Source organism: Adiantum capillus-veneris, chromosome 6 (genome assembly GCF_014529385.1).
Source record: "Adiantum capillus-veneris isolate H3 chromosome 6, ASM1452938v2, whole genome shotgun sequence".
Lineage (NCBI taxonomy): Eukaryota > Viridiplantae > Streptophyta > Polypodiopsida > Polypodiales > Pteridaceae > Adiantum > Adiantum capillus-veneris.
In genome coordinates, this window is record NC_140936.1 from 173,560,282 (window position 1) to 173,632,370 (window position 72,089).

General features: G+C 42.5%; 2 protein-coding genes and 2 pseudogenes across 2 annotated transcripts; 1 reads left to right on the forward strand and 3 right to left on the reverse strand.

The window, feature by feature from the left end:
- Positions 1-14,353: 14,353 nt before the first annotated feature.
- LOC147456740 (uncharacterized) lies at positions 14,354-16,113 on the reverse strand (annotated as a pseudogene).
- A 1,113-nt stretch (positions 16,114-17,226) lies between these two features.
- LOC147456741 (uncharacterized) lies at positions 17,227-17,730 on the reverse strand. Its single transcript, XM_086515539.1, has one exon. It carries the CDS (start codon positions 17,728-17,730, stop codon positions 17,227-17,229), a length of 504 nt encoding a protein of 167 aa, XP_086371665.1.
- Positions 17,731-19,079: 1,349 nt separating this feature from the next.
- LOC147456742 (uncharacterized) lies at positions 19,080-19,653 on the reverse strand (annotated as a pseudogene).
- Positions 19,654-39,984: 20,331 nt separating this feature from the next.
- LOC147456743 (uncharacterized) lies at positions 39,985-40,313 on the forward strand. Its single transcript, XM_086515541.1, has one exon. It carries the CDS (start codon positions 40,053-40,055, stop codon positions 40,308-40,310), a length of 258 nt encoding a protein of 85 aa, XP_086371667.1. The 5' UTR covers positions 39,985-40,052; the 3' UTR covers positions 40,311-40,313.
- The last annotated feature ends 31,776 nt before the right edge of the window (positions 40,314-72,089 follow it).

The window sequence follows — 72,089 nt, forward strand, 5'->3', positions numbered from 1 at the left end:
TCATTCTTGTGCAAGTGTGTACCCCCGTGCAAATCTATGCACACCTTGAATGTCAAATAGTTAACCAGTCTGCAATGCTTGTTTAAATGAATAAAAGGATCTTAGGATGTGGGATTCAAATCAATAAATGAACCTTAGGATATGAGTGGATAAGAGGATAAGATTAGGCTTGTGAGGCATCTCAAGCTGGGAAAAGGAAAGTCAACTTTATCCTGATGGTTTGAAAAGGGGCCAATGTGGGCTACCCTGGGAAAGTTAATTAGAAAGGTGGCTAAGTAATTAAGAGGAGAGGCAGCTTGAATATGATTAGCCAAGAAAGGGGGCTAAAGTGGGCTACCCTGGGAAAGTTATTAAAAAGGAGGCTAAGTAATTAAGAAAAAAAGGGCAACCTGGATGTGATTGGTCAGAAAAAGTGGCTAAGGAAAAATATCAAGCTAGAGGTCAAAGAGGTCAGTTTTTACCTACTAAAAGGTAGGCTACAAGTTAATCACAAAAATGCACCATTTTGACCTCCTAGTAACCTGTATAGTCATTGCCCACCATAGACAGTCCAATCATAGGAGCCCAAATTTCCTATAAATCGGCCCTCCCCCATACTTAAAAAGTTTCATAGCTTGAATCCAACAACAAGCTTGAAGGAAGGCCATCACCTTGCGGAAAATATTGAGAATATTTTCCATACATAACAAAATACTTCTGTGGTAAAGTAAGATTTAATTGATCTTTAATTTTTTAATGATAAATTTTATCTTTTTATTTTATGTGTTGGTTTTATATTGGTTATGCATATTATTTTTCTATTTTCATGATAATTAGAGTTGGATACTCTACTACGCATAAGTAATGCCAAATTTTAAATTTGGATTATTTTATTATTGAAAATAGCAAAATAATGGTAAAATTTCCTTAGGAAATTAGTCGTAATTACATGTTAATTCACTTATGCATTTAATTATATAAATCAAAGCTCTTCGTGAATGCAGAATAATTTTCTCAATGAAGATTATTTATATTTGGTTATGTTACATGCATTAAATATGTTATTTTTAACTATTTTCTTGAGGACAAAATATCTAAATATGTTGATTTGGTTTAATAATTATAGAGTGATATTTAGGCATATAATAATGATTTTGTGATTAAAATCTCATAGGAAATTTTTTACTTATGAAATAGGGCAAATTTAGGCCAATTTTCAATTATTTTTTTGTACATTTTAATATAAAATTGCATATTTTATTAGAGGGAAATCAAGAAAATTAGATAATTACTGAAATTCTTTTTTTTTCGAAATTTTCAGTAATGTTTTAGCAATTAAAAATGACTTTTTAAGGCATTTTTAGGCATAAAAATGCTATTTCTACATTTTTGGGAAAAAACATTTAAAAATAGGAAAAAAAATAGAAAATTCAAAATTTGTAGAAATGGATTAAAGTGTCGAGAGTTAATAGTAATGCTTTATTTACCTTGATTTTTCACTATTTTGAAGAAAAATCAAAGATGGCTCCTAAGCGTGTGTAACGTGACCGTAACGCTGAGACACTACCTAGAGACGCTACCTTGGCATCCACACATGGAAAAGAAGATACCCAAGCAAAATCTATGGTTGATGCTTTAACCTTTTAAAGTTATTTTTTGTTTATAGAGGAATGTTTTAATTTATGCTAATACCCTGGGAAAGTTATTTAAAAGGAGCTAAGTAATTAAAAGCAAAAAGGGGCGGCAACCTGGGATGTGAATTGGTCAGAAAAAAAGGGCTAAGGGAAAAAATATCAAGCTAGAGGTCAAAGAGGTCAGTTTTTACCTACTAAAAGGTAGGCTACAAGTTAATCACAAAAATGCACCATTTTGACCTCCTAGTAACCTGTATAGTCATTGCCCACCATAGACAGTCCAATCATAGGAGCCCAAATTTCCTATAAATCGGCCCTCCCCCATACTTAAAAAGTTTCATAGCTTGAATCCAACAACAAGCTTGAAGGAAGGCCATCACCTTGCGGAAAATATTGAGAATATTTTCCATACATAACAAAATACTTCTGTGGTAAAGTAAGATTTAATTGATCTTTAATTTTTTAATGATAAATTTTATCTTTTTATTTTATGTGTTGGTTTTATATTGGTTATGCATATTATTTTTCTATTTTCATGATAATTAGAGTTGGATACTCTACTACGCATAAGTAATGCCAAATTTTAAATTTGGATTATTTTATTATTGAAAAGTAGCAAAATAATGGTAAAATTTCCTTAGGAAATTAGTCGTAATTACATGTTTAATTCACTTATGCATTTAATTATATAAATCAAAGCTCTTCGTGAATGCAGAATAATTTTCTCAATGAAGATTATTTATATTTGGTTATGTTACATGCATTAAATATGTTATTTTTAACTATTTTCTTGAGGACAAAATATCTAAATATGTTGCATTTGGTTTAGATAATTATAGAGTGATATTTAGGCATATAATAATGATTTTGTGATTTAAAATCTCATAGGAAATTTTTTACTTATGAAATAGGGCAAATTTAGGCCAATTTTCAATTATTTTTTTGTACATTTTAATATAAAATTGCATATTTTATTAGAGGGGAAATCAAGAAAATTAGATAATTACTGAAATTCTTTTTTTTTCGAAATTTTCAGTAATGTTTTAGCAATTAAAAATGACTTTTTAAGGCATTTTTAGGCATAAAAATGCTATTTTCTACATTTTTGGGAAAAAACATTTAAAAATAGGAAAAAAAATAGAAAATTCAAAATTTGTAGAAATGGATTTAAAGTGTCGAGAGTTAATAGTAATGCTTTATTTACCTTGATTTTTCACTATTTTGAAGAAAAATCAAAGATGGCTCCTAAGCGTGTGTAACGTGACCGTAACGCTGAGACACTACCTAGAGACGCTACCTTGGCATCCACACATGGAAAAGAAGATACCCAAGCAAAATCTATGGTTGATGCTTTAACCTTTTAAAGTTATTTTTTGTTTATAGAGGAATGTTTTAATTTATGCTAAGGTAAGTTAGGAAAATTAAACAGTGAAAGGTAATTGGAAGGTATTTAATGGTGTAAAGCGATACAAGAGTAAGGGGAATTTATATAGTCCAAATATAAGATGTTATTTCCCTTGGTCGGATGTATCACTATTGCATCTGTACTTGAATTTTGTGCATGAGTTAGGTTAATGCACATAGCCACCATGATAATGGACAAATTACATCAGACACCCTTGTATTATGCTTGGAATTCATAATTAAAAAGGGGGGAAAAAATATTCCATTTTTACATTTGACTGTACTCTTGGTATGGGACAAGAGTGGGATCAAATTAGGTGATTTCTTGTGTTCCGAGCCATTTGAGACCGCAAGGTCGAAAGGTACTTGTATGGATAAATACACGTCCTTTGGCTTGCTAGTTGGGCGGGTATTCTATTTGAACCCTTGAATCTCGAGGGGCTTGGAGGATGCTAACCCCCTAAGGCCACTAGGTTTGGATCCCACTAGGTGTGGGGTAACTGGGAGCCAAACTAGGTGGGTGAGCTACAAGGTACCCTGACCAAGGAGCTAGTGGTGGTGGAAGGTTATGAACCTTTCATAGGGGAAGGATGCTCTGGTAGGGGTCTGGAGTATGAAGATCCTGTTTACCTAGAATTGGAAGGGAAGGGTACCCATGTATTCCGGTGCGCGTGTGCGTGTACGGAGTGTGTGCAAGAGAAGGGAAGAAGAGAATGGGGAAGGGGGAGATGCACAGGCAGCCACTGTGTGGGTTAGTGGAGAAGAAAGAGAAGAGTCAACTCTTCCTCTTTCTCTCCCTATATTGAATAGGGAAAATAAAGTGTACAAGGGTGGTTTCCCACGGCCGCCTGGCCTACACCCCAACAACCTCCCACTTGAAGGTCATGGTGGCCAATAGTGGCATTAGTATAGTTAGTCTATACAAAATTGATGAAGCATTGCCGAGGCTTCACCGTACACCCATAAGTTCTATACAATGTGTAAATCGCTCCGAGGCTAGGCTCTTTGTGACAGCATCTGCGGGGTTGTCACCAGTGTGAACCTTGACAAGCTCGATACGCTTGCCAGCCAATGCATCTCGTATGACATGGTATCTGACCTCTATGTGTTTCGACTTTGAGTGAAACACTGGATTCTTTGCTTTGTATAGCTTCTTTGTAGCGGGTTGGCTCTCCACTGTCAGTGACCAAAAATGTGGTGTATACCCGGCTCAAACCGCTCGGGCGTACGTGATACTCTCTCAGAGCGTCTCAGTGCCTGACTGCTGGACTCCGCTCTCTACGGAGTAATAGTAGTATCTTGCACTTGAGGAGTGGGTGAAACACTACTGAACTGAGTTGGTTCGGAGGCTACATCCTCAAAACGAACACGTCTGTACTCAACATCTTTGATGGGCTTCTTGTGCATTTTTGATTCATTGAAATTCACATGTGAGCTATGAATGACTTTGTTTGATTCTAGGTGCCAGAGACGATATCCCATCTCTCCGTTTGCACCATAGCCAATAAAGATGCATTTGTGTGATCTGGGATCTAACTTCCGACGAAGTTCTTTGGGCACATGTGCATATGATTCACATCCAAATACACGTAAATGCTCATAGCTTGGCCTTTTGCCAGTCCATAATTCCTCTGGAATTTTGAAATTCAAAGGAGAACTAGGTGACCTGTTGATGATGTGCAATGCTGTCAGAACAGCTTCCCCCCAAAATTCGGGAGTAAGCTTCGCCATAGACATCATAGAGACAAATCGCTCTTGAATTGTTCGATTCATTCTTTCAGCTATCCCATTTTGTGCAGGTGTGTATGGAGCAGTAAACTGCCGCCGAATGCCTCTTCTAGTGCAAAAATCCTTGAACTCTGTAGAGATGTATTCTCCACCATTGTCCGTTTGAAAAGCTTTGAGCTTTGTTCCTGATTGGTTCTCAACCATGGCGAGGAATTTTTGGAATGTCGAAAAGACTTCCTCCTTACGCTTAAGGAGATACACCCACACCTTTCTCGTACAATCATCTATGAATGTGAGAAAGTAGTTTGCCCCCCCTAGAGTTTTATGTGGCATTGGACCACACAAATCACTATGCACCAAGTCTAGAGGTTTGCCTAGTTTCTTATTCAATGGCAAAGATGTCAATCTAGTCTGTTTTCCATACAGACAATGCTCACACAATGGAAAGTCTCTGTAATCTAACACAGGTAAGTAGCCAAAACGCTGAAGTGTTTTCATTCCCTTTTGGCTAATATGCCCTAGCCGGCTATGCCACAACTCAAGAGACGGCAGCTCGGCAACATAGATAGAGTGTTCGTCGACACTCGAAACAAACAAAGAGTACAGGGATCCGTTTTTATTGCCTTTCATCATGATAAGGTTTTTCTTGCGGATCATCCAAGAACGATTACCAAAAACTGTAGTGTAGCCAAGATCATCCAATTGCCCTATAGAAAGCAAGCTTTTCGTAAGCTGGGGCACATGTCTGACATTCTGTAGCACAAAAGTAGTGCCATTATGCATCTGAAGTTTCACATCACCAATGCCAATAATGTCAAGCTCATAGGAATCACCAAGCTTGACTATTCCATGCATGGATGCATAAGAGGAAGACCACTCTCTATGCGGTGTGACATGAAAACTTGCACCAGAATCAAGGATCCAATTCTGTGCATAACCCTCAGCCTGTGCAACCAAAGCATCTGGAGTGAGATCTGAAGTGAAAATGAGAACATATGAGGCATCTGTTGTCACCTCGGCATGAATCTCTGTGGGCATAATGAGCATCACTAGAGGAGGAGCATCCTTTACTGCAGTGGTAGGCATGGGAGACTCAACAATATTGAGCTCCTCTATCTTTACTGTACTTTTTCCTTTGCCAGAATTATCATTTTGCATGTTTTTCTGATCTCTTAGGAAACTGCGACAATCCTTTTTGTAATGACCCTTCTTGTGGCAATAGTAACACTCGACATTTTTGGCATTGCGGTCTCTACTTTGGTTCCTGTGTTTGCTAGGACTACAAGGATTTCGCTCTCTACTTTTGCTTTTGTATTTGTTCCTGTCACGGCCTCTTGGCTTTGTTGAGCTGCCAGCCATATATCATCTCCATGACTAGAATTATCGAGAGATTTACGACGAATCTCTTCAGTGAGCAACGCATCTGTGACAGCATTGAATTCTAACTTGCCATTCGGAGCCGAATTGCTAATGGCTGTGCAAAAGATATCCCATGAACTGGGTAGAGAGCATAATAAGAAGATAGACTTGAGTTCATCGTCAAACTCCTTAAAGCCCTGAGATGTCAGCTGACTGAACAAGGAGTTGAACTCATTTAAATGACTAGAAACTGTGCTACCTTCTTTCATGTTGAGCTTCATAAGCTTTTTCATGAGAAAAACTTTGTTGGATGCACTTTTGCTCTCCCATGCTGAACATAAGCTATCCCAAAGTTCCTTGGTTGTTTTCTTCCCTATGATGGTGAAGAAGACTGACTCGGGTAGATGTAGACGTATCGTAGCCATGGCTTTTGCATCCAAAATCTCCCATTGAGCTTGTGTATAATCATCATCCTCTGCACTCTCTTTCAACGGTTCTGAGAGCCCTTTGTTTATCAAAACATCTTTCATGCGCTCTTTCCACATGGTGAAGTTGCTACCGTCGAACTTCCGAATGAAATACTCCTCCTTTTCTGAAGAAGAAGCCATCACTGATAAGAGGGTTTGAGAGGTTCCACACTATGGCGAGAAGCTGTAGAAATTTGGACAGAGTAACCTTTGTATCGGGAGTAAAATCTCAACCGAAATAGACTTGAAAGTGCCAACAATGGAAGTCACAACTCGCAGAAAGTAAATCTGGCAGAGTTTCCTTTGTATGAGGAGTCAAAACTCAACTCAAAATGCATATAAATGTGCCAACTGCACTAACTGGGCATCTACTGCACAAAACCACTGCTATGTAAGTTCCAACTCGGCGTCAAAAGCATAAATAACCGTCCAGATACATATCCTATGGCGAGGGTACCGTAAAGGGGAACTCCAGCTACCTGTATCACCGAAGGTGTCTCAACATTCGAGCACACCCCAGCTCAAAGAAAACCTCACGCTATCGACCCTCCAAAAGGCTAATGCAGACACAAATGGACTAGCCACAGTCTCAGAAAGGGCTTTTCCGGTCCGAGTCTCAGAAACGGCCGAAAAGAACTGCCAAAATAGCCAAAAATGGCTCCACACGGAGTACAGTGGGCAGTGTCCGCAACTCAACGTACATGAGTAAAATCGCGCTCAAACAGGCGCCAAGAACTGCTGTATGCAGTGAAAGTGATCCTTGCGGGGATATCTGCTCTCAAAAGAGCTCAGTAGCACTATGTGTGCTCACACCAAAATGCATCTGTCAACGCATGTGTCCGCAAAGAATCTGCTGTCGAAATGACTTCCAAATCTCCTATGAAAGCGCTGTGTCTGGTAATCTGGAGAATCTATGAGTGAATGGGCTGAAAACCCCCCTGTAGCCTGTAACCTGCGTGTCGGTGTCGCTATGTGCCGATTTCTGCCACCGGGCAAAAATATGCTAGTCGAATAGCCGCCAAAGGTGTCGTATCCGAAAACTATGTCGTACAGGCGATCGGTGCGCTCGGTGCCAATGCCGGGTGTCACTCCTCTATGACAGAGGTACCTCACCCGCGCATGTCGCAAGCTCGATCGTCGATCGTGGGAACGTGCTCATCTGGGGAAGCGCCGGTGTGGGTCGGATGTCGGAAATCCGCCGCAATGTGGAGTGTCGAGCCGGTGCGCATGAGCGGTGTCGATGTCGATGTCGCCTTCCGCCGCCGGGCGGAAGTGGCTAGCCGAATAGCCGTAAAACGCCAATGCTCGAATGATCAATACCGAGTCGGATCGGTATCGATTGCAGATTTTGCTCGATCTACAAAAATTGTCTCAAATTTGTCGGACTCGGTCGCTTGTGCTCGCTCGCAAGCACGGTGTCAAGCTCTCCTTTGTCTCTGTCACTCTCTCTTTCAGTCACTTGCTGTCGATTTCTCACAGCTCAAGAGTCGGGATCCAAGGGTTTGGAAAGGAGAGGGGGCGGTCGGAGAGTTGGGTTTGAAGGTCAAGCCTTGCATGGGGTGTGCACCCACCCTCGCAGACAAAACATGTTTGTGTCAAAAAAGTTTTTTTTTTTTAAAATCAAATTTTTCAACAGCTCTGTCGATTTTTGCAGACGAGTGTGTCTATGTGTGTGTGTGTGTGTGTGTGTGAGGATATCCTTACGGCGCCTGCTCCTCCACCACAGCACTGCCTTGTGTGCTCCTGCATCTTGCGGTGCTTCCGACTGCTCAATTCGATACTACCCACAACCCACAGCCCGAGTGTGTGTGTGTGTGTGTGTGTGTGTGTGTGTGTGTGTTCAACACACCACCACACATTGCATAGAGCGATTTGCAACGGTCTTGAGATGCAACTAGATCTGCAGCAATCTTTCGACAAGAATTGGTTGGCGCTCTTGTGAGCCCGAGCTCCCCCGCTTTAATTCAAGCTCCAATTCTGATTGTACTTTGCTGCAGAAAGCTTTATACCAATTGCCTTGCTTCTTGCTCGTTTCCTGCTACTGCTGCCTTTGACTGGCTGCCCCTACGCACACACTCCACGATTGTCCTCAGCTGCAATAGGCTGCTTGTGAAGCTGCTAATTGCTCTCGAGTGCTCGAGTTTGCAATGCCTTGCTTGCACACGGGCCTACTCGAAGTCCCCCCAAGCTCTCGGCTCAGCCCCGATTTGCTCTTCTTTCTCCCTGCTTCATGCTCTACTATCTATACAGCGATTTTCTTCCTCTTCGAGGCTTTCCAAGCTAGTACTCAATTTTTCTTTCGACGAGTTGCTCGGTGTCCCAAATCTCCAAGCTTTGCACTATTCTCAACAGACTGCCTCTGATGTCGATTTCCTGCTATGCAGAGCTTTCCAAGCATTCAAAGATTCCTCTCAACAAGGAGAGCTACACACACGGGGTAGTCGGGGCTCGGGATCGGGGTGCCTTGATACCATTTGATGGCTCCGATTTGCCTGCAGAAGCTGCAAAGCTTCCCAAAGCTCTCACTCCTTGCTGTCCTTTGCTCGGCTTCAAAGCCTTCGATTTCCTTGCTTCTCCAAGCCAAGCTCGCAATTTCGGATCTGTTGCACACTGCCAAGCTCAAGCTTGAGCTCCGAGCTCCGCCATAGCCGGCGAGCTCTGTCGCTTCCGAGTCGATTGTCGGAGAGCGGTCGCGCGTACGATTCGCTGCCGTAGCTCTGATACCAATTGATGAGTGCGCGTGTGCGTGTACGGAGTGTGTGCAAGAGAAGGGAAGAAGAGAATGGGGAAGGGGGAGATGCACAGGCAGCCACTGTGTGGGTTAGTGGAGAAGAAAGAGAAGAGTCAACTCTTCCTCTTTCTCTCCCTATATTGAATAGGGAAAATAAAGTGTACAAGGGTGATTTCCCACGGCCACCTGGCCTACACCCCAACATTACGGATGCTATGGAGGAGAGTCCCACATAACTTGGATTCTTTCTAGTTGCTATCAAAGTAATCCATTGCTATATTCATGATTTCGGGCTCCTCAACCACGCAGCTTGCGTGTAGCACACTCTCCACAGTCTCTTGGTTTGGTTGGATAAGGCCATTTATATTAATGTCGATGTCGATTTTGCTATAGCAAAGATTTGAAGGAGACATGATGAAAGGCAAGTCCCCCACTTTTGCCATGAATTCATTGTAAGATTGTGTTCTCATGGCACGGTCATAGGTGGCGGACCAAAGGAAGTACTTGTGTGGGGAAGCCCCTTGCAAGGGGAGAATTTCTTAGAATTGGAACTTGGGATATCTGAAAATGAAAAATTGTCATACACAAGGGGTGTGGAAATGAAAATCAGCAAACAATGCACAAGGGGTGTGGAAATGAAAATCAAACAATGCACAAGGGCTGAAGGTTGAAGAAACTTATGTTTTACCATTAAGTGTTACCTTTACAGTGCATATTTTTCGTGCATAAGCCTTTCCACTTGAAATGCATGCATGCGTTCTCTGTTCTCTTCATGGATGCTCAGCTCCTTGCCTTCAAATAAAAGTATCTTGTTGTGTGTATGAGAGAGAGAGAGAGAGAGAGAGAGAGAGAGAGAGAGAGGGGAGGGAAAGAGAGAGCTAAGGGAGTTGAGCACAGCACACACACACACACACACACACACACACACACACACACAGAGAGAGAGAGAGAGAGATAAGGGAGATGAGCACAGCACACACAGAAACAGAGAGAGAGAGAGAGAGCGATTTGTTGACGTGTAGAAGAAAGGTCTGTCGAGGTGGCAATAAATTTTCCACGTTTTCCACGTCTAGTGAGAGTTCTCTCTCTCCGTCTGGGACCATGCACGCACGTATCAATAGTTACATAGAAGCATCATTCCTCTCTCTCTCTCTCTCTCTCTCTCTCTCTCTCTCTCTCTCTCTCTCTCTCTCTCTCTCTCTCTCTCTCTCAACCCTAACGACCCTCAACATCACGACCTTTGGCGCTAGTCAAATCCAAATGATACATTGGGTCGAATCCCATTATGTAGAAAAATGTCTTAACAGTTCTTGTGAATGTATGAACTTGTTTAAAGATATGATAAATCATTTTAGTCCATGTCCTCTATCTTGTGATCTCTCTTTCCACTCTCTCTCTCTCTCTCTCTCTCTCTCTCTCTCTCTCTCGCAACACAAAGATTTCAAATCATGGAGACTAAAAGGATAAACAATACAAATGTTTCACATCTATCACATCACATTAAAGAAAACATCACTATCTCGTAATTTTTGTCTCTCGTGTCCCCTGCACCTCGGCCTCCCCTCCCCCTCTCTCTAACAACACACATTCTCATTCCACAATAGTATAACCATCAACAAATAATTGAATAAAAAGTGAAGTAAAATTGATTCTATACCAATTCTCTTGATAGCAAAAAGTAGAGGCATAAACATGGCTCTCGGAAGACACACACACAATAAGCTCTATCACATTACATTAAAAACATCATCTCTCTCGCTTTCCTCTCCTTGTCCCTCACACCCCCCCCCTCCCTCTCTTTCAATTCAAATTCCCATTCCAAAATACTATAATGGGTACGAATCATAAACAATAATTGAATAAAGTAAAAATGATTTTGTATACAAAAACTAGGGCATATACATGATGGCTCTTGGAAGACTCACACACATATATGCTCATTATGAGCTCTTATCACATTACATAAAAAGAATGCATTTTCTCTCTATCCTTGCTTATATATATACACACATATACACACAATGCGCCATTTTGACCTCCTAGTAACTTGTATAGTCATAACCCACCAATGTCATCCCAATAGGCAGTCCAATCATAGGAGCGCAAATTTCCTATAAATAGGTAGGCCCTGAACCACACTTAAAAAGTTTCATAGCTTGAATCCAACAACAAGCTCGAAGGTGTGCGATATGTATATGTGTGTGGTGTGTGTGTATATAAAATATATATATATATATATATAAATATATATAATATATATATATATATATATATATTTGTGTGTGTGTGGTGTGTGTGTGTGCATACAACATATATATATATATGTATGTATAGATATATACACACACACACACACACACACACACATATATATATATAATAATAATAATAATATAAGAGAGAGAGAGAGAGAGAGAGAGAGAGAGAGATCTCAAATCCATCAAGCATAGTATGGACTATATTCTATAACATCCTCACTCACATCATGAGTGACTGGCATAAAACTTTGTAGCGAGATGCTCTCATATGCTCTACATGCCATTATGGCTAAATAAGCTACCTACATGAATCTAAGATCATGCCAAAATTCATCTTTTTGGGAACATGCATGTTATATACTCATGATGGTAGTCTTCCACAAGACTAATTAAGTATGCATAGTATGGACTAAATACTACTATATCCCCACTAAATTCATGCACACTGGATATATGCATAGTATGGACTGATACTACAATATCCCCATTACTAAATTCATGTCAATTGGATATACACATAGGTTTCTCTATCTATATAAATTTTTAGTTATTCATCAATTTCTCTCTCGATCAATCACCTTTTTATCTATACTTAGAAAAACATCTAGCCATCATATGGTCGATCTATCTACCTATGTATGTATTTGTCTACGATACATCATAATAGTGTCTATTATAAATACTTATTACCATTCATATCTCTCTAATACTTTCTATTAGTAGAGAGGTTTTCCATCTATCTACCTAGCTAAAATATTATCTACAATTTATTCATTCTATTAGATCAATCTATGTTTTCTTTTTAAATCTAATATATATTAGCTTGATCAATATATCTATATCGATATCAATTATATATTATCCATTCAATGCATGTGTTTATTTATCTTCTTTAAGGAAGAAAATTAATTTTTGTTATATTATACTATATATTAATACTCGATGTTATATTTATTCTTTAAGGTTTATTTTATTCGGTATATTAAAGGATCACTTCACTGAAACATACATAATGAGCATATTTGGACCATACAAAGTGTGAAGATTATGTATATTCATCGCATTATCCATGTATGTATGGATAATGATTTTTATATATCTATCGATCTCTGTTTTCTTCTACTGTCTATCTATATGGTTGTCTATCTAATTATCAATATATCCACTTACCTACCTATGTCTATCTATATATTTGTCTCTACCTATTCATATGCCTATCTATCTATAAGTCTACCTCATCTACCTACCTAGCTTTCCATCTATCTATCAATATTTTTTCGTCTATCCATCCATAGTCCATCTATTGTCTATAGCTTTAAGAACTATCTAAATCCATCCAGAGTCCATCCACTGTCTATAGCTTTAAGAACTATCTATTACCCGACTTTTTTTGCACTTTCCAATAGGCCAAAAACCAAACCAAAACCAAACCACATAAGGAGAACCTCCTAAAAAGTTAGGAATTTACACCAACACACAACCATCTTTTTCTCTATTCATAATGTTTTGCTTTGCTTGCTGTCTCTCTCTCTAGAGATGAATTGAAAGGTTATATACGTCCAACTCTTCCCGTGTGTGTGATGCATTTTTACCACTTGCACTTGTGATTTATCTCGAGCCAGCAACATTGATTGTGGGCAGCAGTACAAGTGGCACGGGCTTCGAGCTCCCCCAGCTTGCACTTACGTCTAGACACTGGGCATGGGCAGCTTATTCTCGTTGTTGGGCTACTACATGTGTGGGCCACATGCAGAACCTACATACCGTGTGCTTGCTACGCATTAGCACAAATATGCATGCACCCACACATACATGTGTCCATATGAATTCAAAAGACAAGATAGAAGGGGCAAAACAACAATAGAGGTTATTATAACATTTGTGCATGCTGTGCATATCAATGAAAAGAAAGTTTTGCTTTATAAAATATTACCCTATTTTGTTATGTGTTGCTCACTTTCATGTTTAAATACTCACAATTTAAATGTGTAGCACCATAGCAGCAAACAAAAATTAAATATTTAAACTAAGTTAGCATGTTTTTCAGATACTCCATTTGTTTATGCTACAATAAGCGTGGTATGAAAGTTAAATTCAGCCCCAAGACATAGAGATGTTGGAACGGTAACATGCCTCTCAAGACAAAGATTAGAAGGCAATCACTGGTTACTATGTCAGAGGCGGACCGTTCACAAGTGCAAGGCTTTAACCGCCAATGTGCATCACAACCCTAGCGTAAAGAGGGGCTCAGGAGAGCGGGCATCATTGCAGACAGCTGCCTTCCATCAGGATGCGTTCGCACGGACAATTGGTAAAGAAACATTCCTAAAAAACAAAAACCACAGGAAAACAACCATGTCCTTACAAGCCTCTCTCTCTCTCTCTCAGATCACACACACACACACCACACACACAAACAGCACACACAGAGAATAAGTTTTATCAAGAATATAAATGCAGGATAAAGAAATAAAAATATACAAGGTTAAGCATTATCAAGAAATAAATGTAGTATCAACAAATCCAAAAATACAAATACTCTATCAAGTACTATCAGGCAATAAATGCACACATCCAAACAACAAACGCATAACACACGTACAACAAATAGAGAGGGATATATATTCAACCTGTTAAACATGTCACATGTGCCCAATCACCAAGTGCACACCTCTTGCTCCGACCCATACCAAACATAAGTCTCTTCCTTCAACATTTTCTCCCTCAACTGCCACCGCTGCTTATAGTCTTCATCCTTCAAGTCGAACACACAATCACCAAGAAAGAGTCTCATCAAGCCATCGAACAACCTGCGTACCCCTTCAACTTGCCCATTACCATATTAACCTGGGCAAAGAAACCATTGGGAGCTCAAGTAGTAGGTGCCAACGAGCATAGGGCCATCCGCATAACTTGCCTGTCGATCGTCACGATAATTCTTCCTGTAAAAATTCAGTGCCCTTCTTGAATTTCACCTGTAGTTCTTCAACATCCGGTCTCTTCATGCCTGTGATTTCCCTGGTGCCTTTTAAACTCAGCCATAGAATTCATATCAATCCTCCCATCTCTAATCTGCACATACCCTTCTGGAACAAGAATCCCATACGACCACGTGGACGAGGTCATAACCAAGACATACATAAATCTACCATGCCCCTTGACAAGTTAACCATAGCATGCTTAACTGCATAAAAACCAACTTGAAATCGAGCATTCCATTTATGTTTGTCTTCGAGAAACATGCGTTCCAACACACATACAACTCTGTCTGGATTGAAGATGATATTAGACTTGGAGGCAGCCTTCTCCGCGGTCTGTGCCACATCAGCATCCTCTTGCAAGTCACCCAACAACTCAGCAGCTTCCTCTGGAAAGAGAGACAGTCCCTGATTATCACCATCAGACCGACTGGTCCCAAATGGTTCCTGTACATCCTCCGTGTCTGGATTAATGTAGCATCCTAAATTCTCCTCATCGTCGACCTTCCTTTTCTTGCTCCCTACCATCAGTTCCTCATAAGACCACTTCCGCTTCAACCCAGCACAGCGTTGATTGTGAATTTCCACGTCCTTCCTGGAGGGTTTTGTGAACTTCCACACACCATCCAAAAATGCAAAATGCACAGGAAATGCTTGCCGCTCAGTTTCTGCCTTGCAATATGCATGTTCTGCTTCCAGGAATTTATTAAACCATCTCCACCTAGCCTGAGCTATTTCCTTTTCATCCAGAACATTCCCCTCGAACTTGTCTTGAACGGGAAAGTGGCATCCCACAAGAACATCAACAATCTCCACTAACGCCATAAGACCACTTCCGCTTCAACCAAGCACAGCGTTGTTGTGGAATTTCCCACAGTCCATCCTGGAGGTTTTGTGAACTTCCACACACACCATCCAAAAATGCAAAATGCACAGGAAATGCTTGCCGCTCAGTTTCTGCCTTGCAATATGCATGTTTTCTGCTTCCTGGAATTATTAAACCATCTCCACCTAGCCTGAGCTGTTTCCTTTTCATCCAGAACATTCCCCTCGAACTTGTCTTGAACGGGAAAGTGGCATCCCACAAGAACATCAACAATCTCCACTACGGGAAGTTGGCAGCAAACAAATCTTTGTGGAAGAAATTGGAGCAATCTTTGCTGGATCTGTGACTCTCCACTTCTTCCTCTTGATGCTTGCAGAGGCAGAAGTTAAATGACTACGAAGCGAAGATACAGAACCGTGTTCCTTCTCTGCATTCGGTTCCTTCTTTGGATCCACTCCTGGAATCTCCTCCTCTCCTTCCTTTGGGACATCCGCTTTGTCAGACTTTTTCTTCAGACGCAACACTCGATCTTGAAGATCCCGCACATTCCTAGACTTTGGCAGACCAGATCTTGTGAGTAAATCTTGAACTGCAAGCCAGAAGCATCAAATAAGCAGCCAGGAAAACACATCCAGTGAGGAAAAAGCAGTAGGAAAATACGTACGCTGCTTTTTTTTCAGACGTTGCATGCCCTCCTCCATGAGATTTCCCAAATCAGGCTTCATTCGATAAGGAAAGCACGTCGCCATGCTAACTGCGCTCGATCGCGCTACACAGAACGAGGAGAGAGGATGTTAGGGTTTGATGCCTTTTGTGATGTAGGGTTAGGCTACACTCACTCACTGTGGGCGTAGAACATGGGACAACCCATCATCATCATCATGAACCACCAAAATTTGCTCGGCCTCAAATTTTTATTCTTGCCCCCGACCATGAAATTATAAGAAGCACATGCAAATTAGTCGCAACTTGCTATGGGAAAACTCGGCTATAATGAAGCCTAGCATGAAGGGAAGTAGCAAATAGAAAGAATCAGTATAGAAAATAAGTAGTTGTTGATAGGGCAAAGGTACCACTAAAGATAGATTAATACGCATGTAGTTGTTGGCATTATGTGAGAACGATCTACATTGTAATGCAATATCACCTCAACCGGTTCATCTACGTGCGTAGCACCCTTGCAAGATTTTTCCAATGCTTGTACAACGCCCACATGTCACACTTCTAAGGATAAATACAAATAGTTTATGGTAGTTGTCCAGCATCATGCGCCATGATGTGCAAAAATATATCCACCCACAGACCCTCGGATCAACGTTTTCTCAAATATAAATCCACCGCACATGTAGGCAAAACCAACCTTAACCCATGTGTGTACACATCTTTAGATATTGTTTTAGCGAGAAATAACCAATTCATGTGCACATGGAATGGAAGTACACAAATCATTTCGTCACTATGGGTGTAGAAAATGGGGCAACAACCCATCATCATCATCATAAACTGCCCAAATTTTCTCGGCCTCAAATATTTCTTCTTGCCCCCGACCATGAAGTTCTCAAAAGTTGTTGCTTCCTGCGCATGTAAATTAGTAGCAGTTTGCTATGGGAAAACTCAGCCACCATAATGAAGACTAGCACTACTAAGGGAAGTAGCAAATATATAAGATTAGAACAACAAATAAGTACTTGATAGGGCAATTACATATCTTTGTATACATATGTGAGTTTTTTCATATATAGATACTTGAAGACTCTTGGTTTGTCATGCTTCTTTCCTTGATGGGAAAATAGCATTTGGAATTGGCCTCCTTGTTTATCTTCATACAAGCATTGAATGCTTGAAGCGTTGGTTTGGAAGCTTCATTTAATCATGTATTCTGAAAGAGGCTCCATGCGACTATCAGGCATTATAGTTCTTCCATTGTGTGAGGCTTCCTGATGAATGTTTGAGCCTTCCAATGTTGGCATTCGTTGAACTTGACCAGCTCCTGACTTAAGAGAGCTTGTTGTTTCAGCCTTCGTACCCTCCCCTGGATACCTTGTACATCTTGTGTGGTCACCTTGCTTGATGGTTTGTGGTAGCATCTTGGGATCAAAGCCAGGTGGGTGGCTAAGAGTAGGCTTTAATGCTTGTGGCCCATTGAGGCCGACTATCTCGCTTGGATATGGCATTTTCTTTGGTGTATTCGCCCTAGGAGTTCTTGAAATAAATAAAGCTTGATAGTTACTAGGATTCATACGAGATACGAATGGAAACCAACCCTTTGCCTCTTCTTCTGATAGATCTGGTGGGGGAATGGGCCTGTAGAAATTCTTAGTTTGATCTTGATAAAAGATTTTCTTGCTTTCTGGGTCCTCATACATCCTTAAGAGTGGGGTTCCACTATTATAGTATATGGAGGATTTGATGAAACTTTTCAAATGTAATCCCCATGGCAGTTCTAAAAAATTTAATGTTGCTTTCGATGTTTGGTGATCGAAATACAGCATTTGTATCTAATAGAATAGGCATGTATGTTGAATTGGATTCCCCAGAACTCAACATTATGTGTTGTTGACTTTGGACACTGGATTCTCTTGAACCTGAGATTACTTAGATAGTACGAACTAGTACTATACTACAATCTTGAAAACCATTTTGTTTTCATTGTGGTCCCTTTTCAAGCTCTCATCATCCGATGCTCTACTTATCCACCTATGAATCCTTGAGTTGAGACCCATGAAGGAACCTCAGATTCGTCTCCTGTTGAGATGGCCTCTATTCCTTCTATTGGTGTCCTTGCCACATCTCGATAGGAGTGATCAATCGGGTTAATGCAAGTGATGGCCTTTGGTTGCCGTGGGTAGATGTAGTTGGATCCCCAATCCTGAATCATTTTTAGTTGCCGCATGAACGGACGTCCAAGAATGATGTCATAATTTGGGTTCTTCCCAAAATCTACTACTGCAAATGTATGCTCGTACTCCACTCCACATGAGGTGAGAATGACTTTCTCTAGGAGTCCAATAGGTTTCCCAATGTATCCATCAGCCAACTATAACTTTATGTATGTTTGCTTTAAAGCTGGTCTTTCCCCGAGTTTCCCACATCTTTTTTGTGGCAATTGCAACTCCTACTCCACAATCTAGGATAGATAAATTGCTATGCCCTGGGTATTCTACTGGTAGGGTGGTGTTTCCATCATTTCCCTCATAATATTCTCCTTCTTTGTTTAGTGGTACTAGCTCAATCGATTGCTTTTGCCCTTCCCTAGCCGACTGTTGTTTTTCATTCTATCTCTTTTTGCTTCTAGCTCTTCTGTCCCTTCCTTCCTTCCAACTATTTTTGTGGCTCCTATTGCTCTTACTAAGGACATTGCCTTGTTCTCCTGTATGGTGCTCCTTGGCGTTGGCCTGAGCACTAGTTATTCCTGAATAGACACAACTTGTTCTGTTTTTGATGCTCCTAATGGCATGTGAAGTGTTGGTGAATGAATTGGTTTGTTGGCCCTCTATTGGTCGAATGACCACTCGTGGCATGCATTTTCCCTAACCAATATCATTTTGGATTCACCCGAACTTGCTCTAGTCGTTTTTTTATGACAAGACCTATCACCTAGTTGTAGTTTTGATTGCGACAAACTAATAGTTTCTTTTGAAGTGCTTGCCTCCCCTCCTCGGTTAAAAGACCTTCCAGGTGTTTGAAGTCTCCCCCGCCTCGGTTAAAAGACCTTCTAGTGTTTGAAGTCAGATAGAGATCCCACTCTTGGCCAAAGGTATCCTTGAGGATTATGGATTTGTGAAAGCTCTCACTCCTATTGAAGAAGACGTAAAGCACCTTTTCATCAGTCAGGCCGTGCTTCAATGGGTTCTTTCTGTGATAGAAGAACTCACTCCCTGAGTCATTCCTCTTGTATAAGGCTCTATTTCATCATCTATGAGGACTCTTTTTGTTACTACCAAATTAATCATCTTGAGGTTTGGTTGGACTGACCTGGATGGTACTTCGTCTACATAGTGCACTTCCCTCGATACTATCCGGCCCAACACATCTACTGCATCAGGGTTATCTGCGAATAGATATGACACTCCCGTCTCTACCCATGTATCGATCTCCCTGGTAGTTCACCCATAGTGCTAGATCAAAATGAGAGTGGCAATCCTCGATCTTGACCACGTAGTGATTCGTACAATCTTGCAGATCTTAGCACCATACATGTTTTCTCGTGAAAATGTGATCTTGACATTATAGTCCAATTTGAAGCTATGGGATCTTGAAAGGTTAGATGCTGTGGTGGCCATGCCCATGCTTGGCGGGCTTCGTAAGCAACACTCTCTTGGTGGTGGTCATGCCTATTTTGGATTGTTTCCTATTTTGGGCAGTTTCCTATTTTGGGTTGTTTAGAGGCCATTTTGGTCAATTTTTCTGGGAGATTGCAAGACTAGCAGTAGTAAATGCACCTGTATGTGTATGACAAGGAATTGCGATTCCTTATTTGACTAGATTCACAAGATTGCTGATAACTTGAGCTCCGGAAGGAATTTTGATGATTCGTAAAGATCGTTAAAATCCTGGGACCATACTCTACAAGGCTAGCACAAAAAGTTTATAGCAGTATGAAGGATGGTAAGGAATCGCGATTCCTTACCTGACACACAATGATATGTTTTGGTTTTTCAGATATGTTAAGCACATTCAGTAGAGCTCAAAAAGTATGTTGCCCACCAAAAGTGGATTCTGAAAGCATATCAGAACATGCAATCTGTGCTATTTCAGAGACAGGATGATAGAATGATGACCACATGAGTTTCAAATGTCACATTATATGAACTAACAACACCAGTGTGCTCAGTAAACATAGGACAACCCATCCATGATAGAATATCTGACACACAGTGACATGTTTTGAAAAGCTAGGTGTATTAGACACATACAACAGAGTACAATGGGTATGTTTTCATCAAAACTTGGAATTTGTAAACTCCTAGAATAGTCAATATGTGTTATTTTAGCTGCTGAGATGCTAAAATGATGACCACTTACCACAATTTAAAACTCCAAAAATTATGAACCAATTTGGTCAGTATGCTCCTTAGACATAGCCCAGCACAGTCATGCAGAAAAGTATGGTAGTATGTAGAATGGTAAGAGATCGCGATCTCTTACCTGACACACAGTGACACTGTTTGATTTGCCAGTGTTGTTATACACATGTAGTAGAGTCTCCTAAGTGTATTTTCATCCAAAGGTGGGGTTTGTGAGCATGTCAAATCATGTGTTTATGGCTGTTTTAGCTGTTTAGGTGCTAAACTGATGATCATGCCCAATTTATGAGTTTCTTTTCAGATCTAACATGACCAGTATGCTTAATAGTCCTAACCCAACACAGCCATGCAAAAAAATGTAGTAGTATGATGACTGGTAAGAAATCGCGATTTCTTATCTGGGGCCAAATTTCAAATTTTTCAAATATGTTCCAACTGCAGCTTTTTCATGCAAAAAGATGATGTTCTATCATATCATAATCATTCTGAACAATTTTTAGCTCAATGAAACAAGCCTATTGCCATACTTGGAATGCTTTTCTGTTTAATGGTCAAGCTCCCCTTTTTTTATGGTTTTTGACCCTTTTCGCGGATCGGTGAGACCTACCCTACCTACTCCTAATGCGAAAAATAATGTAAAATAAACGAAAGGACTAAACGACAAAATAACTTAAAGAAAAACGATGCAAAATGAATGCTACAAAGAGCTCATGAAGGTCTAAATCCTAATGCCAAATGAAAAGGCATAGCATGTCCCACACATTATCCTTACCTAATCTAAGAGGTCCTTGAGAGTCCCACCCTCTGGCTACCTCGAGAGCCTTAAAGTCCCACTCCAACCTCTCACCTATACTCTAATGTGAAAGTGAAAGTATTGTAATCGAAATTAGAGGAACCTTTGACAGTGATAAAAGCAAGAAAGACCCGCTAATCTAGGTACTCATACCTCAGCAGCTGTGCCAATGTTAGCGGCACACGGCGACTGGACGTCAAAGCATAGCATTTTCGGACACTAACATATTATCAATGCCTGGGGAAGTGACCCAATTAGTGCATGGAGGCTACGTAGGCTTGTCAGACGCTACGGGATCTATCAACAACACAATGAAAGCAACACATAACCAATCGAATAAGGAATCAAGCTAATACAAACAACAAAACTCTCTTTCCTACGTGCATACACAAGACTTTTCAATGAGCAAACATCATTCATATTTATATAACATAGAGGAACATGATCAAGCACTCAAATCTCAGATTTTGAGATGGTAAAAAATCGCGATCTCTTAGCTACCAGGGCAGAAAATCAGTGTTTTTGGGCTTGCAAACACACTAGTTACGTAAGTAGATGCTTCCTACATACTTTTGCATGCAAAAGGAGTGTAATTAAGGCCCCAAATCACTCTAATTAGCTTACTAATGAGCGGATATAAAGAGAGCATTAATCATCACTATAAATTGAACATTAGACAGTAGAAAAGCAATTGATAATCACTTACACTTTATTAGAGACACAATATGAAGCAATGTTGATGCATAAATAGCTCCAATGAATCCTTCACAAATGGCTATGAGAGCTCTCACAAACGTGCAGCTCTCTTTCTTCACTTACAAAAGGTTATCTTTTAAAAAGAGGTTTTTGACTTAAATACCTAGGTTATGAGGTTGTGGGTTCAATCCTTCTACAAATTGGAAGCCCATGGCCCCATTTAAGTCATAAAAATGAGGAAAGTTACATTTGTATTATGCGAGTAAGCCTTTAGCTTGGACAAATAGTTCCCGCAGCAATGTGGGTTCCCGTATCCATTCCCATAACCGCTCCCGTAACCTCTCTCTTTATCTTTGTCGTTTCATTCTGCATGCGTTGTTGTAGCCGTAGCCCCGAAACACTGCGTCTGCTCCCATTTACTCTTCCTTCTTCCATTTAAATGCTTTGCGGTCCTATTGCACTCTCATAACATTCCATCTTTAGCCTGTTGTTCTCCAAATACTCTATATTTGCTTTATCATATTTCTCAAAACATGGTTGTAGGACATTAATTAAAATGACCGCCTTTTTTGCTTTAGCTTTGTGTTGACTTCTTGCAATAGCTTCTATGTCGTTGACTTTCTGAAATAGTGTACTATGCAATGTTAGTCAACCACTCATACACATGAGAGTTCATGGTGTGCTAGATGTGCTTAAGATAGCACTACCTAACAATATAAGGGCATGCGAATTGGGCCTAGTTCTATACCTCCCAATATTTAGTCTTTTTTAAGAATTGTAAGCTCCATGTTTTATTCACTTGCAAATTTTAAAAGCTAACCCCTTGGTGGTAGAATAGTCCTTAAATAAATGAACAAGATCTTCTGAAGCTACTTTGCACCCTAAGCAAACATCATTGCCAATTCCCCAAATCTTGATTTGGTAGTGCTTAAGATAGCACTAGAGTCGGGCCTAGTTCTATACCTCCCAATATTTAGTCTTTTTTAAGAATTGTAAGGGCCATGTTTTATTCACTTGCAAATTTTTAAAGCTAACCCCTTGGTGGTAGAATAGTCCTTAAATAAATGAACAAGATCTTCTGAAGCTACTTTGCACCCTAAGCAAAATATCATTGCCAATTCCCCTAATCTTGATTTTGTTGTCCCCATAATATCTTCCATGAGAGGACTTTTGTATAGTAATATAGAGGCTTGTGTCGCACCTAGTCACGTGAACATCCCATTTTGGGATTGTCTAGTGCACTTGGTGTTACACAAGGTCCATATGAAAGCAACAAAATAAGTTGCCACAACCCACCAAAAATTATCATAGGCCAAGTTTTAAGGCTTCTAGCTTGATGCTTGACTAAGGGCAGGGCCCAAGTTTCAATCCAACTATGCACTCTTGCATCACTTTTTGAATGCGTGTCCAGGTGAGAGCGTGGCACATTTTTCATTAATATAAGTTAAAAGCGCTTAAAATTGGGTATTCAATAAAATCAAATTTTGTCAAACATTATACATTTTTCATTAGGCATATGTTTAAAAGTGATAACAGATGTTAACATTGCCGGATATAATGTGTACCTATCCCGGTACGCCGGAGAAGGCTCAGTTTTGTTGGCACTGCCTTTAGGCAGTACGTTGGTATGGTTTGGAGAGGAAAAAAAAGTTGTAGTTACGTGGTTGTTAACTTCAGTGTAACGCTTGTTATTTACTTGTTGCATTGGAAGTGTTATTTAGTTGTTGCATTGGAAGTTGCATGCATCGCATGATCTCACCTTTCAAGGAAAGCCAATATTCAGCTTGTTCAGGCTCTATGTTCAAGGAATAGGTTTGACAGAGCATCTACGCGATCGCCTGAAGGTACCTCTCCAGGCTCTTCCTCTCTCTGTGCATCCTCTTCTAAGGTACCTATCCCTCTCTTTGTCCATTCTCTATATGTGCATCCTCTTCTAAGGTTTCTGTTTGTCTTTTAGCAAGTGGGTTACTACACAGACGTGGTGGAGATCTCATGGCTAGCTGGAAAGGCTTTCTCCCTCGCCATCAGACCCCTCCTCTCATCTTTGCCTCCCTGCCCACCTCCTGTTATTCCCCCATTTAGAGACAAAGAGCACAGATAGATAGATAGATAGAGAGAGAGAGAGAGAGAGTGAGATTTTTTGTACACACACACACAGGGAGAGAGGGAGGGAGGGAGGGAGAGCTCTCTGAGGGAAGGCGAGGTTGCGACTACACACAAGCATGCACAACCCTTCCCTTCCCCTCTCTTTGGTCAAGTTTAGCACGCACACCCTTCCCCCCTCAAGCTCTGTCTCGCCAGCACCAACTCTCTCTCTTGCATGATCGTTTACATTCTTCATACGTGCGCGAGAAACAACAGAAAGCAATCAAGATGACCCCATTGTCTGTGCTCTTGGTCTCTTGGGTATGGGGGGGGGGGGGGGGGGGGGGGGGGAGGGGGGGGGGGGGGGGGGGGAGGGAGAGAGAGAGAGAGAGAGAGAGAGAGAGAGAGGAGAACACGTGTTGTTTATATTATTCTCTATTGATTGATGTCTTTAGTGCATGCTTTAGTTGTGAGATTAGAGTGTGATTAGTATGCGATTAGTGGGCGACAATAGATTTCTTGTATCTAGAGCTAGGATTATCCGTTTTGAGCACGGGTTAGTGCGTTAGGATCCTCTCTTGATACCCTACATGACCATACAAATCCACGTCCAGATCTGTGACCTGTAGGTACCAATATGCCCTTTGGCCAAGTGGTCATATCAGGTGGGTCAGCTCTGATTTCAGATCCAGACACATATTTGTGATCCTTACGCATAGGGGAACACATCCATATGCTCATATGTGCTAGATGTTGATATGACCCAATACGCTCTTTGGCCATCCTAATACGTTTTATGGCCATATCACCTTTGGACATATCTAGCCTAGATTTAGCTTTTATATCACATTCTTGTTCATTCCTTGTAGTATTTGATGCATTTGGAGTAGTAGTAGAGTGGCTAGACTAGTCATTTTGGCTAGATTAGCTTACTCGAGAGTAGATAGCGTGTAGATAGAGTGTAGATAGCATGTGTTGAGATCATTTGTACTCTTAGATACGTGGCGTTGTGGCTTGAAACCCACTAGGGCCTCCGACCACCCACCCTTTGGGTCACGCTCCCTCGGTATTTACATATCATTTATTGATGGTCTTACTGACATCCACGATACTACATGTGTGACATTGATGCATGCTTCATAGTACGGTTTTCTTGGCATCGTGTAGATCATTGTTGGAGTTCCATTCTGAGCTCTTGGACTTCTTGCCTCATTTTACTAGATATTTCTCTTATGTGGCTAATCTAGTGTTGAGTGATGACTTGGAGTTATGTCTTGTGTGGCGGGTGAGAACATCTTTTAGTGTTGACGGGTGTAGGTCACAGGTGACAACATAAGCCTTAGAGAAGTCTCTTCTGATTCAGTATTATTTTTACAGTCTCATGTTCTTTCGGTGGTCTCTCCCATTATTTCTTCTCAGGAAGCACTTCTGTTGGAAATATTGTTTTCTCCTTAGGAATTTTTTCAACCTTTAAAATGTATGGGGAAGGATAAATCTCCTAGATGGGATGGTCTTACTGTGCGCTTCTTTTTATATTTTTGGGAGTTTTTGGCTACTCTAGTATGTGATATTTTTAATAGAGTTTTTAATAGGGAAATAGTAGACCCATGGATTTTTCAAGGCCTGATTATATTGATTTGCTAAGCAAGTTTCTTGCTCCTTGCCTAAGCATTGGAGGCCTATCACCATGTTATATGTGCTTTATAAGATTGTTTCTAAGGCTTTGGCCATGAGACTTATGCCATGTTTGCAAAGAGGGATCCCTCCTCATCAGCATGGGTTTATTAAGGGGAGATCTATATATAACAACATTTTGTCTACTCTGATTGGGATTGTTCTTGCTCGTTTCTCTGATCAAAAGTGTATCCTTTTCCAGCTTGATATGGACAAAGCTTATGATAGAGTCTCCTGGTCCTTTATTGATACTGCTATGAGAAAATTGGAGTTTCTTCCTAAAGTGGCTGATTCTATGCTTGCCCTCACCGCTAATGCTTATTCTGAGATTTTGTGTAACGGGGTATTCCCTTAGCAAGGACAGTCAAACAGGCCCCCTTATCATTTGTTGCGGTTACTCATATTTTAAACCTAGAAGTTGCTACTGAAAAAGGTAATATTTCTGGTTTGTTGCTTCGTGATGGAAAACAATTGTTAACCAAGATGTTTGCTGATGATTCATTGCTATTTCTCAAAGCTAAAATTTTTGTGTTGAGAAATGCTCTTCAAATTGTTTAGTACTTTTCCACCACTTGTGGATCCATGTGTGTAATATTGAAAAGTCTAGGTTGCTTTCTATTGCAGAAGACAATGCTTTTGACCCCCCTTGTTAGACATCTGGGGACTCCTATTGGGTTGATATTTTTGCTAAGCAAAGGTTTGATTGGGTTATGGCCAAGATAGATTCCAAAATGCAAAAATGGACTTTATCAAGAATGTGCTCTTATCTTATGTTTTGTTTTATATTCCTTTTTTGAGCTTTAACATGGCTAGATGGAATGTCTTTTTGAAGCATATAAGTTTTTCCTTTGTAAGAAGTCTTTGTCTTTAAACATGACTGTCTTTTTGAAGCCTAATAAATTTTTCCTTTGGAGGAAGTCTTTTCTTAAACATAAAGCTATTCATTGGATTTCTTGGGACTATATATGTAAGCCTAAGTAGTTTGCTAGATTGGGGATTTTGAATATGCATTTTCAAGCAATAGCTGTGTGTGCTAAATTTGTGGTGTATTTTCATAATCCTGTATAATCTTGGACCCTTATGTTGATTCACATGTTGGGTCTTGCTAAATTTCATACTATTGGTGGGTTTTGGAAAAACCACTCTTGGAAGCAAAAGCTACTTTTAATGCCCCTCTGCTATTGAAAAAGGCACATTTCTTAGTTGATATTTTGTACAAGATTTAGTAGGCTACTATGAAATTATCCTAGAAATGTTCCCACAGATACACTTGTAAATGCTTTATTGTAAGGCTTTGTCTCATGGTCTTATTTGTGGGATGACTCTATCGTTGGTATCAAGACTATTGCTCAACTGAAAGTTATGTTTGGACTACATGATAAGGCTTTGACTTTACTGTCTAAGGCTCTTGAAGCTTTATCTAAATGGTTGATCTCACATTGGATTAATGAGGGGTGCTTGTTTTTCTGATTGGGTGTGGCTTCCTCCGTTGATTCATCCTCACACCCATTTAGTCAACTTTTTTATACTGCTATTGGATGCTTGGCCGAGCAAGCTTAGTAGGTTATGGAAAAAAAAATGGTGTGCTACTTGGTGGTAGAAACTATGCTTTGACTTGTGGAATTTTTATACTGCGCATGTTACTTTTAAGAATTTTCTATGGAAGGTATTGCTTGAAGCTTTGCCTTATGCTCTTAAACTCTCTATTATGGGAAAGCAATTTGGTCTATGTCCCCTTTGTAAGATTCATGTTGAATCATTACCTCCTCTCTTGGGGATTGTTGATAATTGGGACAAATTTGGAAAAAGATAGTGGCTTTGGTTAATAAAAATTATCTCTTACTGGGCATACTTCCACAACAAGATTAGGGAGTGGGTTTTTTTTTCTTGTTATTCAGGTTCCATCTTTTGCAATCTATTTGGAAGTTCATATATTAGACTGTTTTTTACCACTCTATGCCTTCATTCTCCTTTGACAGAGTGCTACACTGTTTTGTTCTAGATTGGGGTTTCTATGCTTCTATGCATGATGGGGTGGGTGATCAATGGTCTCATATGGTTTGTCAAGTAAGTCTGGTTTGTTGCATTTTTTCAAGTTGTTGTGGAGGATGCTTTGTAGATAAGCATGTTGTGTGCAAAGCTTGAGGAAATGTAGGTACTCTTGTGTACATTTGTCAGAGTGCTACACTATTTTGTTCTAGATTGGGGTTTACATGCTTCTGGTTTGTTGCATTTTTTCAAATTGTTGTGGAGGATTCTTTGTAGATGATCATGTTGTGTGCAAAGCTTGAGGAAATGCAAGTACTCTTGTGTACATGTGTCATTAACTGCTTGAAGCTATATGTTACATGTATTTATGTATTGCTGTTGATCCTCCAGGTGAATTCTGTATTCAACAAGGTCTTTTGGATGAAAGGGATTTGTAGTGTGGGGAATGGTTGCATTTGACCCCATTGGTGTACGGTAACATGTTGGGTAGAATCTACTTTGCGCCTGAAGGCTTTCCCAATTCCTCACAGGTTTTTCAAGAATGCTGGCCCCTTATATCTACTGAAGGTCAAGAGTTTACACTAGATGAGAAGGGTGTCTTCAAGTTTCCTAGGAACCCCAAAATGCTCTCTCTCTCTCTCTCTCTCTCTCTCTCTCTCTCTCTCTCTCTCTCTCTCTCTCTCTCTCTCTCTCTCTCTCTCTCTCTCTCTCTCTCTCTCTCTCTCTGTTGCAAGGTTTCCAAACCTTGTACCATGCGTGGCAGCTATGTGCACGTTTTCCCAAAGATAAATTCACCGTACGTGTAGGTGAAACCAGCCTTACTTAACCCATGTGTATACATCTTTAGAGATTGTTTTAGCCAATTCATGTGCACATGGAATGGACGTAAATAGATCACTTCGTCACTCACTGTGGGCGTAGAACATGGGACAACCCATCATCATCATCATAAACCACCCAAATTTGCTCGGCCTCAAATATTTATTCCTGCCCCCGACCATGAAATTATAAGAAGCTGATGCTTGCACATGAAAATTAGTCGCAACTTGCTATGGGAAAACTCCGCAGATGCAGGGAAAACTCGGCTATAATGAAGCCTAGCATGAAGGGAAGTAGCAAATAGAAAGAATCAGTATAGAAAATAAGTAGTTGTTGATAGGGCAAAGGTAACACTCAAGATAGATGCATGCGCATGTAGTTGTTGGCATTATGTGAGAACGATCTACATTGTAATGCAATATCACCTCAACCGGCTCATCTACGTGCGTAGCACCCTTGCAAGGTTTTCCCAAAGCTTGTACAACGCCCACATGTCACACTTCTAAGGATAAATACGAATAGTTTGTGGTAGTTTTCCAACATCACGCGCCATGATGTGCAAAAATATATCCACCCACAGACCTTCGGATCAATGTTTTCCCAAATATAAATCCACCGCACATGTAGGCAAAACCAACCTTAACCCATGTGTGTACACATCTTTAGATATGTTTTAGCGAGAAATAACCAATTCATGAGCACATGGAATGGAAGTACACAAATCATTTCGTCACTATGGGTGTAGAAAATGGGGCAACAACCCATAATCATCATCATAAACTGCCCAAATTTTCTCGGCCTCAAATATTTCTTCTTGCCCCCGACCATGAAGTTCTCAAAAGCTGCTACTGCCTGCGCATGTAAATTAGTAGTAGTTTGCTATGGGAAAACTCAGCCACCACCATAATGAAGACTAGCACTATTAAGGGAAGTAGCAAATAGATAAGATTAGTACAACAAATAAGTACTTGATAAGGCAATTACATATCTTTGTATACATATGTGAGTTTTTGGCCTGCCCCAAAGGGGGGAGGCCTTAGTGATGGTTTCCCTTTTTGCTAATGAAAAAGGGGGATTATTTTTAAAAAATCATAATTTTTGGCCTGCCCAAAAGGCTAAGGCCATAGTGATGTGTTCCCTTTTTCCTAATTAAAAAGCAGAGGTTTTAAAAAAATATACATTTTTTTTATTGGTTAGTTGCCAGAGTAAACACTCATTATAAAGATTTTTGAAGATAGAGCTTTGCACACACTCATTACAAGGATTTTTGGCTTGCTCCAAAGGGGTGAGGCCCTAGGATAGGAAATCAGGAATCCCAAGAAAAAAAGATTTCCTGTCGTGCATGAATCAGAAGATTCAGACGCCCAAAGCACCGTCGTCGTCGACCTTCCTCTGCCTACTGGAGCCTAAACCTCCGTCGAAGGTTTAGGCTTGTCGCCCTTTGCTGCAAAGCTCCCACTGCCTGCGGCTTGTCAGCACGTGAGAGAGAGAACCAGAGCTCGTGACGATCCCTTGGAGCCTTCTGACCTGCAAAGCCGTCAAAGAGGTGCGTCTGGGCAGCATGCATCGCTTGCGGCACAGCAATGCAGCATCCCATTGTCTACGCTAATACATGCGAGAGGGTGGGGGGCCACTCACATCTGACGACACTCACGTACCTCGGGTCGCTTGTGTGGAGCAACCCAACGACCTGGCAAAGAATTAAGGGATAGAGAGGATGGTGACCTGAGGAGGGACGATGGTGGGCTAAGCAAAGGGTCCCGCCTTGAAGTTCAAAAAGCTTGTCTCAATCTACTCCTTTTGTCCTAAGAAGGAGGGATTGGTTGTATGAAGAACAGATGCGGGAACTGAACAATTGCTCTATATCTCTTTGTCATACCAACAACCGTTATTTCTGTATGGCTCCCTCAAGAACAAGGCATATAAGCTCGGAGCTTGTTGTCGATAGTTGTGGCTTGGGTTGATTTGCACCATCTCTCTCTCTCTCTCATCACACACACACACACACACACACACACACACACACACACACAACCGATAATGATGGATAGAGAAAGAGGTGCATTTGCTGATATTCAAGTTGGAAGGGGTGCTTAAAAGTAATCGATTTTTGCACCCAATAGAATATTTATCTCATCTAAGATGGGCCTTTGACACAGGACGAGTACCTTGCAGCTATTGCTAGAGCAAGCTCACTATGTGCTACTACTCTGCACATTCAAAGAGTAGCTTCAATAGCATGTGCAGGTTAATGCACAGAGATGGAGGCAAACATCAGCTACTCTGACAGTCTTAGTAGAGTTTATCATCGACATCGTCCTGAAGAGCGAGAAGAAGGCGACGGTCATCGAAACCCTCAAAGAAAATGATGTTGAGCTACTTGAGTACCTTGAGAGAGAGAGAGAGAGAGAGAGAGAGAGAGAGAGAGAGAGAGAGAGAGAGAGAGAGAGAGAGAGAGAGAGAGAGAGAGAGAGAGAGAGAGAGAGGCTCGATGACTTGGAGAGCACTTAGGTCTTTGTGGCGCGACATGAACAGCCTCGTCTTGAACGTCATTGTGTGCAGCTGTGAGAACGAGAACCTCTTCTTGCCTCACATCAGACGGTTCATCCGTCTCTTCTCAATTTGCACAAAATATTTTTATGGGAAACTCATCCAGGACCCTTGCAAAAACCCCACTGTCTGTGCTCTTTGTCTCTGGGTATGATGGCGGGGGGGGGGGGGGGGGGGGGGGGAGAGAGAGAGAGAGAGAGAGAGAGAGAGAGAGAGAGAGAGAGACACGTGTTGTTAATATTATTCTCTACTGATTGATGTCTTTAGTGCATGCTTTAGTTGTGAGATTAGAGTGTGATTAGTATGCGATTAGTGGGCGACTGTAGATTTCTTGTATCTAGAGCTAGGATTATCCGTTTTGAGCACGAGTTAGTGCGTTAGGATCCTCTCTTGACACCCTACAGGACCATACAAATCCATGTCCACATCTGTGACCTATAGGTACCAATACTCCCTTTGGCCAAGTGGTCATATTGGGTGGGTTAGAGCTTTGATTTCAGATCCAGACACATATTTGTGATCCTTAGCCATAGGGGAACACATCCATATGCTCATATGTGCTAGACGTTGACTTGACTCAATACGCCCTTTGGCCATCCTAATACGTTTAATGGCCATATCACCTTTGGACAGATCTAGCCTAGATTTACCTTCTATATCACATTGTTGTTCATTCCTTGTAGTATTCGATGCATTTGGAGTAGTAGTAGAGTGGCTAGACTAGTCATTTTGGCTAGGTTAGCTTACTCAAGAGTAAATAGCGTGTAGATAGAGTGTAGATAGCATGTGTTGAGATCATTTGTACTCTTAGATACATGGCGTTGTGGCTTGACAACCCACTAGGGCCTCCAACCACCCACCCTTTGGGTCATGCTCCCTCGATATTGACATATCATTTATTGATGGTCTTACTGACATCCACGATACTACATGTGTGACATTGATGCCTACTTCATAGTACGGTTGTCTTGGCGTCGTGTAGATCATTGTTGGAGTTCCATTCTGAGCTCTTGGACTTCTTGCCTCATTTTACCAGATATTTCGCTTATGTGGCTTATCTAGTGTTGAGTGATGACTTGGATTTATGTCTTGTGTGGCGGGTGAGAACATCTTTAGTCTTGACGGGTGTAGGTCACAGGCGACAGCATAAGCTTAGAGAAGTCTCTTCTGAGTCAGTATTATTTTTACAGTCTCAAGTTCTTTCGGTGGTCTCTACCATTATTTCTTCTCAGGAAGCACTTGTGTTGGAAATATTGTTTTCTTCTTAGGAATGTTTTCAAGCTTTAAAATGTATGGGGAAGGATAAATCTCCTAGATGGGATGGTCTTATTGTGCGCTTCTTTTTATATTTTTGGGAGTTGCTACTCTAGTATGTGATATTTTTAATAGAGTTTTTAATAGGGAAATAGTAGACCCATGGATTTTTCAAGGCTTGATTATATTGATTTGCTAAGCAAGTTGCTTGCTCCTTGCCATGAGACTTATGCCATGTTTGCAAAGAGGGATCCCTCCTCATCAGCATGGGTTTATTAAGGGGAGATCTATATATGACAACATTTTGTCTACTCTGATTGGGATTGTTCTTGCTCGTTTCTCTGATCAAAAGTGTATCCTTTTCCAGCTTGATATGGACAAAGCTTATGATAGAGTCTCCTGGTCCTTTATTGATACTGCTATGAGAAAATTGGAGTTTCTTCCTAAAGTGGCTGATTCTATGCTTGCCCTCACCGCTAATGCTTATTCTGAGATTTTGTGTAACGGGGTATTCCCTTAGCAAGGACAGTCAAACACGCCCCCTTATCATTTGTTGCGGTTACTCATATTTTAAACCTAGAAGTTCTACTGAAAAAGGTAATATTTCTGGTTTGTTGCTTTGTGATGGAAAACAATTGTTAACCAAGATGTTTGCTGATGATTCATTGCTATTTCTCAAAGCTGAAATTTTTGTGTTGAGAAATGCTCTTCAAATTGTTTAGGACTTTTCCACCACTTGTGGATCCATGTGTGTAATATTGAAAAGTCTAGGTTGCTTTCTATTGCAGAAGACAATGCTTTTGATCCCCCTTGTTAGACATCTGGGGACTCCTATTGGGTTGATATTTTTGCTAAGCAAAGGTTTGATTGGGTTATGGCCAAGATAGATTCTAAAATGCAAAAATGGACTTTATCAAGAATGTGCTCTTATCTTATGTTTTGTTTTATATTCCTTTTTTGAGCTTTAACATGGCTAGATGGAATGTCTTTTTGAAGCATATTAAGTTTTTCCTTTGTAAGAAGTCTTTGTCTTTAAACTTGAAACATGACTTGAAACCTCGAACATGACTTGAAACCTGAAACATGACTGTCTTTTTGAAGCCTAATAAATTTTTCCTTTGGAGGAAGTCTTTTCTTAAACATTAAAACTTTGAATATAGAATAGAAAAAGGTTCATTTATAAATAAATTTAGAGAACAAATTATAAAAGATATAAGCTTATAGCAATTCTCATCTAGTTTTTATTCTTGCTATATCACATATAATATGAGCCACAATGATAGAAACAAATCAAAACTTTGAATATCATAAAATTTTAAAAATATAGAATTAAAAAAATTGCATTTATAAATAAACTAAGAGCACAAATCACAAAAGATACCTCAACAAGAAATGATAGTTGTGCATTTTAGTTTTCATGTACACAGATACACCAAAATATATATTCTTTTTAGATTAGATCTAGTGTAATCTAGGCCACAAGAAGAAGTTTATCAATAGGATTGAGGTTCCAAGAAGAGATTCCAATGTTAGGTAAGACATATTCTCACCTAGAATTTGCTCAATGGGTTTGAGCCTTCTAGATCCGATCTAGTCCACTATAAGTTATATTAGATCAAGTTTGATTTAGGCCACTAGAAGAATCGTATTTGAGATTCCAAGAAGAGATCCCAACCTTAGATGCTATCTAATCAATGGGTTTGACCCTCCTATATCATTCCTATTCCAATATTAGTTAGATTAGACCAAGTCTGATCTAGGGTACAATAATATGTACATATAAGGGCGACAATTTACTAGATTAGGCCTCGAATGATCAAATAATTAATTTCTAGGTAGTGATTCACATTTGCTTTCTATGTTTAATATATATGATATAATCTAGGCCGTGTCCACAAACAAACCAAAAGATATGTTCTCTTGATAGATATCACCTAGCCTAATCTAGGCCACAAGAAGAAGAAGATATGCTCTCTTGATAGATCTCACATAGCCTAATCTAGGCCACAAGAAGAATATGTGTTCTCTTGATAGATCTCACATAGCCTAATATAAGCCACAAGAAGAAGTGTATCAATAGGATTGAGATTCCAAGAAGAAATCCTAATGTTAATTGATAATTAGTCTCATTCATAATTTGATCAATGGTTTGAGCCTTGTAGATCAGACCTAATCCAATGTAAGCTATATTGAACCAAGTATGATCTAGGCTAAACTGGTATATAGATACATGGTTGACCTTCCTAGATTAGACCTAGTCCAATGCAAGTTAGATTGACATGGATGTGCAATTGGACTAGATTAGACCTAGTCCAATGTAAGTTAGATTAGACCTAGTCCAATGTAAGTTAGATTGGACCAAGTATGGTCTAGGCTACAATGATATATAGATATATGGGAGAGAATGTGAGATTTTACTAGATTAGAACTAGTTTGATTAAATACTTGCTTTCTAGGGAGAAATTCCCACTCTTTCCATGCTTACTATATTTGACATAATCAAGCCCACATGCAAAAACACATCAATGTTCTTGATAGATTGGACCTAGTTTGATCTTGATATATAAAGAAGGCAATAGGATTGAGCTACCTAGGAAAGATTCCAATGCTAGATCAACAATGTTATATCAAACTTAGTATGATCTATGCAAAAGCATGATTTAATGTATGTTTTTGATCATGCTAGATCATACAAAGTTTGATCTAGTCTCCAATGAGAGGTAGACATATAGGAGAGACCTTACTACTTTGATAAAAATTAATAAGATTAAATCCCCATCAGCTTATTATCTAAGCAATTTTTACTTTATAGATTGGATCCCCATCTGCTTTTTGTGCTTCCTAGATCAAGTCCTAAATTCCTAGATTAGACCTAGTCTGATCTAGGCAAAGATAGAATTCAGTGAATGGGTTTGAGCTTGCTAAATTGGAACTAGTATAGTGTAAGTGAGATTGGACTAAGTCTAATCTAGGCTATAATAAGATGTACATATGTGGGTTTTTGAATGGGATTGCCTTAGCATACTCGTTAGTCTTATAGAGTCAATTTTTCATTTTGCTTGTTGTCACGAACAAAAACTACCTCCCATATCTATGGCAAAGTGTGTATTTAACTCTTAGATTAAGCCATTGAGTGTTTCTTTGTCCTACTTGGAGAACCCCCATGCTTAATAGCCTTTCACTTAAGCTACATCATCAATGATTAGATCATTGGTTATATTAGCATCTCTTTGAGTAGTGTGTGTTTTGCTTACTAGATTGCTAAAATCCTCCATCTCTTGTGTTTGTACGTGTATACTGTGGATTTGGCAAACCCCCATAGCCTCCATGCACTAGTCAAGTTGATTCCCTAGCATTGATTTTGTGTTAGTGCTAGTAAGCTAATAGAGATGTGAACAAACCTCTAGGCCTTATGTGAGAATAACTTGTAAAGAACATAAGTTTATGTGTGAACCAATCCTTGTACCAAGGTAAAAACCTTCTTGTGATGATGTAAGCAAAGAATCTCTGCCTTTGTGTGTGAATCTCATGGGAGTCACTTGGAGAAAACAAGGTATATCACGTGCAAACATGAGATCATTTTAAAACCGCTATGTAAGTTTATTCAACATTTCAAAGAAAACCTTCTATAAATTTTAGACACAATTAAAAAACCCCTTCTTCTCAACTAGCTTTTGTTATTATCAACATTACTTTGATGTTTCATTTTAAGATGTTTTATTTTAAGAGGAATCTCAAATCTCGAGCGAGATTTTCCGAGAAATCCCTAAAACAAGCAAGATTGGCCAAGGCATACTATACAAAATAAAAACCAAACAGGATATTTAAGGTGGCTTCAAGCACAAAAAATAACTATAACAAGATTACAACTAGTTTTAACGATAAAACAACCATAAATTTTTGACAAAAAAACCCCTTGAACAAGGGTTTGGTAGAATGTTTCCTTTGATGGGCTAGAACAATTGGAACCAAGTACTCTAGAGAAAATGGTGGAAACTTGAAAACAATTCTATTCTTGCAATGAGTCTATTCTTTTGACAAAATCCACATCATGATATATATTACAATACGGATCACACCATCATAGGTAGCCTTCTATCGGGGGGGGGGGAGTGGGAGTTAGTGGTGCTGCCAAAGGTGGTGGCAACAAACGTGTCAAGGGAGGTGGTAATGGTGAGGGATTATAAAGAGTGCTTTGACGAAAGAGCACGCAAGGTTGATAAAGCTATGAACAATTTTCTTATGACAACTTTGTCCACATGCTAGTTCTCTTTCACCTACCCAGGTAGAAACCTAGGTTTAGTGTAGTTCCACCTACAAATTTTGATATTTATCTTCAAAGCTCAAAGTAGAAGGTGAATAAACCTACAAACTTTAGAGAAATTTAGTGTAAAAACCTTCTCTTAGATTTTCCATGTTTATATGAGCACAGCTCAAAGTTCCTAGACTGCTTGGGGTTCCTAGTTTGCTCAATTGTCCGTCATGCCTTGACCTAGATTACTCACCCAACGTGTGATGCCGTATGCTGAATACACTTCTTAGAGCCATGGTGTATGATTTTCATTGTAGTCCTTTGAAATGCTTTTCCTAATGTGGCTTAGCCCTCCATTTTTGTTTGTACTTTATCAATTGTGTGGGAGTTGTACATCCATCAATGCCTCATAGCAATTCAAATGGATGGTAGTCTAGAATTGCATCTGTCCTCTTGCAGAATGATGTGGCCCATGACTCGGTACTTAGCACCCCATAAGGTAACCCCCTCCAAGGGGGTAACTGGGAGGTTGGTTGTGCTACAACAAACAGCATTGTGCCACATTGAGACAACTCTGTTGGCTAGGAAAGGTAAATCTCAGGGTCCCTAATCATTGACAAATTTGATTTTGAAGGAGTTGGGCAAGGAAAATCACAATAGATGATGCAAGGAGGTCCTCAAGTTCAACCGTCGTCATTTTCAACAACCTTATAGTATAAACAAAACCCTTCAAAAATTCTCTTTCCCTGAAAACTTGGCAAAGCTACCTACCATGAGAATTTTAGTGGTAAACTGACTAAATTTGAAGGTTTTTACACCAAACGACGCTAAATTTCTATAAATTTTGTAGGTTCAATCTCACTTTCAAATTTAAAATTTAGAGGTAAATCTCAAAATTTGTAGGTGGGATTACACTAAGCCTAGGGTTTTTTTTTCAACCCCTCGCCCTCTCTTTCTCTCTCCTCGCTCTCTCTCAATCTCTTTATAAAGAAAAGTATCTGAAAGAGCCCACGCCAGTGTGGATTTCTTTTCAGAGAGATTGAGAGCGATGGAGGAGAGAGAGAGAGAGAGAGAGAGAGAGAGAGAGAGAGAGGAAGGGATAATATATGGGCGAGGGAAGCTTGGGGTTGAGGAGGCAGAGATCGTGCATGATGTAGGATCAACATATCTATGCTTATGTGCGTCACAAGACCTTGTACTCTGTCACAAGTAGAGCTTCTGCATTTTGATGCAGCCCGACCTAATCTCTTGTCGCACCATCATTTTTGGTGTTGCGGCTTGAGTAGGTTTTTTCCCAACCCAATTAAGCATCAAGTATGAAGAATCGTGGTGGTTGTTGGACTAAGCAAGGCAGAGGAGGGAGAGCACGCGCTCCTGCGCGGCAAGAGTTCAAAACTTCTCGTGGAGACGGGTAGAGGCAACAAAAGGAGACCGGAAAGACGCAGCTGCTGCATCGCCCTTCTCTCTCTCTCTCCCTCTCTCTCTCTCTCTCAATACATATTGGCTCACATTTAAATAAAGTGTATTATTAGTTGGCAAGATTCCCTTCCTCCCCAACACCCTTTCACTTTTTTGATATGCACCTCTTTTGGACCCCCCCTCACGGCCCCTCACCTCTCTCAATAGCCCTCGACTACATCAATCATCCTATGAGCGAACACAACGCCAAGAATCTCCGACTAACAACCTCACATGGCAGTACTTCTTGTGCAAGTCCATATGCCCTCGACAATGTTAACACCCATGAGAACAGCGCCGGCCCTGCCCTCCCTCTCTTCAAACCAACAATCTCGATATGAATTATCTCGCAGCGTTACAACACGAAGCTGCAAAGTTGCATTGCAACACACTAAAAATATGTGCATAAACTCTCTTCAGAGCAACTGACGACTAGAAATCTTTGCATGAATTCTCTAGTCAGCACAAAGATCCACATGTGCACCGACGTGGCTAGCTGCATGAAGAGAGAGAGAGAGAGAGAGAGAGAGAGAGAGAAAGAGCAGTTCTCCGTAGTCTATCGCATGTGCAATGCTACGAATCTTGGGTAATACCACAAGAAAAATGATTTTTTAATATCCTTGATACACTCTCGCTTAGTCAAAAGAGTACATACTAAGGGGGCCCTCTGGCTCATCTAAATAAAGTACACTATTTCCTAAATTCCTTGCTAGTGGGCATTTGCGTTCTCAAGAGATGCTTCTTCTACCAAATGCTGAAAGTACCCTTTTGCTTTCAACTACAAAACTTGACCTTTGGGCTTAGAATTCTGAATGTCATCAATCAAACATTCCCTATCGTTTTGCAATAACCACTCGGCCAAGACATCGCGAGGACCTTCAGTGCGGTCCTAATTAAAAAAAAAGGGGAAAACGTCACGATGACACACAAATAGCACTCGTTGGCGCCGTGTTTAGCTGCTGCCAGCCGACATGCGTCCCCTCAATCAGCTATGCACAAGTGACAGGCAGACCTGCACTCAATAGCTGCTGCCACCTGCCTAGGCTTCTTCTCCTCGCTTCCTCGATCACCCCCTAGCTGATAGACTCGCCGCCATGCGCCCCCTCTCCGCTTACTTTTTGCCTTGAAGTGTAAATCCTTCCATTTCCTACTTCGAAATAACGTCACGATTTCTTGCCTCCTACTAGCTCCCCACTGATTCGCGCCAGCTCCCCACCCTGCGCGTCTCCCTCAACAGCCCTCTCCTGCGTCAGCTCCACACCCTAAAGCTCCCTGATGATCCAAATATCCCTTGTCTATATATCGCCAACAGCAATATTGATCAGTGTGTCAAGGCTCATCCTCTCCCTCTCTTACTGGAGTGAGGACCTCCCTTCCCTCTCTTTCTACATGGGCTGCAGCTCTCGACCTCTCCTTTCTCTCTTGCTACGTGAGCAGTGTAGCTCTTAGTAGGATGCATCCTGCTCCCTTTTAAAGATACACTGTTCCATATACTGCCACGATATGATCTCCATGCACGACAACTTCTAAAGCTAGGTGCACTTTGCTGCCATACGCAACGCTTTTTTAAAATTTTCCCAGCTGGTGCCCTTCACTCTATCTTATTAAAAAAGAAACTCTCTGAAAGAGCGCACGCCGGCGCGCGCTCTTTCATAGAGTTTCTTTTTGACTAAGAGCCCCATCCCGCTGAGCGCCTGGAGGGACTCAAGGCGCTGCAACCACTTGCTAACGCGGTCTCGCCTATTAGCTACAGCGCAAGTTGGGGCTTGTAGAATGCCCTATAGATGCTGCAAGAAAGTGCTTCTGGACAGATTTTTACAGCGCAAGAAGGCTCTCACCAGCTACAGCAAGTGCAACGCACCTTTGGCCATGAAATAAGATGACTGCTTGCAATGCGCACACCTCCTGCTGGTTGGGTTTGCCACGCAACCAGTCAACCAATGATGCTTCCGTCAAGGCGCTTGAGAGTATCGGTGCCGCATGACCTCGTGGGCAGTATTTCGGGTGCAGTATGCAGGCCTTCTTCATGCGCTGGAAGCACTAGGTGGGACGAGGCTCAGAGAGAGAGAGAGAGAGAGAGAGACTACAGGGATGGCTTCTGGCAAGCGCATGGTCGAAGTGTTTCTAGTGCTGATGGTGGCGATGGTCGGACTGAGTGGTGTCGTAGCGCAGCCACCTCCTCCAGCACTAGCTACAATGCACACCCTTGCTGAATCTGGTGCTGGCTTGCCATGCTCTGACTCTCTATGTGCGAAGCTTACCTTGCCCAACCTCTCGCTCACCACCTGCCCTGGCCTCAGCATCAACATCGCCCACAACATCTTTGGCAACAACGAAAGCTACGTATGATCACCATCGCCTGCATCGATGTGCCTCATCATGCACTTCTCTTCATTTATGGTCATTTGTAGTTAGATTCATGCATGCTAAAATCAAGTTCTCCATCATGCTAGCTCGCTCATGTACTACTTTTTTTGGCAAATTTGCATTGATTCTTCCTTCTTCTTTGAGAGAGAGAGAGAGAGAGAGAGAGAGAGAGAGAGAAGTGAGGGTTTTCCTGTGTGTTGTTAAAGCCATCCCATCTCGTCAGCACTTTCCTCTTTCGTTCGCAATCTGTGTAAAGTTGCCTCGCCATCGCCTCTACCTCTCTCTTTTGGTCCATGCAGTTGCTTTTCGGTACAGATCGTCCAACGCTCGGCTGTATCATGCAACCTTGTTGCTACAATATGGGGTATTGTACGTGCAAGTGCGAGCTTCGATCGCTCAACCCCAGCCAATCCCAATCCGTCTTCTTGCCATCGATGACGATCCTTCATCTTGCCATCGATCGGGATCTTGCCCCCGGTCTAGTGTGTGACTGCTCTGCGTTTTGCATGAGTTGATGAATAGATGAGCAAGAAAGTGCCCAAGGCCGAACTCAAAACCACTCTTGAGCCCCACCCCAAGCTCGAGCCTAGAGGTGGCGCTCAGATCCTCTATAGGGTCTCCTACAACATGGATCCCATCTTGCAAACCTCGGAGACCACGAGGCCTGACGCCCTCAAGCGAGTATGGGACTACATCAACGCTCACAAGCTCCATAGTAGTACTAAGAAATCGCAAATATTATGTGATCTTCCCCTTAAGAAGTCATTTGGATTAGACAATGTTAAGGTGTCAAAAGTGCTCAAGTACTTGAGTCCCCACTCGTCAAGAAAGGTTTGATGGGGTTGTCTGCTTTGTCTAAGCCAGTTTTCACCAGAAGACTTAAACTGCTGCGTTGGAGGAAAAAAAATGCCCATGCTGCCTGCTGACTCGTGTTTTAGGTCGAGCCATTATCTGATAGTTTATAGTTTAGCTTCTTTTTTATGTGACACATCCGTACGACAAGCTAGTCATCAGCATTGATTGAGTCATGCTGTAAATATTCACTTTCTAGCAAGACAATTTGAATGATTAGAAGATCCAGACCAATTAAAATTGTGATTGGAGGTCTGAATACTGAAATAGTTAATAGGAGTTTTGCTTATGACTTTCTAAGGATCCTCTATCCTCTTGACTAGCGCGCGCGCGCACACACACACACACACACACACACACACACACACACACACACACACAGAGAGAGAGAGAGAGAGAGAGAGAGAGAGAGAGAGAGAGAGAGAGAGAGAGAGAGAGAGAGAGAGGATCCTACGAGGAAGTGTTCACCAAAACATTTTGTAGGAACAAATGGAAAAAATAACATTGAATATCTTAACAAAAAAAGTTTGGATTTTTATTGAGTTTTACACTAAAATCCTCCAAATTTAGCCAGTTTTCTTCAATGCCACCATTGATATATCAAAAGTCATTTAGTTTTTTTTCCTGATGGATACCACCATATCTCGAGTAGACACAAGCTCAAAACAGACTGAATTTGCTACAAACAAATTAGTATGCAAAGTCACTGCGATGACCTCCCCTCTTGTTGAAACTATCGTTCCAAATTTGAAGAAGGCTCTAGTACCACCTTTTAGGGTATGGCATGGCTTTGATCTTCATAGATTAGAGCCGAATTTGCCTCTTATAATTGGTGGGGGCATGAATATTCCACATGACCAAAGATGTAAAGCATATTCCGACGATGATGTGCCCATTGTGTGTGGATGCTATGGCCTTCCTGACATTTGCCATATTTTTTCAAACAATGATTCAAAATGGAAAGGAGCAGCATCTTCAATCTTTGTGAAAGAAGTTATTCAATTGAAGCTTGAAGTTGTCATATTGTATGGTAAAAAGATCCTCAATATTTTATTTGTTTCCAACTAACTTTTTTCAATTATGATAATGTATTTCTAAAAAAATTTAGGCATAGAACTCTATTAATTTTGATTGTTGTTTTTGTAAATTGATTAAAAAAGGCATATATTGGTCAATTAAAGAAAAATATGATTTTATTGTAACAAAAGAAGTCTTTCAATATTAATGGTGTTTCTCGGACATAGGTCGTGTAATTAAAAAGGGTGTCCTTGTATGAAGATCACAATTACCTTGTAGTATGGGTAGAGCAAGACGACATGGAAGGGACGATTGGTGTATAAATGAACTATTGAGGTGCAATAAATTTCTCTCAAATTGATGTGGCTTAGAGGAGGAAGGATGCACATGCTCTCAAGTATAAATGACAATCAAGAACCAAAGTACTAGACAAGGGAGCACTTACCTTACAAAAAGAAACATAGAATGACTTGAGCATTAAGTAAAGGTCTAGAGCTCTTATTAGTCTATCAATCTTACTTCAAGCTCAAACATGTGAAGCCCAAGCGAGAAAAATCCAAGCCAAAGAAGAGTAGAAGTAGAGGAGATTACAGTTAAAGAAATAGAGATTGAGCTAGAAGATCGATAATATTTTCAAATATCGTGTTACATTTTTTTAAAGTAAACTTTGATCTTTTGGAATTTAGGAGGTATTCTATCCATTGAAAACTCTTTTTGTTGTAGTGCATCAATATATAACAAACAATAAATATTATGTTGATGATAAAATTTACTAGTTGTATACAAACACTTGCTCAGGTTTGTCTTTGCTCGGAAAAACTCGCTCGGTGCGTAGTAAGACTCTTATTTTAAGAGCCAGCTAGTATGTTGAAACTCTCTTAGTTTTTGCCTATTTTCACCATTAGGGGTTGGCCATAACTTCATTTTCTCGACCCAATACATGTGGCTATTGTACCCACTCTACATTCAGTACCTAACTTTGTATGAATATCATACATACATACATATATACAAATATGCATACATGTGCGTATGAATATCATACATGCATACAAATATTGTACCCACTCCACATTCAATACCTAACTTCGTATGAATATCATACATATATACATTTGTACAAATATGCATACAAATGCATATGTATATGGATTTATACATATGTTGACAAAAACATACACTTCACTATTTTCGTTGAATTTACCCAAAAATAAGATGAAACCCTTTTGTGTTGGAATAAATTTCCCTACTACTTTGATGTTTTATTTTAAGAGCCCACTAGAATTTTGAAACTCTCTTAGTTTTTGCCTATGTTCACCATTAAGGCTTGGCCATAACTTCATTTTCTCGACCCAATACATGTGGCTATTATAACCACTCCACATCCAGTACCTAACTTTGTATGAATATCATACATACATACACATATACAAATATGCATACATGTGCGTACGTGAAGGTTTCTAAGTTCGATGATGCCTCTTGTATAGGAGAAGAATGGGTAAGGAAGGGTGAGGGTCGTTTTCTCAACTGACCAATTTAGATTGACAACTCAAATAGAGGGACGTTTGAAGGTTTCTAACTTCGATGATGCCACTTGAAAAAGGTGATAACTCTCATGGTTCTTTGCATTGAGCGTTCACAACACGTAGCTTCGCTATTTGCAGCTCGTGTAGAGTATAATTTCTAATGTCTAAGAAACTTCAAAGCAAATCTAGCCTTGCATTTATCAACATGACACACTTCTTAGTTCTAAGAGAAAGATAGGGTGGTCATGTGTGATGAGTGTAGATGAGACAAAATAGGGAGCCAATACTTCTTACCAAGCCCACTTGTAGCATATGGATGCCATTAAATCTCTCTCTCTCTCTCTCTCTCTCTCTCTCTATGTGTGTGCATGTGTGTGTATGTGTCTAAATGTATGTATGTATGTATATATATATATATATATATATATATATATATATATATATATATATGATCTACTCATTTGTCCATAAGAGTTTGACAAAAGAGTAGCTAAGCACACAAGAGATGACCTAAAGCCTACTTGTGTGTGTGTGTGTGTGTGTGTGTGTGAGAGAGAGAGAGAGAGAGAGAGAGAGAGAGAGGACCTACTTGCTTACTAGAGAGAGAGAGAGAGAGAGAGAGAGACACTCATACAAATGTGAGCTAGAGCTCCAGACAGATACTAGTTTTTTGAGCAAGTGGAGTATATATATATGTATATACATGTGGTACATTTGGTACAAGGTTCAAAATGTAAGTACAAACACTTGCATGTACATTTGATCATAAAACATAAAAGACAACATGAATAAAAACCAATCTTTATTACCATAGTTTATACATTGTGGGCTTGGGAAGTAGGCATCCCATGTTCATCGTTATATGTATTGACCTAAAGCATGGAATCTTTGGAGATGGGGCTCCATCATCCATCTAGAATCATCAAAAGAATAATTCTTAAACTTAACAAAATACTTACAAAGGACCTTACAGTTCCATAGAAACTTATCTTCGTGTCTTAGAATAGCCTCAGGTTGCAAAATTTCTTCCATCTCTTCAAATTCAGGGGGTTCTTCTTCAAGGGGCTCCGTAGGAGGTGTTCCCTTGAAAGACTTTAGAAGGCTTACATGAAAGGCATTGTGGGTGCGCCAAGAAGCTGACAACCTTAGCCTATAAGCCGTTTCATTTATACGTTCCTAAATTTGAAAAGGACCATAACAGTGACGTGCTAACTTTGCGTAATACTTTTGATGACCTGAGTGCATGCCTTGCTAATCCTTTCCCATTGTTTTCCTTACACGGGCTTTGGAAAACTTGAGCAAACCCAATCATCTTCCTATGCTTATCAGCTGCTATCTTTTGTCTTAGCTGTGTTGCTTTTATGGCGTCTTTTATCTTCTCAAATGACGTTTGAAGATCATGCACATACTCATCGGCAGTGAAGATCTTTTGGTGCATCCTCAAAATAGGAGGAACTGAAAAAATGATGATGATAACCTACAGTTTATTGAAAACGGTGTTGTGGTCGCGTGATGCCGGTGAATGGCTGTCGGTACACTGATGTAGTACGTACGTCTTTTCAGGGTCCACCGGGGCATGCCTTCGGCGCCTTTGTTCTTTTTGTTGTCGGGGTCGCGTGATCCGGGTCGTCCTCCTTTGTTGTTGGCATCATAGTCGTAAAATTCCTCGTTTTTTGTATTTATGTGTGTGTGTGTGTGTGTATGAACAGGTGTGCGTATATGTGTATTCATATGTGTAATCGTGTGTGCGCGTGTATATGTATATGTGTGTGCGCATGCGTGTGTGGGAACGTGGGAACGGGGGTGGGTATATATATATATATATATATATATATATATATATATATATATATATATATATATATTTGTTTTTTTGGTGGTTCTGTGGGCAACGCAGAGGCGGGGAAGGGGGGAGATGGAGTGAGAGAGAGAGAGACAGAGAGAGTGCGAGGTGGCGAGGGTGGGGTATGTGTGTGTGTGTGTGTGTGTGTGTGTGTGTGTGTGTGTGTGTGTGTGTGTGTGTGTGTGGGGGTATTCGGGTGCGGTGCGCGGGCTGAAGGGATAGAGAGAGAGCATGGACGTGGCCGCTTGCGGGTTGGAGTGTGTACGCGAGCACGAGTGAGAGGGGGGGTGGGTGTTGAGGTGAGGGGGGGGGGGGTGTGAGAGGATAGGGGGTGGGTGTGGATGCTTCAAGCGGCACCTGTACAGGCTGAGGGGATAGAGAGAGAGCATGGGCGTAGGCGGGTCGATAGAGGGCGAAAAAACGAGGGGGGTGAGAGCTTAGTCAACAAAAAAAAAAGGGGGGGGGGTTCTATTAGAGAGAGAGAGAGAGAGAGAGAGAGAGAGAGAGAGAGAGAGAGAGAGAGAGAGAGAGAGAGAGAGAGAGAGAGAGAGAGAGAGAGAGAGGATGGGTCCTAACGGCGGGTTTCCACCCTGGGATAAGGAGAGTGAGAGAGTGTGTGAGATGGCGAGGGAGGGTGAGAGAGGATAGGGGGTGGGTGATGGTTAAGGGAATTGAGAGAGAGAGAGATAGAGAGAGAATGGATTCCCTCCATGGCTTGTGGGACCGCACTACCAATAGAGAGAGAGCTAGTGGGAGGTGAGGATAGGGGGTGGGTGTTAGGCTGGTGGTCCGCCAGGTTTGGGGAAGAAATAGGGGGAGGGTATAAGGCCGAAGGGGTGTGGACGAGGTGAGATGGGGGGGCATAATAAGGCGGCCCGCTGGGGCTAGAGTGTGGACGAGTAAGAGAGAGAGAGAGGGAGAATATTTGAAAGGGAGAGATGAAGAATATACAGTATCTGTGAAGGCCCGCCAGAGAGTGTGACAGGGCTATCAGCGTCTTATGCGCCTACCGGGCTGGGTGATGCAGCAGTGGAGTAAGAGAGAGAGGGAATATGTGGCGGAGCCGAGCAGTAGGAGAGAGAGGGGTTTGTCTTCTGGCGATAATGGAGGGGTGTGGCCATACTGGCGGCGCCCCGCTAGTGGTTAAGCTTAGAGGGGGGGGGGGGGAGGAGTGAATGGTAAAGAGGTTCTTTTTTAGTTTTTTTTTTCCCATTTCTCCTTGGTAATATGGCTTCCCTACTTAGGGTGTGGTTCTCACGGTCATGGTTTCAAAAACCAACCATCATTAGCCCTCCCATCTGGCTAGAGTCATACATGCTTCTAGCCCTTCCTCTGCATCTTTAGTTGTGGAGTTAGAGGGTTCTCCCTCTTCTGGAACGTCTAGCATGAACTCTCGATCAAACCTAAGAAAACACATTTTCAGCCTCCATCCATTGACTCTGTTCTTGTGAATTCTCCCATCTACTTCCATTAGTTTATAGTTGCTGTTGTCATAGCGCCTTTTGACAATGAATGGTCCTTCCCATCTGGGTTGAAATTTCTTGTCTTTTCTGGTGTCAAATCTGTTGTCATATCTCAGCACCATCATGCCCTTTTCCATGCCATTTTCCTTAAGCCCTTGATTGAAGGTGAGCCAGCGTCGTTCTGCCTGCGCTGTGTAGTGATTGATTGCTTCTTCCCTCTCTAGCTCGAGCCTCTCCAGATCTAGGATGCGGTTTCGGAGATTTACAATTGGGCACTGTATCTAGCTAGCCAAGACTCATAAGTTGGCTACCTGTACCTCAATGGGTAGAAGTGCCTCCTTTCCGTAAACTAGATGGAAAGGGGTGAAACCTAATGATGTTCGGAATGTTGTTCGGTAGGTCCATCGAGCGGCCATGAGATGTTTATCCCAGTCACCTGTGTGATTGTTCACCTGCTTTGTGATGATTTTGCAGATCATTCCGTTTACCTTCTTTACCAGACCATTGCACTGTGGATAGTATGGGGTGGAATGTCGGCGTGTGATGCCTAACTTTTTCATCAGTTCCCCCACCAGATCACCTCTGAAACCTGGTCCCCTATCTGATATTATCTCTAGAGGAGTGCCAAAACGGCAACAGATGTGCTCAAAAATGAATTTTGCTACCTCTTGGGCTGTAATGCAGGTGGTGGCTGTTGCTTCTGCCCATCGGGTCATGTAATCTACTCCCACTATGATGTACAATTTTCCTGATTGGGCCCTCGGTAAAGGACCAATTGCATCTATTCCCCATTTCTCAAATGGACCATACGAGATGATTGGAGTTTGTGGCTCATAGGTTAGTGTGCGATCACTGGCTACTTGACAAGCTTTGCATGTTTTACACCAATGGTGTACATCCCTGTTCAAGCTAGGCCAAGAGTATCCTGCTTGTAGAATCTTCCTACTGGGGATATCTAGAGCACAATGACCGCCGCAGATGCCAGCATGGCAACTTGAAATTACCTCTGTGATCTCACTGGAGGTGGGCACTCGCCTGAGAACCTGATCCTTGCCCTTGCAATACAAGTGATTGTTTACAAGACGATATCTGGTAGCCTTCCTTACCAGCCACTGTTTCTGGCCTTTAGTGTACCCTTTCGGACATTCTCCTGTATCTAGAAAGCTGATGATATCAGGCATAGCATCATTACCTTGAAAGAGGGGTAGTTTTAGTTTGATTTCTCCTACGGGAACGTCTTGTATTCTTTCTTTGGCTAGAGCATCTGCCTCTCGATTTTTTGCTCTAGGGACATGAAATAATTTCACTTCTTTAAACTTCTTTAAAAGATCCTTAACTTGGCGTAGTTGACTAAGTAAGACGTGATTTTTACAATCCCAAGTGCCGTTTATCTGCCTTATCAAAAGCAAAGCATCGCCAAACACATTTAGGCGCTGAATTCCTTGTGAAATACACTGTCCGAACCCAAGAATTAGAGCTGCATATTATGCTTCGTTGTTGGAATGGGAGTGTAATAATTGCCCGATGGAAAATACCCTTTCGTGTTGCTCATTGAAAATGACTATGGCAACTGCAGACTGGTCCACTGTTCTTTTGTATGCCCCTCAAAAAAAAGAGAGTGAGGTCCCTCTAGCTTAGGACTTTCTTCCCTTGGTGTCTCTTCACTTGCTTCCGGGTTGATCTTCAGCTTCTTCTCATACTAGCGATGAGTAAGAATTCCCACTAGAGTAGCCCTGGTGGAGATTTCCACTTGCATGGTGTAGTCAAACTCTTGAAATCTAATTAGCCACTTAGAGATTCTACATGAGACATCCATGTGTTGCATTACATATGGGAAAACCTCTTCCACGGTCAGGAGTACAAAGGGTCTAGGCAGAAGATAGGAGCGGAACTTTGTGGTAGCAAACATTAGTGCGAGAACCATGTGTTCTACTGCTGTGAATCCCTTTTTTGATGGGGTCATGACACGACTAGAGAAGTAGATAGGACGCATGAAATAATTTTTAGGGTCCTTTTGCATTAACACAGCTCCAAGTGTATCACTTCCTACACTAGGGTTCACATAGAATGTCTCGTCCCATTTGGGGGGTGAAATGGTGGGAAGCGTGGCTAGGATTTGCTTCACCTCAGTAAATTGCTGCTCATTTTCCTCACTGCATGAGAAGACGTCCCTCTGGGTGACTTGTTGTAGAGGAAGAACCACTTGAGATAGCAAGCGAATGAACCTGCTTAAGTATCTTACCTTCTGAAGGAAAGAAACTAGTTGCTTAGCTGTGGTGGCTGATGACAGAGATATCAAAGCTTGTATCTTGCTAGGGTCAGCCTCAATTCCTTTCGTTGAAATAACATAGCCAAGGAGAGTGAACTTGATCTCACCAATGTGACACTTATCCACATTGAGTTGGCCACCCAAGGTTTGCAGCCTAGTTAAGCCATCATAGACCTTGCTTCAATGGAGGGCTCGTGAACTATAGATGCAAAAATCATGTATGAAAACCCGTATTGACGTTCCAAAGTAAGGTTGGAAAACAAAGGTCACATATTGTTGGAATGTGGCCGGAGCGTTGGTGAGGCCAAAAGGCATCACTCTATAAGCAAGTCATCCCCAAGGTGTGATGAAGGTTGTCTTCTTCTGGTCTTCTTCTACAATACTGTGTAGCGCTCGTGACCCACCACTTCATTGAGAATTTCATCTTGGAATGGGAGGGGAAAGTGATCCCTCTTTGTGGCTGCATTGAGAGGTTTATAGTCCACACAGACTCTCCACTTGCCATTCTTCTTTGGTGTGACTACTACTGGAGAGACCCATTCTGAGTCTTCGATAGGGTACTTCTTTGAGTAGTGCCTCTTGTTGGATTACTCCAAGACTTCTGAGCTTTTGCACTACGGGTTTACTGCCTTCCTTGAGCTTTATGTGGTGTTACACTACTGTGATTCCCATGATCTTATCATAGCCACCAATGAACAAAGTAGTGAAGTTACATGGCATGTAGACATACTCCTTCCTCTCCTCATCGGTTAACTCTTTTGAGAGCATCCGTTGTAGCTTACCTGCATCCTCTAAGGATTGCGTACTTGACGTCTCCTCTTGGTTTGTCAGGGGTGTTTCAGGTTGTGTCAAACTCTTTGGGTCTTTGAGGATGACCCCCATCACTTCGATGCTACTATCACTTTCTTCAAGTGTTGTTGTCTCTTCTCCTAAGGTAGACGAATAGTCGCTAGTGTACTCATCTTTTGAAGCCTCTAAAATCATGTTGCGTTGTTTCCCAGTCCTCATGTCGTAGAATATGGACTTCCCTTTAGCGTCCTTTATCTGAATCATTCCGGTTCTCCAGTCTTGCTTGGCTTCCATAGCCATAAGCCAAGGTCTCCCAAGAATGATGGGGTAGCCCTCCCCTTTGTGTGGCATGACAAAGATGTCTACCTCCACTTCTGTATTGAATTCTTTTACTTTGACCGCGTTCACAATGCCTACACATTTCACTTTCACATTATTTTCCATTTTGGCTCGGCAGGGTGCCGACCTACTTACCTCTAGCCCTAGATGGTGCATCATTGTTTCACTCATGATGCATATTTGCGCGCCGCCATCTATGTAGACGTTGGTGCAACCAAAGTTGGTCCGTGCTGGGAAGTGTACAACGCAGTGCTATGTATGCTGACAAGTGCATGGTAGAGGGCTAAATCTAGTGTGGGAGACCTTAGTAGGAGAGTGGTAGCGGAAATGTATGTTTAAAGTGGGTTTTTAGGCCAAAGGGGCCTCCAAAGTGAGATAATGATGATGGCAGGTCAAGGTGTTTGAGATGCGAGAAATGTGCCCCGAAAGGTGGTATTCGAGATGCTCTAGAAGCTCGTCTAGATGGCTCGTCAAACGGGGCTTCGGTGTGAAAGATATGCCAGTCCGAAGTTAGAAGGCTTCGCAGGTCCCGACGGACAGGCAGGTACAGACATGTGGCCAAAATTGGGATCATTGGGTACGTGTGTAAAGCTCAAGTTGTAGAGCATGCCGGTCTTTTTGGTTTGCCATGTTATGGCCTATGGAATATTTGCAGGGGGGCGGGTATGTGCTCACCGGGCCGTGGTGGTAGGCACATTGACAAGCATGTTTTTAGAGCTCATGAAGATTCTGGAAAATAGCATGCGATGTGGGGAGCTAGCCAAAATTGGTGACTCGCTGATCGGAGCCATGGGCATCGAGATGGACCTAGTTCAAGCTGACATGCAAGAATGGTGGTGGGAAGGGATCATTAGGTGGCTTCTTTGAATGTATTTTTCAAGGGCATCAAATGGTCAAAACACGACAAAGCTCTTAGGATTTGGAGCAAGTAGCACGAGTTTCCGAGGTGGTTTGACAAAATGAATGTTTGGCAAACCCAAGTAAGTGGAGCGCCGCGACCATGCGGGAAACGAATACAAAAAAACTATTTGGGGGTAAATTCAAAAGAAAAGGTTGGGTTAACACTTTAGTGCAGCAAGCTTCAAAAAAGAAAGAGGTGGCTGGAAGGTGGCATTAAAAGAGGATGGCTGGAGTTTGGGGGAAAAACAAAAGGGAAACTCAAAGGCTAAAGGGGAAAAAAGAAAAGGTAGAGGGAGAGCCCAAGGCACAATGGTGCCGGGCGCCACTGTTGGGAATTGATTTAGCAAGTTTGGAAAAAGGGGGAAAAGAAAAGAGGGAAAAGGGAGCAGCGGCTTCGAGATGGAGTTTCTTTTCTTGGGGAGGGAAAGAAAAGAGAATTGAGAATGAAAAAGAAAGGGCTTCGTGCGTTCAGCAATCGAGGTTGACACGCAAAGTGTAGTCCGTGATGCGGTTTGAAAGAGCGAAAGCCTTGCAAGAGAGGCACTCAGTGAAGGCACTCAGCGAAGACTCTGTTCTTGTGAATTCTCCCATCTGATTCCATCAGTTTATAGTTGTTGTTTTCATAGCGCCTTTTGACAATGAATGGTCCTTCCCATTTGGGTTGAAATTTCTTGTCTTTTCTGGTGTCAAATCTGCTGTCATATCTCAGCACCATCATGCCCTTTTCCATGCCATTTTCCTTAAGCCCTTGATTGAAGGTGAGCCAGCGTCGTTCTGCCTGCGCTGTGTAGTGATTGATTGCTTCTTCCCTCTCTAGCTCGAGCCTCTCCAGATCTAGGATGCGGTTTCGGAGATTTACAATTGGGCACTGTATCTAGCTAGCCAAGACTCATAAGTTGGCTACCTGTACCTCAATGGGTAGAAGTGCCTCCTCTCCGTAAACTAAATGGAAAGGGGTGAAACCTAATGATGTTCGGAATGTTGTTCGGTAGGTCCATCGAGCGGCCATGAGATGTTTATCCCAGTCACCTGTGTGATTGTTCACCTGCTTTGTGATGATTTTGCAGATCATTCCGTTTACCTTCTTTACCAGACCATTGCACTGTGGATAGTATGGGGTGGAATGTCGGCGTGTGATGCCTAACTTTTTCATCAGTTCCCCCACCAGATCACCTCTGAAACCTGGTCCCCTATCTGATATTATCTCTAGAGGAGTGCCAAAACGGCAACAGATGTGCTAAAAAATGAATTTTTCTACCTCTTGGGCTGTAATGCAGGTGGTGGCTGTTGCTTCTGCCCATCGGGTCATGTAATCTACTCCCACTCTGATGTACAATTTTCCTGATTGGGCCCTCGATAAAGGACCAATTGCATCTATTCCCCATTTCTCAAATGGACCATACGAGATGATTGGAGTTTGTGGCTCATAGGTTAGTGTGCGATCACTGGGGCTCATAGGTTATTGTGCGATCAATAGCTACTGGACAAGCCTTGCATGTTTTACACCAATGGTGTACATCCCTATTCAAGCTAGGCCAAGAGTATCCTGCTTGTAGAATCTTCCTACGGGTGATATCTAGAGCACAATGACCGCCGCAGATGCCATCATGGCAACTTGAAATTACCTCTGTGATCTCACTGGAGGTGGGCACTCGCCTGAGAACCTGATCCTTGCCCTTGCAATACAAGTGATCGTTTACAAGACGATATCTGGTAGCCTTCCTTACCAGCCACTGTTTCTGGCCTTTAGTGTACCCTTTCGGACATTCTCCTGTATCTAGAAAGCTGATGATATCAGGCATAGCATCATTACCTTGAAAGAGGGGTAGTTTTAGTTTGATTTCTCCTACGGGAACGTCTTGTATTCTTTCTTTGGCTAGAGCATCTGCCTCCTGATTTTCTGCTCTAGGGACATGAAATAATTTCACTTCTTTAAACTTCTTTAAAAGATCCTTAACTTGGCGTAGTTGACTAAGTAAGACCTGATTTTTACAATCCCAAGTGCCGTTTATCTGCCTTACCAAAAGCAAAGCATCGCCAAACACATTTAGGCGCTGAATTCCTTGTGAAATACACTGTCCGAACCCAAGAATTAGAGCTGCATATTATGCTTCGTTGTTGGAATGGGAGTGTAATAATTGCCCGATGGAAAATACCCTTTCGTGTTGCTCATTGAAAATGACTATGCCAGCTGCAGACTGGTCCACTGTTCTTTTGTATGCCCCTCAAAAAAAAGAGAGTGAGGTCCCTCTAGCTTAGGACTTTCTTCCCTTGGTGTCTCTTCACTTGCTTCCGGGTTGATCTTCAGCTTCTTCTCATACTAGCGATGAGTAAGAATTCCCACTAGACTAGCCCTGGTGGAGTTTTCCACTTGCATGGTGTAGTCAAACTCTTGTAATCTAATTAGCCACTTAGAGATTCTACATGAGATATCCATGTGTCGCACTACATATGGGAAAACCTCTTCCACGGTCACGATTACAAAGGGTCTAGGCAGAAGATAGGAGTGGAACTTTGTGGTAGCAAACATTAGTGCGAGAACCATGTGTTCTACTGCTGTAAATCCCTTTTTTGATGGGGTCATGACACGACTAGAGAAGTAGATAGGACGCATGAAATAATTTTTAGGGTCCTTTTGCATTAACACAGCTCCAAGTGTATCACTTCCTACACTAGGGTTCACATAGAATGTCTCGTCCCATTTGGGGGGTGAAATGGTGGGAAGCGTGGCTAGGATTTGCTTCACCTCAGTAAATTGCTGCTCATTTTCCTCACTGCATGCGAAGACGTCCCTCTGGGTGACTTGTTGTAGAGGAAGAACCACTTGAGATAGCAAGCGAATGAACCTGCTTAAGTATCTTACCTTCTGAAGGAAAGAAACTAGTTGCTTAGCTGTGGTGGGTGATGACAGAGATATAAAAGCTTGTATCTTGCTAGGGTCAGCTTCAATTCCTTTCGGTGAAATTACATAGCCAAGGAGAGTGACCTTGATCTCACCAATGTGACACTTATCCACGTTGAGTTGGCCACCCAAGGTTTGCAGCCTAGTTAAGCCATCATAGACCTTGCTTGAATGGAGGGCTCGTGAACTATAGATGCAAAAATCATGTATGAAAACCCGTATTGACGTTCCAAAGTAAGGTTGGAAAACAAAGGTCACATATTGTTGGAATGTGGCCGGAGCGTTGGTGAGGCCAAAAGGCATCACTCTATAAGCAAGTCATCCCCAAGGTGTGATGAAGTTTGTCTTCTTCTGGTCTTCTTCCGCAATACTGTGTAGCGCTCGTGACCCACCACTTCATTGAGAATTTCATCTTGGAATGGGAGGGGAAAGTGATCCCTCTTTGTGGCTGCATTGAGAGGTTTATAGTCCACACAGACTCTCCACTTGCCATTCTTCTTTGGTGTGACTACTACTGGAGAGACCCATTCTGAGTCTTCGATAGGGTACTTCTTTGAGTAGTGCCTCTTGTTGGATTACTCCAAGACTTCTGAGCTTTTGCACTACGGGTTTACTGCCTTCCTTGAGCTTTATGTGGTGTTACACTACTGTGATTCCCATGATCTTATCATAGCCATCAATGAACAAAGTAGTGAAGTTACATGGCATGGAGACATACTCCTTCCTCTCCTCATCGATTAACTCTTTTGAGAGCATCCGTTGTAGCTTACCTGCATCCTCTAAGGATTGCGTACTTGACGTCTCCTCTTGGTTTGTCAGGGGTGTTTCAGGTTGTGTCAAACTCTTTGGGTCTTTGAGGATGACCCCCATCACTTCGATGCTACTATCACTTTCTTCAGGTGTTGTTGTCTCTTCTCCTAAGGTAGACGAATAGTCGCTAGTGGACTCATCTTTTGAAGCCTCCAAAATCATGTTGCGTTGTTTCCCAGTCCTCATGTCATAGAATATGGACTTCCCTTTAGCGTCCTTTATCTGAATCATTCCGGTTCTCCAGTCTTGCTTAGCTTCCATAGCCATAAGCCAAGGTCTCCCAAGAATGATGGGGTAGCCTTCCCCTTTGTGTGGCATGACAAAGATGTCTACCTCCACTTCTGTATTGAATTCTTTTACTTAGACCGCGTTCACAATTCCTACACATTTTACTTTCACATTATTTGCCCTTTTGGCTCGGCAAGGTGCCGACCTACTTACCTCTAGCCCTAGATGGTGCATCATTGTTTCACTCATGATGCATATTTGCGCGCCGCCATCTATGTAGACGTTGGTGCAACCAAAGTTGGTCCGTGCTGGGAAGTGTACAACGCAGTGCTATGTATGCTGACAAGTGCATGGTAGAGGGCTAAAGCTAGTGTGGGAGACCTTAGTAGGAGAGTGGTAGCGGAAATGTATGCTTAAAGTGGTTTTTTAGGCCAAAGGGGCCTCCAAAGTGAGATAATGATGATGGCAGGTCAAGGTGTTTGAGATGCGAGAAATGTGCCCCGAAAGGTGGTATTCGAGATGCTCTAGAAGCTTGTCCAGATGGCTCGTCAAACGGGGCTTCGGTGTGAAAGATATGCCAGTCCGAAGTTAGAAGGCTTCGCAGGTCCCGACGGACAGGGCAGGTACAGACATGTGGCCAAAATTGGGATCATTGGGTACATGTGTAAAGCTCAAGTTGTAGAGCATGCTGGTCTTTTTGGTTTGCCATGTTCTGGCCTGTGGAATATTTGAAGGGGGGCGGGTATGTGCTCACCCGGCCGTGGTGGTAGGCACACTAACAAGCATGTTTTTAGAGCTCATAAAGATTCTGGAAAATAGCATGCGATGTGGGGAGTTAGCCAAGATTGGTGACTCGCTGATCGGAGCCATGGGCATCGAGATGGACCTAGTTCAAGCTGACATGCAAGAATGGTGGTGGGAAGGGATCATTAGGTGGCTTCTTTGAATGTATTTTTCAAGGGCATCAAATGGTCAAAACACGACAAAGATCTTAGGATTTGGAGCAGGTAGCACGAGTTTCCGAGGTGGTTTGACAAAATGAATGTTTGGCAAACCCAAGTAAGTGGAGCACCGCGACCATGCGGGAAATGAGTACAAAAAACTATTTGGGGGTAAATTCAAAAGGCAAAGGTTTGCTTAACACTTTAGTGGAGCAAGCTTCAAAAAAGAAAGAGGTGGCTGGAAGGTGGCATTAAAAGGAGGATGGCTGGAGTTTGGGAAAAGCAAAAGGGAAACTCAAAGGCTAAAGGGGAAAAAAAAAAAGGTAGTGCGAGAGTCCAAGGCACAATAGCGCAGAGCGCCACTGGTGGGAATTGATTTAGCAAGTTTGGAAAAAGGGAGCAGCGGCTTGGAGATGGAGTTTTTTTTCTTGGGGAGGGAAAGAAAAGAGAATTGAGAAGGAAAAAGAAAGGGCTTCGTGCCTTCAGCAATCGAGGTTGACATGCAAAGTGTAGTCCGTGATGCAGTTCGAAAGAGCGAAAGCCTTGCAAGAGAGGCACTCAGCGAAGGCTACCAAGAGGAGGAGATGTTTCCAAAGGGAAGCCAGTGGTGGATGTTCTCGTCGAGGTATGTGCCGACGGAGTCGAGTGGTGAGGAAAGTGTGTGCCTCTCTGTACGTGGCCATGGCGTGACCTAAAGCAGGCCATATGGATTTTGTACATAGTGTTTTCCTTTGAAGAAAAAAGCTATCATTGCCGGTTTTTTGGCGTTGTCTCTCCCCCCTTTCGCCCCTTTCTTCTTTGCTCGTCTCCAAGGTGTGTGGTGCCGGTGTGTGTGAGCGAGTCCGTCCCCCCAGGCCCCCCGTGTGTGTGAGAGAGAAAGAGAGAGAGAGGTGTTCAGTTTTGGAAGAGCTGGAAGCGAGCAAGATCGGTGTGATCGCTGTCTAAGGATTGCGCAAAGCGTGTGCGCTTTGGGTGAAGTGCAGGCGAGGCCTTGCTAGGGTGAGTTTCTTTTTTTGAAGGTGTTTTCGAGAGGATAGGGGTGCTGTGAATACCCTCAGCTATATAGGGGCCATTGCGTGTGTTATGGCCTGTGGAATATTTGCAGGGGACCGGGTATGTACTCACCGGGCCGTGGTGGTAGGCACGTTGACAAGCATGTTTTCAGAGCTCACGAAGATTCTGGAAAATAGCATGCGATGTGGGAAGTTAGCCGAAATTGGTGACTCGCTGATCGGAGCCATGGGCATCGAGATGGACCTAGTTCAAGCTAACATGTAAGAATGGTGGTGGGAAGGGATCGTCAAGTGGCTTCTTTGAATATATTTTTCAAGGGCATCAAATGGTCGAAACACGACAAAGCTCTCAAGATTTGGAGCAAGTAGCACGAGGTTCCGAGGTGGTTTGACAAAATGAATGTTTGGCAAACCCAAGTAAGTGGAGTCGCCGCGACCATGCGGGAAACGAATGCAAAAAAACTATTTGGGAGTTTGGGGGAAAAACAAAAGGGAAACTCAAAGGCTAAAGGGGAAAAAAGAAAAGGTAGAGGGAGAGCCCAAGGCACAATGGCGCCGGGCGCCACTGTTGGGAATTGATTTAGCAAGTTTGGAAAAAGGGGGAAAAGAAAAGAGGGAAAAGGGAGCACTGGCTTGGAGATGGAGTTTTTTTTCTTGGGGAGGGAAAGAAAAGAGAATTGAGAAGGAAAAAGAAAGGGCTTCGTGCGCTTGGCAATCGAGGTTGGCACGCAAAGTGTAGTCCGTGATGCGGCTTGAAAGAGCGAAGGCCTTGCAAGAGAGACACTCAGCGAAGGTTGCCAAGAGGAGGAGATGTTGCCGAAGGGAAGCCAGTGGTGGATGTTCCCGTCGAGATATGTGCCGACGGAGTCGAGTGGTGAGGAAAGTGTGTGCCCCTCTGTATGGATTGGTGATGGCCATGGCACGACCTAGAGCAAGCCATATGGATTTTGTACATAGTGTTTTTCTTTGAAGAAAAAAGCTATCATTCCCGGTTTTTTGGCGTCGTCTCTCCCCCCTTCCCCCCTTTCTTCTTTGCTCGTCTCCAAGGTGTGTGGTGCCGGTGTGTGTGAGCGAGTGCGTCCCCCCAGGCCCCTCGTGTGTGTGAGAGAGAAAGAGAGAGAGGTGTTCACTTTTGGAAGAGCTGGAAGCGAGCAAGATCGGTGTGATCGCTGTCTGAGGATTGCGCAAAGTGTGTGCGCTTTGGGAGAAGTGCAGACAAGGCCCCGCTAGGGTGAGTTTCTTTTTTTGAAGGTGTTTTCGAGAGGACAGGGGTGCTGTGAATACCCTGAGCTATATAGGTGCCATTGCGTGTGTGTCGGGTGTGTTCCCCATTCCCCCTCTACAACATTTGAGATTCTCTGCCCCTTGATGTGGGCATCCATGGTTGGTAGGATGTCGTCGAGATTCCTCCCAGAGATAGCTCCAGCTATCCTTGGTTTCGTTTTCCTTGTACTTACCATCTTCGTCCATTGGTTCCTCATTCTTGGTGCAAGGTGCAATAATTGGGGCCAAGTTATCTTCGGGCCCTGCATCAACACATCCTGAACTAAGTCATAGGGTTTAGCATACTCACCCAGCGAAAAAATCAACGATGTCTATCTTCCGTCGCGGTTTAGTTGCTTGCTTGCTAGACTCGCCTTTATCTTTCATCCTTTCCTCTTTTTGAGAGGCTTCCTCGTGCTTGGCACGCTTCACTCCCATAGCATCCACTTCTTCTACCTTGCCGTCCCTTTGTGCTTCTCTCGAACTGATTCTTCTACCTTTGCCTCCGCTTTAGCTTCCAAGCTAATGACACTCACCACTTGATTTACAGCAGGGGGTGGGGGTATTGGTGGAATAAGAGGTGGTAGTGGTTGTTGTTGTTGTACAGGTGGTTGAAGGATTTGGACCGATGGAATTGGTCCTTGCTGCCTGGGTGGTGGTGGTCTTGCCCTTGGTGGAGAGATCTGATTCTGTCTCCCCCCTCTATTGAAATTTTGCCTCCTTGGATGTGGGCAGTAGTACATGCCATGGCCGTCTTCCCCACAATTGTAGCAGTGATACTCTTGGTTTTGCCTTCGTTGTCCTCTTCCTTGCTCTGGATTTCTGACAAGTGCATGCCCTTGCTGCACCAGATGCACGTATAAACTCTTTAGTTGGGTAGTGATGCTACTCAGCAGGTCTTGCTGCTCTTCTGATGCCTCTTGTGGTTGGGCTCTATGACTGGCTGTTGCAGTCACTGGGGTTGGTCGGACCGAGCTTGTTTCCTCTGACTCGTTGACTCTTGCTTGCATGTGCAGCTTCTTGTCTTTAAGGCGGGCTACTTCTACTACCAACTCATACGTTGCAGGAAACCTTCCCTTCACCTTCTCTCTAAGCGGCGACCATAGGCCAGCAATGAAATGGTCCTTGTTCAGGAAATTAGACGCTCCTTTTCCCTCCTCCAGTGAGGCAACCTATCTCTCCCATAAATCCACAAACTCGGACTCATAGGTGGCATACTCTAGCAGACCTCCCTACCTCAATTTCGTCAGTAGCTGCCATAGCTTCTCGAGGTTGTGCCTCCACCAAACCTCTTCACAAAGGCGGCTCGTAACACATCCCATGCATTCTTGGTGGCGTGGGGCAAGGTGTTGTACCAGGACTTGGCTTCTACTTTCATTAGTAGAGGAAAAATTTGAAGCCGTGAGGCGTCATCATCTTTGTTAGAAACCACACAGACGATGTCTAAATCATCCAGGAAGTCGGTGGTGAGATCTTCTCCCTTCTTTCCACTGAATGTGGGGAAAGAAACACTTGCCATGGTAATGACTCAGGAATTACAAACCTTTTTTTTCTTTCTTTCTTTTTATATTAAAGACAGTAGTGGCTCATAGCGGCTTTTTACAGAGTTGGGTGGATAGATTAAAACAAGATAAAGATAGAAACATTGAAGGAGTGGTGGTAGTTTAGTATGGGAAGAATGATAGGGTTTGGGGACTTGAGGATTTCTCCTAGCACCGCCGCACCGAATAGATATACGATCTTCTGTTGGTAGAAGATTTTCCTATCTACATAGATATGGACATGCATATGCTGCAGGAATCTAAACGGAAATGCTATTGGCCCGTTTTCCATCATGCATAGAGGGTGGAGAACTTACTTATACTCTTATCGTGCCAGTGTTGATGAGTCGGCATATCCGCAGGAGGTCGTCTCCTTTCATGGGCTCTACCTTTCCTTCGTCTCTCAGCACGTACGGGGTGATGGCGACACGTTTGACCACTCCCAGCCTTTTGGCTAGTAGCAATTGCAGATAATTTCCGTAGTCAGCGCGCTGCATGAATTCTACTCCATTCAGTTGCAATTCGTCTCCCACCCACAGGGTTTCACCCGTGGTAGAGAGCTTCTTCAGGATAAGGTGTAGGGAAAGAGAAGGAAGACCCTCTACCCATCCTCCAAATCAGCGAGAACAGTAGCCGAACCACTCCTCCCTAGGGCATGGAAATCTCCTCACAACTTCTGCTTCAGGATTGTTGAAGTGGATAGCTAGCACTCGCATGCGCCATGCGAATCGATAGGCGACCTTTTGCCGCTTAGATTCGGATGACTTCTTCTTTGGCAAGCTCGGTACGACCCGACTTTTTGAGCTTGAAGCATTCCCTTTGCCAAACGATTCTTCCCTTGGCGTCATGTATTTCCAGACTGGCTTAGACTTTCCTTACCTTTGGATCGAGCAGCACCTTTAGGCCATTTTGGAGTAGGCTCCTTGGGGAAGAGGGGTCTTATCGTTTTCTTTCCTCCTTTGATGTGGACGACCTCCTCGCGGTGAATGTCGATGTAGACTATTTCAGTCCCTCCTCTGCCTTCGTTGCTGGCACTCATTGATAGTGTGCTTCGGTTTATGGCAGTGATGACACTTCATAGGCCTCCCACTCGATGTTCTCAATTTGTGGTTAGAACGAGCAACACGAGATGGGGAGCTTACCTCTTGAATACTGATGATACTATAGCCCCGCAGTAGCACTTGAATGAAAGCGGCTAGTGCCTCTTTAGTCTCCTCCTCTTCCGTTCTCCAGTTAGAGAACTCCTTCAGCCATTCGTCCATAATTGATGGGGTGCGTTGCTTTCAACATTGTAAACTTAAGGTTTCTTGGAAAGCCCTCCTCCGTGGGGGCACCAAATGACGAGAGCAAAGAGATACCCGAACTTTGACGGCCTCTAAACGCCGGGAGCCCATGCACGCCTCGAGCCGGTCATGGTAAAGCGAACAGGGGGCACCACCTACCTTAGAGCGGCTAGGACGCAATCAACGGTGATGTGAACACCGCGAATTCAAACACACACACACACACACACACACAGAGAGCATTGACAAATGATGAAAACCCTCAGGGGCGTGAGAGAGAATTATTGCTTGCAGTATTTACAATGACCTTCCTTCCGGCGACTTGACACATTGTGGTGATAGTGAGATAGGGAGAAGAGATGGTGAACCTACTTGGTGCATTCTCTAGAGATGACATGTTGATGTGAAACTCGCTACCAAGGATGTGTATGTGTGTGTGTGCATCGACCATTGGAGTCGAGAGGTAGACGTAGCTCCCTTCACATGGTGCAATTCCCAAAACAAACCATTACACAAGTCCCCTCCCCGCGATGCCAATAGTGTTAATCCCTCTTACTAAAACTCTACCAAGTGCCGACGTCTCATGAACTGCCCCCCTCTCGATAGTGACCTCTCAGTTCCCTTTAATACGTGTTGGCTCCTTGGATTAGGGTAATCCCGGTTTGATTAGGGTAAGCTAATCGGGGAGACAAAGCCAGGCGGTGGGCCTGGTGTGGTTGACTCTTGCTTTGTCTTGGCAGTTATTTAAAATGAAAACCTCTAGGTGGGCCTTTGTGACCATCACCTAGAGAGAGGGAATTTACAAATTGGGAATTTTACAAGGCTTCGGTGAAAACTGAAAAAATGATGATGATAACCTATGGTTTACTGAAAACGGTGTTGTGGTCGCATGATGCCGGTGAATGGCAGCTTGCCGGAATGTTGATGTAGTGTGTACGTCTTTTCCGAGTCGACCAGGACATGCCTTCGGTGCCTTTGTTCTTTTTGTTGTCGGGGTCGGGTGATCCGGGTCGTCCTCCTTTATTGTTGTCGTCCTAGTCGTAAAAGTCCTCGTTTTTTGTATTTCTGTGTGTGTGTGTATGAACGGGTGTGCGCATATGTGTATTCATATGTGTAATTATGTGTGTGCGTGGGAATGGGGGTGGGTATATATATATATATATATATATATATATATATATATATATATTAATATTATATTTGTTGTTTTTTCCGGTGGTTCTGTGGGCGACGCAGAGGTGGGGAAGGGGGGAGATGGAGTGAGAGAGAGAGCGAGAGTGCGATGTGGCGAGGGTGGGGTATGTGTGTGTGTGTGTGTTGTGTGTGTGGGGGTATTCGGGTGCGGTGCTTGCGCGGGATGAGGGCATAGAGAGAGAGCATGGACGCGGTCGCCCGCGGGCTGGAGTGTGTGCGCGAGCGCGAGTGAGAGAGGGGGTGGGTGTGGAGGTGAGGGGGGGTGAGAGGATAGGGGGTGGGTGTGGATGCTTCAAGCGGCACCTGTACGGGCTGAGGGGATAGAGAGAGAGCATGGCGCAGGGGGTCGACAGAGGGCGCAAAAACGGGGGGGTGAGAGAGCTTAGTCAATGAAACAAAAGGGGGGGGGGTGTCTATGAGAGAGAGAGAGAGAGAGAGAGAGAGAGAGAGAGAGAGAGAGAGCAGTGACAAATGATGAAAACCCTCGGGGGCGTGAGAGATAATTATTGCTTGCAGTATTTACAATGACCTTCCTTCCGGCGAGGTGACACACCGTGGTGATAGTGAGATAGGGAGAAGAGATGGTGAACCTACTTGGTGCATTCTCTAGAGACTACTTGATGATGTGAAACTCGCTACCAAGGATGTGTATGTGTGTGTGCATTGACCATTCGAATCGAGAGGTGGACGTAGCTCCCTTCACATGGTGCAATTCCAAAAATAAACCATTACACAAGTCCCCTCCCCGCGATGCCAATAGTGTTAATCCCTCTCACTAAACCTCTACCAAGTGCTGACCTCTCATGAACTGCCCCCCTCCCAATAGTGACCTCTCAGTGCCCTTTTATAGGTGTTGGCTGCTTGGATTAGGGTAAGCTAATCGGGGAGAAAAAGCCAGGTGGTGGGCCCGGTGTGGTTGACCCTTGCTTTGTCTTGAGAGTTATTTAAAATGAAAACCTCTAGGTGGGCCTGTGTGACCATCACCTAGAGAGAGGGAATTTACAAATTGGGAATTTTACAAGGCTTGGGTGAAAACTGAAAAAATGATGATGATAACCTACAGTTTATTGAAAGCGGTGTTGTGGTCGCGTGATGCCGGTGAATGGAAGCTTGCCGGTACGTTGATGTAGTGCGTACATCTTTTTGGGGTCGGCCGGGGCATGCCTTCGGCGCCTTTGTTCTTTTTGTTATCGGGGTCGCGTGATCCAGGTCGTCCTCCTTTGTTGTTGTCGTCGTAGTCGTAAAAGTCCTCGTTTTTTGTATTTTTGTGTGTGCGTTTATGCGTGTGTGTGTGTGTATAAACGGCTGTGCGCATATGTGTATTCATATCTGTAATCGTGTGTGTGCGTGTATATGTATATGTGTGTGCGCATGCGTGCGTGGGAATGGGGGTGGTTTATACACACACACACACACACACACACACACACACACACACATATATATATATATATTCTATTTTTTCCGGTGGTTCTGTGGGCGACGCAGAGGCGGGGAATGGGGGAGATGGAGTGAGAGAGAGAGAGAGAGAGAGTGCGAGGTGGCGAGGGTGGGGTGTGTGTGTGTGTGTGTGTGTTGTGTGTGTGGGGGTATTCGGGTGTGGCGCCTGCGCGGGCTGAGGGCATAGAGAGAGAGCATGGACGCAGTCGCCCGCGGGCTAGAGTTTGTGTGCGAGTGCGAGTGAGAGAGGGAGTGGGTGTGGAGGTGAGGGGGGGTGAGAGGATAGGTGGTGGGTCTAGATGCTTTAAGCGGCGCCTGTACGGGCTGAGGGGATAGAGAGAGAGCATGGGTGCAGGCGGGTTGACAGAGGGCGCAAAAACAGGGGGGTGAGAGAGCTTAGTCAACGAAACAAAAGGGGGGGGGTCTATGAGAGAGAGAGAGAGAGAGAGAGAGAGAGAGAGAGAGAGAGAGAGCATTGACAAATAATGAAAACCCTCGGGGGCGTGAGGGAGAATTATTGCTTGCAGTATTTACAATGACCTTCCTTCCGGTGAGGTGACACACCCTGGTGATAGTGAGATAGGGAGAAGAGATGGTGAACCTACTTGGTGCATTCTCTAGAGACGACTCGATGATGTGAAACTCACTACCAAGGATGTGTATGTGTGTGTGCATCGACCATTGGAGTCGAGAGGTGGACGTAGCTTCCTTCACATGGTGCAATTCCAAAAAAAAACCATTACACAAGTCCCCTCCCCGCGATGCCAATAGTGTTAATCCCTCTCACTAAAACTCTACCAAGTGTTGACCTCTCATGAACTGCCCCCCTCCCAATAGTGACCTCTCAATGCCCTTTTATAGGTGTTGGCTGCTTGGATTAGGGTAATCCTAGTTTGATTAGGGTAAGCTAATCGGGGAGACAAAGCCAGGCGGTGGACCCGGTGTGGTTGACCCTTGCTTTGTCTTGGGAGTTATTTAAAATGAAAACCTCTAGGTGGGCCTTTGTGACCATCACCTAGAGAGGGGGGATTTACAAATTGGGAATTTTACAAAGCTTGGGTGAAAACTGAAAAAATGATGATGATAACCTACGGTTTACTGAAAACAGTGTTGTGGTCGCGTGATGCCAGTGAATGGCAGCTTGCCGGTACGTTGATGTAGTGCGTACGTCTTTTCGGGGTGGGCCGGGGCATGGCTTCAACGCCTTTGTTCTTTTTGTTGTCGGGGTCGCGTGATCTGGGTCGTCCTCCTTCGTTGTTGTCGTCGTAGTCGTAAAAGTCCTCGTTTTTTGTATTTATGTGTGTGCGTTTATGTGTGTGTGTGTGTGTGTGTATGAACGGGTGTGCGCATATGTGTATTCATACTATGTGTAATCGTGTGTGTGCGTGTATATGTATATGTGTGCGCATGCGTGCGTGGGAATGGGGGTGGGTTATATATATTTTTGTTTTTTTCGGTGGTTCTGTGGGCGACGAAGAGGCGGGGAAGGGGGGAGATGGAGTGAGTGAGAGAGAGAGAGAGAGAGAGTGCGAGGTGGCGAGGGTGGGTATGTGTGTGTGTGTGTGTTGTGTGTGTGTGGGTGTATTCGGGTGCGGTGCCTGCGCGGGCTGAGGGGATATAGAGAGAGCATGGATGCGGCCGCCTGCGTCCTGGAGTGTGTGCGCAAGCGCGAGTGAGAGAGGGGGTGGGTGTGGAGGTGAGGGGGGTGAGAGGATAGGGGGTGGGTGTGGATGCTTCAAGCGGCGCCTGTACGGGCTGAGGGGATAGAGAGAGAGCATGGGCGCAGGCGGGTTGATAGAGGGCGCAAAAACGGGGGGGTTAGAGAGCTTAGTCAACAAAACAAAAGGGGGGTGTCTATTAGAGAGAGAGAGAGAGAGAGAGAGAGAGAGAGAGAGAGAGAGAGAGAGAGAGAGAGAGAGAGAGAGGATGGGTCCTAATGGCGGGTTCCCACCCTGGGATAAGGAGCATGAGAGAGTGTGTGAGATGGTGAGGGAGGGTGAGAGAGGATAGGGGGTGGGTGATGGTTAAGGGAATTGAGAGAGAGAGATAGAGAGAGAATGGATTCCCTCCATGGCTTGTGGGACCGCCCTACCAATAGAGATAGAGCAATTGGGAGGTGAGGATAGAAGGTGGGTGTTAGGGTGGTGGTCCGCCACGTTTGGGGAAGAAACAGGGGGAGGGTATAAGGCCGAAGGGGTGTGGACGAGGTGAGATGGGGGGGCATAATAAGGCGGCCCGTCGGGGCTGGAGTGTGGACGAGTAAGAGAGAGAGAGGGAGAATATTTCAAAGGGAGAGATGGAGAATATACAGTATTTGTGGAGGCCCGCCAAAGAGTGTGACAGGGCTATCACCGTCTTACACGCCTATCGGGCCGGGTGATGCAGTGGTGGAGTAGGAGAGAGAGGGAATATTTGGTGGAGCCGAGCAGTAGGAGAGAGAGGGGTTCGTTGTCTTCTGGCGATAATGGAGGGGTGTGGCCATACTGGCGGCGCCCCGCTAGTGGTTAAGCTTAGAGGGGGGGGGGGGAGTGAATGGTAAAGAGCTTCTTTTTTTGTTTTTTTTTTCCCCTTTTCTCCTTGGTAATATGGCTTCCCTTCCTTAGGGTGTGGTTCTCACGGTCATGGTTTCGAAAACCGACCATCAATGTGATAATTGTTCTTGAGATCTATCCTACTAAAGTAGGAAGACCCTTGAAGCTTATCAAACAAATCTTCTATCCTTGGAGATTCCTAGCACTTTTTCTTGCTCATTTAAATGGTAACTTTCATATGCTACGACATGTCCTTCTTGCAAAAGAACAGCACCTAAGCAATCACCGCAAGCATCACATTCAACCTCAAATTGCTTTGTGAGGTCGGGAAGAGCTAGCACGGTGTCAAGAAGTTGGCGGTCTTGCCGGGAAGGCACCGGGCTTCTTGCTGTGAGAGTTTGTGAGGAAGCTCAAGGGTTATGAGAAGGAGCTAAGATGTAGATAACATAGCTTCTAAAGCTAAAGAAGAAATGTAGCCAAAGAAGCCGCTCACTTTTCCTTACAAACACACACGTGATGGAGAGAACTCATGAAAGATAGTCAGAACAAAACAAAAATGAAAACATCGAGATTAAGATCATATCGTATCATGGGTAGGATAAAAGGGTTAATGGATGAGTTAATGATATTTAATCTTTGTTGTCCAAATAAGCTACGGATTGCTCTTTGGAACTGTAGCTTTGTGCTTACTAGAATGTATATGTTTTGTCTAGTGATTGGGATTAGTTGTGAGTACAAATCCTCTTGATTCATAATAAAATAACCACATTCACATCAAAAGAGAAGTCATAGTCAATAATAGGTAGTATGATGGGATCTGGTGAGAGAAGTACTTCGTTGAGTCTTTCAGGACCAAATAGAAACACTATGCGTTGCTGAAAGTGAATCTTTCGACTAATCCAAATGTTGACCCTAATAGATTGCACTGAATGGAATTGAAAGAAATTACCTCTATGTGGATTATGGTTATTCATCAATGATATACTTAGTATGTTCAAAGATAAAGGTGTGAAAGAAGTGAAAGGAGAAGAAGAAGAGAGTTTCTCTCCCAAGCCCTATTGTTGCCCTTAGGCAATAAGGATACTGCGGGGAGAGAAGTACCTGTAGCAAGGAGATTCTAGAGTTTGTGGAAGAGAATGAGAACCTTAAGAGAGAGAGATGCTTGTGGAAGATGAAGATATGGTTACTAACCTTGTGCACATAATTGTTTCCCGCAAGAAGGTTGTACCCATTACATTGACAAGGTTGCTGCTTGATTACCTTCCAATGAAACAATTAGGACACAACAAGAGAGATCAAAGGAGTAGTAAAGATAGAATTAGAGATAGATCTAAGTGTGGTGGTGGTATTAAAGATAGATAATGAGAGATAGAGATAGAGTTAGAGACAAGTATTGGATTAGATATGCAAATGAAAGTAAAACTAGCAACATATATCTTACATGAGAGCAATCGCCACCACCTTAATGGAGAGAGATGATGAGGCAAGACTTCAGCCTTTCTTAAGAGAAAGTGTGGCACTAAGATGAGTGTGTCACTATGGAATTGAGCTATTCTCACTCACTCATAACTTGCCTCAATGAAGAGAAGGTTGCCCTTTTTATAGGTGAGGGAGCCATGTTTTACATAATCACTTGATTAGGCTAAAGAGTTAGCCCAAATCAAATTTTCTTTGGATATTTCTTAAAATGGGCAATATTAGGACTCAAAATATCATGAAATTCAGCATTTTTGGTCGTTGAGGCTCCATGTGGGTGCATGATGTATGTGGGCCCCACCTAGGCATCTTCTATGTGGCTCCAGCAGGGGGTCCCAACTTGTGTGTCTTGTCCTTCAAGGCATCTTTGAGGTGTCACATTCACATGATTATGTCTTTTACCCTCCAAATATCTTATTTTATGGAAAAAGACCAAGATTACCTCTTTTCACTTGATTCACTTGTTTACCATCTCTTCTTGCAGTGTAGTTGTGAGAGGGTTTTTCACTGGTTTCCCTGTAACTTTTGACCTGTAACTCGGATTGACAGGCTTCAAAAGGCAAAATTGGCCTACTAAAAGAGCTTGAATTGGTTTTGGCCTTTTCTCCACGCCCTTAGGTCTGGATTTTCAAATTGGGATGGTCCAAGAAGCTTTGGATCTTCCTTTTCATACAGTCTTCTAGTAGACCCTTCCCTCTTGTATGTATCCAAGAAGGTATGCATTATTGAAGAGTTATATTATTACATAAATGTGAAAAGAAGAAAATAATTTAGATATGGTAGGGTATAGCTGAGATATTAGAAGAAATATACAAATGCTTTTCCCCCAGACAAAAAGAGACACAATTATTGATACTTCTCTTGCAATACTTTCTAATAGTAATGTACATTTATATTACTTCAAAGGTAATACTAAGGTATGGTAGAAATCTTTTATTTATGTATATGAGTATTATATGAAGTATACTTATGTGTCAAAAAGTCACAAGATAAATCGTTTAATGCCCGTTCCCACTATATACGTGCTACACACGACAACGGGCTTAGACATTAGTTTTTCTTTAAGTGCTAGGAAAGATTTATTTTCTTTAGCTATCCATTGGAATTTGACCTTTTCTTAGTTAAATCATGAAGTGGTCCTACTATAATGGAGAACTTTTCAATGAATATCCTATAGTAAGAGCACATTCCAATGAAGCTTCTGAGTTCATGAAGATTCTTTGGTTGAGGACATTCTTCTATTATCTTCAACTTGTCAGGATCCATGAGGATACCCTCTTTGGAGCTAATATGGCCTAAATAGCAAATATCTTCTAAAAAGAACTCACTCTTTTTGCCATTGACATAAAGCTTATTGTTTCCCACTTCTTGGAAAACCGCCTTAAGGTGAGACTTGTGTTCTTCTAAGCTTTTAGAGTAGATTATGATGTCATCAAAAAATTCCTATGTAAGCACGATGCCTACGAAAGATGCGGTCCATCATTCGATTGAATGTGGCCGGCGCATTTGTGAGTCCAAATGGCATCACAATAAACTCATAAAGATCGAAGGTAGTGCAGACTGCGGTCTTGTGAATATCTTTTGGTACGATACAAATTTGATGTGATAATTGCTCTTGAGATCTATCCTACTAAAGTAGGAAGACCCATGAATCTTATCAAAGAAGTAGAACCCCAAAGTGTGTGGAATACACACATGAGATGATGTATATATAGAGGGGACCTGGGTGCCATATATAGAGAAGCCATATATTGAGTAGCTTCACATATAAGCTCATCACCCCCGCTCAAATAAGGGTCCCTAACTGTGGATGAAAAAACCCTTGGGGGATCAAGGGAAAAACCCACAGCTCTATATACACCCACCGTTATATTATAAAAATCATTAAATATACAAATGTTTACGAGGAGCTACATCACTCCTTTTACAATGAATGTTTTATGAGGAGTTACATTACTCCTATCCTATCAAATACAATAATGAATACAAAGGTTCAATAAAGAGGTATAAAAGCTATCGATTAGCTTGTAATCAAAAGTGTCTCCGTGAATCTTCTGTGTAGCTTGTCATCAATATCGCATCACCAAACATGTCTTCATGTTGTCATCAATATGGCATCACCAAACATATCTTCATAAATCTTTTATTGTCACCAAGTTTGTCTTCATAAAATCAATTCTTTGATCAATCCTACATAGATCATAGACTCCAAAATAACATGTCATGAAAATTATTAGCATCGTTAATGAAATAATTACGTTCACAATGCCATAAGAGATGGTTCGCGACGCCACTCTTTTGACGACATATATACGCACGACAACATATGGTACATAAAGTATAAACGTAAAAGTACAAAATGTGTGATTACGTGATACAAATGATATGTGTATATACTACATAAAACAACATTTATCAATGTAGTGATCAATGAATACCATCAAAGTATTAACAAAATATCATCATTATATCAATAAAAATGAATAAATGACCATGGTATCAACGAAAAGCATCATGATATCACCGAGAATAATCATTGTATCAACGAAACAACATCATGGAATCACCGAGAATAACCATGGTATCAACGAAACATCATCATGGCATCACCGAGAATAACCATGGTATCAACGAAACATCATCATGGCATCACCGAGAATAACCATGGTATCAATGAAATATCATCATGGCACCATCGAGAATAACCATGATATCAATGACATATCATCATGGTATCAACGAAAATCACCATGACCAAAGTATTAACAAAACATCATCATGGTACCATCAAAATCACTATGGTATCAATGAGAAATTATCAATAAAACGACGTAAACTATATCTCTAAAAGAATAATTATACGAGAATCAATGAACGAGTATATCATATAACAAAAGATCATGTACCACAATAGCTCGATAGAATTTGGACGATCATCAACGGCAAATTAACAAAAAAAAAAAATCAAAAACAAAAAGCGAAAGTTGCTTTTCAGGTATGTACGCAGTCCGCGAACGATAACTCAACTCTGATGCCCCCCCTTTATTTTGCCAAGATGCTATATATGCACTTCCACACCTTCATCGACATGTGGATTTCTCTTCCAAAGAAGTTCCCCAATCCACCCAAGACATCTGTGCATCCTCGGTGACACTTACCAGTGAAGAGCTAGCCCTCACACTTAAAGGGACTCAACTATAGCTTTTACAAGAGAAAAAAGAGTTTAAGAAGAAGACTGTAAGCCAAAGAATTGGAGACACAAATAATTTTACAATCACAGACTCCTCCCCAAGTTAATGCTCGAATGGAGTAGTGTATGATACAAATGAAGGCATACATACATACATACCTCCTAAGTCGGTGGTGCCTTCCACACAGCGCCCACGTCGCAGACGGGATGCGGTTGGAGAACCATTTTCAGATGATGATTTGGTTAGTGAGAATGCTGTTGGTGACAATGCAGATGGTGCGTCCAATTCTCACAGAAGGGAGAGGGGCAGTTATTGCCCACCTGTGCAGAGGTCGAGAGGTGACCAGCATTCAGTAAGTTCACCCAGTCACCAACAAGAGCAGTGCAACAGTTGTTTGGGCAACAGGTGGTGTTTTAGACAATCCTGCCTGTTTAGCCTTCTGTGCTGACTCTGGTGTTGCCAATGGCGGCCAAATATCCAAAATTCCGGGGGAAGTCTTATGAAGATCCAGATGCTCATGCCAGAAAGTTTGATAAAACTTATGGAATCAACAATGCGCCCCCAGTGGTGCCGCAACATAAGGAATCTGTATTTGAGTCTATGTTGAGTGGGAAAGCTTCTAAATGGCTGGCGGAGTTGCCATCGGACCATTTTCAGACCTTTGATGCGGTACGGATGGCGTTTTTGCGGCGTTTCAAAGTGGAGAAAACTGTGGCGCAAAATTTGGAGAAATTATGGACTCTCAACCAGGGAAATGGACTACAGAGGAGTATGCGGCTCGTTTTGAGGTTTTGCTGCAGCGGGTTCCAGTGGCGCAGCAACCTGCTCAAGAAGTCTTGAATGACTACTTTTTGAAAGGCTTTAAGCAAGGACTTATGGATAGCATTTGCGACGATGGATAAAGTCAATACAGATTTGGGTGATGTCATTACAGTGGCGGTCTTGGT

What these genes read in the sequence shown, in the direction of transcription:
- LOC147456741 (XM_086515539.1), bottom strand. Translation starts at nt 17,730, where the DNA reads ATGTATGAGGACCCAGAAAGCAAGAAAATCTTTTATCAAGATCAAACT.
- LOC147456743 (XM_086515541.1), top strand. Translation starts at nt 40,053, where the DNA reads ATGGCTTCTGGCAAGCGCATGGTCGAAGTGTTTCTAGTGCTGATGGTG.